The following is a 72089-nucleotide window of genomic DNA, read 5'->3' as shown; positions in this document are numbered from 1 at the left end:
AGTCAACTTCAGTTAACGGAAGCTGCTAAAGACCGAAGAAGTATGGATAAATCGAAGATCAATACAAAGAAACAATAAAGATTGGAGTTACACATTTTTTACGTTTTTCCAAAATGGTCACGTATTGTAAATTCCCGATTTATTTCAAACCATTGTAATATTTTAATGTGTTACGGGCTCAATGGGAGTTCCAACCTGTAAAGAATAGGTCAGTTATTGTGCCTAGGTTGCAGATTCAGTAAGTGGTGGAGCCCTAAAGGCCTTGGGCACTCGGACATTGCATATTTTTACCCTAGGTATATAAGGCAGTGTGTAAAAAGAAATTAGGGTTCTCAAGCTCATTTGTTGAGAGCACTCTTTGGTGAGAGCTCTTGAGGTGTGTGGCTATGGAGTCCTTGAGCTTCTCCTTGCTCATGAGACTTGATTAACACTAATCAATGATTCATTCTCTCTCACTATGCCTCTCTCATGCTTCTTATGATTTCCTACGATCCTTAGATTAGCTAGATCTACACTAATTAGTGGTTAATCCCTCTCTAATCTTATGTGATTTCCCTCTTTTGCTTGTGTGTGCATGTAGGTTTGATTGGAGTGTGGTGCTCGATAGATCTATAAGTGTGTGCTTGCGATTAGTGTGTTGCATGATAGGATTAGTGTTGTGTGCGTCTTGCAATCGTAGTGTGTGTGATTGGGTTGATTAGAGATGAAGAGAAGCGGATATGGAGATTGCCCTTCATTGTGGCTTAGCTCCTCCATAGGCCGAGAAGCTCACCTCATAGAGTTAACCATTTGTGTTGCCACGATTAGCTCACTAACCGTGTGAGTGTTTCCATGCCCTAGCCGGGTAGCTCATCCCTCCGTATTGACAATTTTGTTGTTCATTGGAGCTATTGCAACGATGGAACCCCCAACAAGACTCAGGGCTCATGGATATATTTTTAGAGATCTATATGGATGATCTGTGTATGCACTTAATGTTACGCAAAGATCACACAAAGTATCTAAAAAAAGTTTTTGAAAAGGTTGCACCTATTAGATTTGCCTTAACCCAAGAAAATGTGTTTTTATGGTTAGGCATGGCAAGATCCTAGGACATATTGTATTCACGAATGGAATATCCATAGATATGGATAAAATCAAGGTGATTGTGAACATGCCACACCCAAAGATAGTGAGAGAGGTTCAATAATTCATGGGACATTATGGATACTACAAGAAGTTTATCTACATGTATGTAGTCATAGCTAAACCTCTTTATGGCTTGATTGCAACCTTTGATTGGACGGAAGATTGTGAGGAATCATTCTAGAAACTGAAGCAAGCATTGGTATCAGCACTGATCCTCAAACACCATATTGGAATAAGATCTTTCATGTGCATGTTGATACCTCTAATTTTGCCATTGGATGTATCCTAACACAATCTGGAGAAGGAGCTATGGACTTTCCCATATGTTATGCTAGCCCGCATTTGAAAAATGCTGAAGGAAATTACACGACTACCGAATGAGAAGGATTGGGAATGGTTTATGCCGTGAAGAAATTTAGGCATTATCTACTAGCCAACCAATTCACTTTGTTTGTGGATCATCAAGCATTGTTGTATCTTGTTAAGAAGCCATGCAACATGGGATAAGGCATGATAGTAAGATGGTTCATCATCTTGCTTGAATTTGATTTCATAGTTGTGGTAAAAATAGGGAACTACCCATCAAAGGAATGCTCGTCTTTCTTGGCTAGTAAATGAAGAGAATCTCAAAGGAGTTGAAGATGGCTAGTCTTTCTTGGCTAGTAAATGAAGAGAATCTCAAAGGAGTTGAAGATGATTTTCCAGATGCATATCTCTTTAACATTGAGATAATACCTAAATGGAGTGAGAGTATAATTTTTTATTTTGACCATAGGACAATTTTGATAGACCGATAGAGGATAGTTGATAGGAATTTGATCAAGCAAAGCATTCCCTTTCAACTGCTTAGCAAAAGACTATATCATAGGGGTTCTGATGGTATACTACAGTTGTGTATTGAAGCCTTTGATATTCCTTTATACCTAAGGGAAGCACATGTCACTGTGGGCTTAATCCATCATGGGAAAATCCAAACCTACTAAAACTTGATGAGAATGGGAGTTTTCTGACCTAGTATGAAATTTGATGCTCAAATGTATGTTAAGAATTTCAAATCATGTATAGGTAGACCTCTTAAGAAACATGCACACTATTTTAGGTAACCATAGCACCTCATTGGAGTAAGAACTTAGTATATTGTTTGAACCAAGTTTCTTAACATGTTAAAAATTGGGATAAAGACTATCAAAATTGAAGCATAGTCATATGAATTGATTGGCAACCAAATGTACATGCATTGCAAAATTAATCAACTTAGACTTTCTGCATCAAAAAATGAATATTTGTCGATCTTGCAAGAAGCACATTCACGACAAGTGAGAGATCATTTTTCTGCTTAAAAAAAGGCTAAGGATATATAATGTTTGTTGGAATTTGGTGGTCAACACTCTTCATGGATGCTGATGCATACACGAGTCAGTGCGATGAATGCCAAAGAACAAATACTTCACTCAAGAAGGATGAAATCCCTATGAGACCAATGCTAGGAGCACGTGTGTTTGCCAAGTGGGGTCTATATTTCATGGGTCCCATAGCACCACCAGCTTATAGGACTCATGCGGAGTATATTATAGTAGCCACACACTACCTAACCAAATGGGTTGAGACCAAGCTACATAGGAGAATGATGCATGCACCGTAACACATTTTTTGTATGAAAATGTTTTCACATGGCATGGTTTGCCTATTAAGATTGTCAGTGATAGAAAAACACATTTTGATAGTGAAGGCATTGAATATTTACTTGATGAGTTCATAGTCATACATTGAAAATCATCTCCTTATCACCCACAGGCTTATAGTAATCAATGCTAATGGTCAAGCCAAGAGTACCAACAAAGCCGAGAGTACCAACAAAGTCTTGTGCATAGTTTTAACCAAGGTTGTAAATGATAATTTGCCGGATTGGGATCAAAAGTTTCAGTTTGCTATCTGGGCTTATAGAGTTGTATATAAGAATGTTCTAGGGATTACACCCAACCTTGCGTGTAGCAATAAAACTTGAATGGACTAGACATGAATGTGTTGGGGTAAATGCGCTTCGTCTTTTGCCTGCCCGAACATTTAGTGTCCGGCCACCCACTATGTACACACACTTCCTTATTCTTTATACATAAGAATAAGGAGCACCTCACTCACTTGAGTTACTTCTTGAGGTTGCTCCACTCACATCCTGTGTTATCTCTCTCTCCCCCCTTCTCACTCTCTGCACATGCACTGCATTTGTGCGTTTACAATTGGTATCAAAGCTTTGGCGACGACAGCTTCTCGATGGGACGAGAGCGACGGAGCTTGGCTATGGTGGTTTGAGCTTGGCGACGGTGGAGATATCAAGAAAGATTGAAAGCTTTGTGAGAATGCAATGGGAGCTTGTGAGCTTAGTTGAGAGTGATATATGCTCTTGTAGAAGCTCAGAAGATAGTATGAAAGATTATGTGTAAGTGAAGGTGCTGCCCTAAAAACTGTGTGCGCAACAACACTATTTTTAGATTCATTTTTCACCTTGTAGAAGACAGATCTGAATATTCTGCCTCAGTTGCCCATCCGTTTGACGTGGTCTATAACTTTGCAGAAGGAAATTTTTGCAAATTCCTCATCGTCTTGCTGATATTCAGCTCAGACTGACTATATATAGAAATTGCAGGTTTTCTGTTTTCGCATAGTGTGTGAGTTTGATGCACTTTTGTAGGCACGGTAGGTGTTCAAAGTTACGTGCATAAATTCTGAGCTGAAGATGCAATTTTAGCTTGTGAAAATCTTGTGGTTGGAGAGTTTTCTGGTAGAAGCAAAGAGTCACGGAGGCGTTTACACACCATCGAAACGGTCTCTTGAGAGACACGGTTTTTGGAGCACACATGTGGAGCTTCTTTCACAGGTTTTCACAAGATACTTTGGCAGTGATATTGTGCTTGGATTCATGGTCTTTGCAAATGGGTTTTCGTATGGTTATGGTGCATGGTTGATGCCCATTATACATGCATTTTGACGAGCACTTTCAAGTGCTGTGAGCTCTCTTGAGAGCATTGTTTTATTGTTGATCAAGTTTTCGGATTGCAACTCTTTTGGCGCTTGCTTATGCGTGGTCACTCCGTTGATGTACGTTGAGTACGGATTGCCATTGTGTGTAAACATGTGGATCCATTTTGGTATTTCTACTCATTGGCATTGAGTAGAGTCATGGTTTATGCGTATTCGCAGTTTACTCTCTAGTGGTTTAGTGATCGAGTTTACTCCCACTCTGGCAATTATCTACAGTTTTTTGGCTTGCGGTTTGCGTTGAGTTTTGGCTCATTTTGAAAAGGAAACTCTATCCGTTTTTCTCCATCTTCTCACCATAGAAGTTTGTAGTGTTATGCCATCTTGTGCAATGGTCGATATATTCCCACTTTGACAGTGATCAAGTGTTTACTCTCACTTTGACAGGTTTTGTCAGTTTGGACACGATTTGGTGTTCTTGTACCCACTCTCGCAAGAGTGAGGATTATGTATGCTTGTGTGGCTACATACTTTGCTAGTCATAGGTTTCACAAGTTTTTGTTGACATTTCCAAGCAGTTTGTGAGATGCGTTTTGAGCTAGTTTGCTCTCTACTTGCGTATATGGTTATGCGCTTTACCCTTGGTTGGGCAGTTTGTCCCAGTTTATGATTGCAAAGTTTGTCGATTGTGGAGTTGGTTTAGGCATATGTGAGCATCAGTTTTGATGCATTTGATCATGCTTCTGATGATTGTGTGGTGGTTGAGTTACCTCCCACTTTGTTGCCAGCCTTTGGCATGGTTTATGGTTGAGATTGTACTCGAGGTTTTGCTCAGTTTACAAGGGAGATTCTGTTAGATTTCTCCCAGATTTCTCGTCATACTTTGGTTCTTAGCCATTCACTTATGGTTGCAAATATGTGTGACAGTGTAGAGTCCACTACGGTGACGTTTGACAGACGGTAGTCTCGTTCTTGCCGATACTTGCGCTATTGGCATTGCGGTCACACATTGCACATGAGTTGCCATTGTTTCAGATGTATGAGAGAGCAGCAGAGATGTATGCAAGATGCAAATGCGGCTTTGGCAAATGTTAGAGAGACAGTTCCAGTGGCAGTCTATGCCAGTGACGGTGATGTCATGCTTGCCTCGAGTGTACCTCATGCAGATTTGTTTATGGATAGCACACTTTCTCCACAGTGGTTACTAGATAGCAATGTTGATTTTCACGTCACACCATGTCGTGAGTGGTTTAGCACATTTTCTAGTGGGAGACTTAGTTGTGTGTACTTGGCCGATGGTTTGACGTTTGACATAGATGGTACAAGAGACCTTTGTTTGTCTTTGCCCAGTGGTGCGTCACACACGCTATGACATGTGCACAACGTTCCTCAGCTGAGACAGAGCTTGATCTCAGTGAGACAATTGGTAGCTTTTGGTTGTCAGCAGATATTGCTTAGAGAGCAATCTTTCCAGATGCATTGCGGTTCACTAGTGATTGCCAAAGGAGCCCGAAACGGCTTGGTATATCCTATGCACGTGTCTGAGGTTTGAGACAACATAGTCTCAATTTTGTTGCTGGCATGCTTTGAGCGAGAGACAAGACGTGTCTCTTTCACCAATGATCTCCATCATGCTCAGGAGACAGAGCATTTAGCCCTAACACAAGTGGACTCATAACCCTAACACTATTGTGTTTAGAGTCCACCCAAACATGTGTCTCCTCTCTTCTTCTCTCTTCTCCATTGTTGTTGCACACACAAAGTGCTCTTGCATGCACTCTTCAACTGGTATCAGAGCTCACGGATTGGGAGCACCATTGGAGCTCGGTGGCAAAGCAGACGGAGAAGCAACAAAAATTGCAGCACATTTTTGTAGACCTATTTTGGCCTATCAAAACGTCTTCATTCAAGTCAATTCTTGCAATTCTGGACCAGTTTTTTGTTCTATTTAACTTTGCAGAAGAAAGTTTTCTCAAAATCTTCACGATTTTGAGACACGTCATTCAAATTGCCTATAGGTCGTGAAGTACAAGCTGCAAATTTTTATAGATTGATTTGACCTGTAAAAACATCTTATTTCATGTCCATTCCCGACTGTCCCAACCGTTTTCGTGTGGTCTACAACTTTGCAGAAGAAAGTTTCTGCAAATTTTGTACGATTTGAGAGATATTTAGTTTAGACACGGTAGGGTGGTCTACCTTCATTGGTTCTTCTGCGTACAGATTTTCGTTCCAGACTCTTTCTGCAATCTCTGTCACGTGCATATTTGATGTAAGATCTTGAGGGTCTGTTAAATCAGACAAACCACTGCAACGGTTACAGAAAAGAGTTTCTGTGGTTGATGTAAGATCTTATGCAATTTTGTATTGTGATGGAAATATGCAAAGAACACTCGGTCATCAAAAATTACAACAGGGCATGAGGTGTAGTTTCAATTGCCACAAAAAAACCCAAAAATAGCCCAAAAAACTCAAAAAATGAGCATTTAAGCTCGCAAGTTTTTTCCAAAAAAATTTATGGCTAAAAAATCTTAAAATTTCTACATCATGCTTCATATAACAAAATGAAGGATCTTGAAAACAATCGAGAATTGACGAATTTACAATCACATATTTAACTCAAAAATTACATTCCCATAATCACATGAATTTTTGACCAATTAATAAAACATAAACTTTGTGATTTCACTATTAAGATGAAAAATGCAAATAAAACACACGCTTATAATTTACAAACCCCAAATTTCGCATCTAATTTTTTTAGAAGTTAAGTAACAAGATTATCTCTACTTTTGCAACAACAAAGCTTCATAAACAAAACTAAAAACTAAAATTATGAAGCAAGTTTGAAAGCATATTTCTTCTCTTTGTCATTCAGAGTTTGTTTTTCTTTCCCTTCTAGAAGACAATATAAGATATCGTGCGATGCATTTTCTCTGACATCAACAAGATAACCTACCACTTTGAAAACGCTTTCCTCATTGCTGGGACCTTTATCATCAACAACATAAAGAAATAAGAGGTTTGATAATTGTTTGATTGTGCCCGAAAACACCTACTCGAATTGACCAAGCATGACCTTTAGGCTTCTTATGTTGTGAATGCTCCCAAAGGATTTGAACATCATGAGTTGATGCTTTTTTTCGTTTATGAGAGGTAGCAAGCATACCTCTAGGGGGAAGAATGACTCTCTGTAAAGGCACCATCGGTAAAGTCTCGTCAATACCTTGAGCTTTGTTCTAGAAAGCTAAAAATGTGATCGAGGAGCATCACTTCAAAAGCAAAAGGAGGTGGAAGCAGCTGTCTTCTAGAATCTTCTTAAGCTATTGACACACGTATCCTAAGTGCTTGAAAGTGAGGACTGATGGGAGCAAGTTTACTACGTAAGGGAGTGAGTGAGCTTGTATGACCTAAACCAATTAGAGCAGATGAAGATTGATTAGCAAGATTAGATTGTTCACCTATTCTTTGCTTCTTAAAAACATGATCATCACCAGAAGGAGAAGGCTTTACAAAGAAGAAGCTGCAAACATCGACAAAAGAACCATAAAGTCTTGCTATCAAGCTTGCCAAATCAAAAATATATACCTAAAAACAACAACAAGGATATAAAATTTGCAAAAAAATCAAACAAAGAAGATTAAAAAATACCTCATATTTCAAGGCTTTCTTAAGTAGAAAATTAAGAATTTATGTATATTTAAACCCAAAAAATCAAAGTATATCTTTAATTACGGCACAATAGATCTTTATATGTTAACAAAATGATACCAAAAGCAAGTGTATTATGCTAGTTCCATCTCCCTTTCTCTAGTTTCTCAACAACAATAGGTGCTACAATAGTACTCACACTATCTCTTTGCGGAGTGGCTAGAGCAACACTCAACGGTTCAATCTCCGTCAACCACATAATCTCACAAATTCTTACAACAAGTTCTTGTTTGACCAAGGAAGACCAAAGAGAGTAGTTTATACCATCCAACCTATAATAATTGAAAAATACATCAAGAATAGAAGAATCACACTTGCTTTCTTGTTGTGTCCCTATGCATATAACAATAAATCCGCACCATGTGTACAAAGACATACACAACCAATCTATCAAACAACCAATGAAAATTTTCTCTACACAAGATTGCCAAAACATAGGTCTCTTTGTATCTACAATCCATCATGCATTTGTAATTCTAACCTCCACAACAATACATGTTTTCTGTAAGAGACACACAGGAAGATTTTTTATATGACTGAAAACTATCTTCTGTTGTGATGCTCAAAACAAAATTCTAAGGGCATAAACAACTCCAAAAGGGGGGTAAAAGCCTAGGGCGCCTAATGGAAAATTTCTCGGAATGTTGAATATGTTTGTCCAAGTTCTGGACCCAAAAATTGCCTTTGAACTCGGCGCGCGCGAAAACGCAAAAACAATTTGTACACAACCATGCAAAGTACACACATGAAGATACGACCTCTGAAGAGAGAAAAACCAACAAAGTTGTATTCAAGAATACACCTATGCTACAAACTTGTATTCCAGAATACACTTGTGCTACAAACTTGTATTCCAGAATACACAAGGGTTACAAACTTGTATTTTAGAATACACTTGTGTTGTAATTTAGTATTCTAAAATACAAAATTGTTACAATCTTGTGTTCTAAAACAGAGAAGTGCTAAAACTTGTATTCCAAAATACAAGATTGAAGTGCTCTTGTCTTCTAGAATTAAAAAAACTTGAATCCTAAAATATTTATATACAACAAATGAACTAGTTTGAGAAGATGCAAATACAAATAAGTACTACTTGAGGTGATCAAGGTGACTAAGAAGAAGAAAACATAAAATAGTGAACGAATTATCAACAAATTGTTTATGGTCTCACTTTGAAGAAGTTTAGTCATCTTTGAAGGGGATAAAGCCTGAGGATATGGATGAGTATGAGTGGTAGGAGTTGGGTGAGCTTGCTAGGTCCACCATCATGCTGACTTTGTCAAAGAATGTGTACTTCAAAGTGAACATGGAAAAGGCTAGCTATGAGGTGTGGAAGAAGTTATGTGACTTGTATGAGAAGCAAAGTGCAACATCACAAGTTTATTGGCTGAAAAAATTAGTTGATTTGAAGACGGATGAGGGCACAGCCTGTGCAACCATCTCAATGAGTTCAACACAATATTCAGTCAGCTTTTTACACAAGAATTCAATTTCAATGATTCGATCAAAGCAATGTTCTTTCTAGTTATGTTGCCAAAAAGTTGGGATACTTTTTGCACATCCATAAGTAACTCAACACCTCTTGATGGTTTAACATGTGCTGATGTTGAGGGCAGTTTACTTACTGAAGAGGTTAGTAGGAAGAATCTTGATGCTTCTCATGGTACTAGCAATGCTCTCGTTGTTCGTGGTCGATCAAAGGAAAAGGGCAAGCGAAATCAGAGAGGAAAATCTTGTATCAAATCACATGTTCGAAAAGACATTGAGTGCTATCATTGTCACAAAAAGGGTCACATGAAGAAAGACTGTTGAAAGTGGAAACAAGAGAAAGGTAAAGACAAGCAGGAAGAAGACAAGACTAAGGAAAGTAGTATAAAGATTGAAGAGATCAACATTGTTTTTGTTGAAGCTTTTGATGGAGACATTTATCTCACATCTACCATGGATTCAACATTTTTGGTTGCCACTGATGACTATGCTTTACATGATTGGATTCTTGACTCAGGTGCATCATTTCATGTGACTCCTCATAGAGAGTGGTTTAGTACATATGATGCAGCCCGTAAAGGTTGTGTTCGTCTTGGAAATCATTTTGCTTGCAATATAGTTGGTGTTGTGGATGTGTAGCTGAAATTTTAGAATGGTTCTTCATTCATGCTCAAGAATGTGAGACATGTACCAAAGATTACCAAAAGCTTGATTAGTACAGGACAATTGGATGATGCAGGATATTTGCACATTTGGTGATAGTTCAGAAAAGATCACCAAAGGTTCTTTAATGATAGAAAATGGTTCAAAGTCTAGGGATTTGTATATGCTACATGTATCCAATGTTAAAAACCATGTAATTTGTTTAACCGAGCAGCCAAGTGTTTCTTTGTGGCATCACCGGTTAGGACATATGTCTCAAAATGGAATGAAAATATTGTCACGTTTTGGTTATGTTTCTGCTAGCTTCAATTTCTTAGACTTTTCAGTTTGTGAGCATTGTCTTTATGGTAAACAAACATAGTCACCACAGAAAAGGGGAAGCATGTTGGGGTATAAAGCCCAATGTGGTCGCCCAGGTGAGTGGGCGGGCCGCCAGGTATGTACACATATTCTTTTGTAAAAACCTAATAAGAACTCACTATGCTCTACACATTACAGTAGAGCGAGTTCACCGTATCTTCATGCTCTTCTTCTCGCACTCTCTCTCGCGTCGCACTTCCGCTCGTACTCCTTCAACTGGTATCAGAGCTCAGATCGAGGCTCGGAGCAGCACTGCAGGAGGCTAGAGTCACCAGCTCAGATTGGAGTGAAATTCGACAGGCAAAGACACGGCCCCAGTTCCTGTGGGACAACCCGAAGGCCTTGGTGTTCTCAGAATTTCATTCTGAGGTCATCTCGACCACCGTTCGGCTTCGACAGAGTTCTGCACAGGCCTTTTTTGACTACGTGGTCTCAGCGGGTGCAGATCGGACTCTGCAAATTTGGGGTTTTTCGGCCTACGACTGCAGGTGCTGAGGATATCGACACTCCCAGAGTGTTGATTTGTGGCTGTCTACACATCGAAGGACGGCTCATAGTTCTTGGAGGCGTGTCACATATGACACGGGCGCATCTACACACAGACTGTAGGCGACATCCACTAGTTCATCAAGTAGCTTGTGTTTGCTGCTTGATATTCCAGATTTCATCCTGACATTGCAGGTACTTCCACATGGGATGTATTGTCAGAGATGATGTATGTCTGTTGAGGGTTTGCTGGCTGTGAGTCACGCAGCAAACAACCGCCGCAGCAGTTACATCATACAGTGGGAAATTTGTGGATGTATGACTTTGTGGGAAGTTTATGTACTGTCAGATTTACTGTAGCCTTTATTGAGGGTCGAGTGAGGTTTTATTGAGCTGGGGGATTCTCGAATGTTGAGATCCTTTCGGTGATACAGGTCTTGGAGCCATCCCTCGAGCAGCCTTAGATAGGCAGCTAGGATGTATTGACTGTGAGTTAGACAGTTGGGATTGCATCTTTGCTTTATTGCCGTTGAGGCATTGTCGCAGTCTATGCTTACAGGACAGTGAGAGACAGTACAGGTGCAGGAAAGGTTTACCCACAACTTACAATGTTAGAGAGACAGTGGTTTTTTGAGCTGTTTCTGGTCTTTTTTTTAGTACACCAGAGCCATTTTACAAAGGAGACTCTGTCGAAATTTATGAAGAATCTGAAGCTTTCTTGGTTCATTTGACAGGTTGATATTGGTTCAGAGGTCAATTTACAAGGGAAACTCTGCCAAATTTTTTCCCAGGAAAGTAAACTAATGTGAAGCGTAGCTATGGCTGGATCACAGGACACTGCTCTTTACAATATCAAGAAGCTGGATGGAACCAGTTTCCCATTGTGGAAGCAGCAGATTTGGCACATGTTGGTACAAAAGAAGCAGATAAAACCTATAAAGCTCAAGGGGATAAAACTAGAAGATATGGACGAAGATGAATGGAGCGAAATGGATGAATTGGCACTTTCTACCATTATGCTGACTTTGGCAGAAAGCGTTTACTTCAATGTAGCAGACGAGATGTCGGCTTATCAAGCATGGTTAAAGCTGAGTGATCTTTATGAGAAGCAGAGTGCAGCTTCACAGGTATACTGGCTTAAAAATCTTGTTGACTTGAAGATGAAAGAAGGGACACCTATTTCCAATCATCTGAATGAATTCAACACAATCTATAGTCAATTGTCAGCTCAAGGTGTCAAGTTTGATGAACCTGTTAGAGCTATGTTCCTGTTGATCACATTGCCGAAAAGTTGGGACACTTTTCGCACAGCTTTGAGTAATTCTGCACCTCCAGATGGTTTGAACATAGCAGGTGTAGAAGGAAGTCTGCTTACTGAAGAAACCAATAGAAAGACAATGGACAAAGGCAAAGGAACAGCCTTAGTTGTCAGGGGAAGGACCAAAGACAAGTACAAAGGTGGAAAGAGGAATCAGTCTCGTAGCAAGTCCCGCAGTGCTAAAGGCAAGAGTGACATAGAATGCTACCATTGTGGCAAGAAGGGTCACATGAAAAGAGACTGCAGAGAATGGAAAGCAAAAAAAGGCAAAGAGAAAGCTGAAGACCATGGTGAGAAGAACAAGTCCTCAGTGAAGATTCAAGAAATAAATGTGACAAACACTGTTGCAGAGGATGACAGTCTAGTGTCAGGAGACATCTAATTTTTGAAGAATACAATGGACTCAGCTCTTCTTACAGCATCTGATGGAAATGCACTGAGTGACTGGATTATAGACTCAGGTGCATCACTTCATGTGTCTCCAAACAAGGAGTGGTTTACCTCTTATGTGACCACTAAAGATCATGTTCGGCTAGGCAATGGGCAGACATGTGAGATATTAGGTGTTGGAGATGTTCAATTGAAGTTTCAGAATGGCTCTTCTTTCACGCTGAAGAATGTGAGACATGTTCCCGCAATTACAAAGAGCTTGATCAACACAGGTTTACTTGATGATGCTGCCTACGTCACCACTTTTGGATAGAACATGTGGAAGATATCCAAGGTTTCTATGACAGTAGCACATGGAGTAAAGTCTGGAGGACTTTACATGATTTATGTATCAAATGTCTCTAAAAATGTAATCAATGTAACCGAGCAGCCGAACGTTTCTTTGTGGCATAGCCGGTTAGGACATATGTCCAAGAAGGGAATGTAAATCTTGTCTCATTCTGGTTATTTGCCTGGCTTTTCATTTAATGATTTTGAATTCTGTGAACATTGTCTGTATGGTAAGCAAACACAGCAGCCACATAAGCATAGAAGCAGTAGAAGAGATACACAGTTGGCACTTGTTCATAGTGATTTGTGTGGACCTATGCCTAACCTATCTCTAGGAGGAGCTTCTTACTTTATGACATTTATAGATGATTACTCGAGGAAAGTATGGGTTTACTTTCTCAAGCACAAGGATGAAGCGTTTAGTGTTTTCAAAACGTTTGTGACACTTGTGGAGAATCAGAGCGGCAAGAAGCTTAAATGCTTACGCACTGATAATGGTGGAGAGTATGTTTCAAAGGCCTTTCAGGACTTTTGTGAGTCAAAAGGTATAAAACGTGAACTTACTGCTCCTTACAATCCTCCTCAAAATGGTGTTGCTGAGAGGATGAATAGGACCATACAAGAGAAGGTCAGAAGTATGTTGTCTAATGCACAGCTACCAGGGCTGAAGCTGTATCAACAACTGTTCGTCTTATAAATAGATCTCCTACTAAGGTTTTGCAGAAGGATTTAGTGGCAGAGATGGTATGGTCAGGCAAGGTGCCCTCATACAAGCATCTCAGAGACTTTTGCTGTGAGGCATATACTCATGTTGCAAAGGAATTTAGGAACAAACTTGAGCCAAAGTGTAGAAAGTGCATCTTTCTAGGCTATGGTAATTCTGGTGAGATGGGGTACAGACTTTGGGATCCCGAATCTAGAAAGGTTCTCCGCAGCAATGATGTTCACTTGAATGAAGCCAAATATCATTCTAAACCAGAGAGGGTTGAGGAGGTTAGAAGAGTTGTCTTCCAAGAAGATGGACCTGCACGTGCAAGACAAAATGTCAGGGCTCAAGAGGAGCAAGGGCAGGATAGAGTGGAACCACAGGTTGTGGCTGAGCCTGAGCCACCTATTGTGCCTGAGCCACCTATTGTGCGTAGATCTGGATGTATCACGCGACAACCTGATAGGTTTGTTCCATCTATGAACTATGTCATGTTGACTGATTGCAATGAGCCTTCATGTTACAAGGAAGCAGTGCAAATGAAGGACTCCGGGAATTGGCAATTGGCCATGCAGTCAGAGATGACAGCTCTGCATAAAAACCAGACATGGAAGCTAGTTAAATTACCACAGGGCAAAAAGGCTCTACCTTGTAAATGGGTTTACAGGTATAAGATGACCGCTCATGATAGTCTGCCAAAGTACAAAGCAAGGCTTGTTGCCAAGGGCTTTAAGCAAGAACAAGGCATTGACTTTGATGAAGTCTTCTCTCCGGTGGTCAAGATGACTACATTGAGATGCTTTCTTGCATTGGTTGCCATATTAGATTTGGTGTTGCACCAAATGGATGTCAAGACCGCATTCTTGCATGGTGATTTAGATGTGGAAATTTACATGCAGTAGCCAGAAGGGTTTGTTGAGAAAGGCAAGGAAGATTGGGTATGCCAGTTGTTAAAGAGTCTTTATGGCTTAAAACAATCACCGAGGGCATGGTACCATAAGTTCCACAAGTTTATGCTTTCTCAAGGCTACAAACGTAGTGAGTTCGATCACTGTCTATATACAAAGAAGGCTAAGGATGGCAGTTGCCTGATCCTTATTTTGTATGTGGATGACATGATTATTGCTGGCAAGCACTTGGAAGAAATTTCAGCTTTGAAGTCAAAGATGGCAAAATCGTTTGACATGAAAGACATGGGTGAGGCAAGTCATATACTTGGTATGCACATTGAAAGAGACAGATCAAAGAAGTTGATTTGGTTGTCTCAAACAGAGTATATTGACAAGGTTTTGCAACGTTTCAATATGGAGAAGGGAAAGGCATTGAGTGTTCCATTGCCACCATATGTGAAACTTAGCAAACAAGATTGTCCTGTGTCTGAGGAAGAACATGCTGAAATGGATAAGATTCCATATGCGTCTGCAGTGGGTAGTTTGATGTATGCAATGATTGCTACTCACCCAGACATTGCATTTGCAGTGGGAGTAGTAAGTCGATACATGTCAAACCCAGGCAAGAAACATTGGGAGGCAGTGAAAGGAATATTGAGATACCTGAAAGCTACAAAGAGTATGCGTATATGCTATGGGAGTCAGGAGCTAAGTGTAAAGGGTTTTACAGACTCAGATTATGCAGGTGACTTAGACAACCGAAGGTCTGCGTCAGGGTATGTCTTTACATTGGCTGGTGGAGCAGTATCATGGCGTTCTAGATTACAAGATTGTGTTACTCGGTCTACTACAGAGGCTGAATATGTTGCAGCATCAGAGGCATGCAAAGAATAAATTTGGCTTAATCGACTAGTAACAGATTTGGGAATCAAAGAAGAGATGCCTGTGTTATATTGTGATAGTCAAAGTGCTATACAATTGGCTTGCAATCCAGTTTATCACTCAAAGACAAAGTATGTGGATGTGAAGTATCATTTGATCAGGGAAATGCTCGAGGATAAGCAACTTCAGCTTGTCAAAGTTCACACCACAGAAAATCCTACTGGTCTACTTACAAAAGGACTTCCCTCAGAGAGCTTTGCGCATTTTCGCAAGCAGTTAGGTGTAGGGTAGTACATCACTTCTCTACATCTCTTGTATATTAGCTTGTATAGTAGCTTCTCTCACACTTAAAGTACCACATTGGACTTTAAGTGGGAGGTTGTTGGGGTATAAAGCCCAATGTGGTCGCCCAGGTGAGTGGGCGGGCCGCCAAGTATGTACATATATTCTTTTGTAAAAACCTAATAAGAACTCACTATGCTCTACACATTACAGTAGAGCGAGTTCACCATATCGTCGTGCTCTTCTTCTCGCACTCTCTCTCGCGTCGCACTTCCGCTCGTACTCCTTCAAAGCATTCAAAAAAGTGAGCCATTAGAGTTAGTGCATAGTGATGTGTGTGGACCTATGCCTAACGTATCCATGGGAGGTTCAGTGTACTTTGTTACATTCATTGATGACTTCTCAAGGAAAGTGTGGGTATATCCTCTCAGGAAGAAGGATGAAGTTCTTTCAAAATTTTAGAATTTTGTGGCATTAGTGAAGAATCAGTCTGGCAAGAAAGTCAAGTGCTTAAGATCAGACAATATTGGTGAGTATGTCACTAAATCCTTTTAGAATTTTTGTGATTCTAAAGGCATCAAAAGAGAGTTAACTGGTCCATATAACCCTCCACAAAATGGTGTTGCTGAGAAGATGAACAGTACCATATAAGAGGAGTTACGTAGAATGTTGTCTAATGTAAAGTTTCCTAATGGATTTTGGGTGGAAGAGTTAGCAACTATTGTCCATCTTATTAATAGATCTCCTAACAAGGCTTTAGATAAGAAGGTACCTAAAGAGCTTTGGTCTGGGAAGCCAACTTCTTACAATCATCTTAGAGTCTTTGGCTCTGAAGCGTGTTGCCCCATGTTCCAAAGGAGTTTTGAAGCAAGTTGGCTCCTGAGTCAAAGAAATCATCATATTTCTTGGCTATGGAAATCCTGGTGAGATGGGATTTAGGTTATGGAATCCTGAAGCCAAAAAGATAGCTCGCAACAATGACGTATATTTCAATGAACAAAAGATGCATAAGAAGCTTGTGCATATAGTGGAGGACAGGAGAGTTATCTTCCAAGAATATGGAGTTGTCCACAATAGGGCTGAAGTGCTTAATGTTAGACAACAAGGACAGAATCCTCCTGCAGCAGTACAAGATGTTGCTGAGGGACAACCGGCTCAAGCAGTTATTAGAAGGTCTACAAGAGTTTCAAGGCCTCCTGACAGATTTACTCCCTCATTGGACTACATTATGTTGACAAATTGTGGAGAGCCTTCCTGCTATAAGGAAGCCATGTCAGTGGATGACAAGGCAAAGTGGGAGAAAGCTATGCACTCAAAAAATGGACTCGTTGCATAAGAATCAAACTTGGAAGTTGGTTCGGTTGCCTAAAGGTAAAAAGACAGTACCATGTAAATGGGTGTACAAGTAGAAAATCCACCTCATGATAATAAACCAAGTACAAGGCAGCAAAACGTTGACATGCACGTTTTGAGCATCTGAATTTTGCCAGTTTGCTGCATTTGCAAAAATCTAATATGGTTGCTTCTATGCCAGCTCTTGAAGAACCTGTCAAACATGTCTATGAAGGCTATATTTTGGTCAAGATACAACATTCAAATTTTCCAAAGGATGGTTCAGTTAGGTTACATGCAGGTTGCAGCTTGTCCATAGTGATATTTGTGTGCCCATGCAAACTCCGTCCTTGGGCAATTACCTTTACTTCATGACTTCCATTGATGATTACTCTAGGCATGCATGGGTGTGTCTGCTTAAGGCAAAGTCCAAAGTGTTTTTGTGCTTCAAGAAATTTCTAGCTATGGCTGAAAATGTCTCAAAATGTACTACGGACACCCTCCGTTCTGATCAAGGGTGAAGATAATGTCTCATGAATTTAATGCATTTTTGGCTAGTTGTGGGATAAAACACCAATGTACAGTGACGTATACACCTCAACAAAATGATGTTTCTGAGAGGAAAAACATGTCTCTTACAAAAATGGCACGATGTATGGTCAAAAGTCAAGCTTTACCACATTTATTTTGGTTTGAGGCTATCATGTGTGCCACTTATTTACATAACAGTTGTCCTACAAAATATTTACAACCTATGACTCCTTATGAAGCATGGCATGATAGAAAGCCTTCTATTGAGCATATGTGCATTTTTGGACGTTTGGCTTATGCTTTGGTGCCACAAATGCAGCGTAGAAAACTAGATGATAAGGCTATCAAGTGCATATTTGTTGGTTATAGTGCTGAAATCAAAGGTTATAGGTTGTATCATCCACAAACAAAGTGCATATTTGTTGGTTATAGTGCTGAAATCAAAGGTTATAGGTTGTATCATCCACAAACAAAGTGTATCTTGGTCTCACGGGATGTTGTGTTTGTGGAAGATTCTAATCAGCCCTTGCTTGGTCAATGTGTACTAGAGACATTAATGTAAGCTCATATGACATTTATGACACTCTGTTGCCTCTTTTCAATAGTGAAAGTTCAAATGTAAATTTCAATGAGGCAAATGTACAACCTATGGGGTTTTGAAAATTTTACAAATTAGTCTATTACTAATGTAGATGTACATGATGTACTTGATGAGAGGAAAGGGTTGAGAATGAGTAGGCTAGAAATATGCCTAAATGGTTGGTGCATACAAATTGGATGCACCTTTTTCTAGTCGTACTCGTTCAGGTTCTTGCCATGTATGAATCAAATTGTTATGCTTTGTTTGTGTCTAGCTTATGTGATGTAAAGGGACCTTTGTCTTTTGATGAAGCACAAAATTCAAAAAATTGGATGGCTGCCATGCAATTAGAATATGATGCACTTATAGAAAATGACACACGGCCTTTATGTGATTTGCCTCCTGGCAAAAAGGCCATTGGTATGAAGTGGGTTTACAAGTTGAAATGAAAGCCGAACGGTGAGATTGATCGCTATAAGGCTCGAATTGTTGCAAAGGGTTATGCCAAGCAAAAAGGCATAGATTATGAAGAGACTTCTACTCCCACTTATCATATGACTACTATGTGTTTTCTATGTGCATTGGCATCTCATTTTGGTTGGGATGCACATCAATCAGACATTGTTACTGCTTTCTTGAATGGTGACATATTTGAGGAAGTTTATGTAACACAGCCTCTCGGTTTTGTCAAGAAAGGACAAGAGGATAAAGTGTGAAAATGTAAGAAAGATTCATATGGGTTGAAGCAATCTACTCATGCTTGGTATGAGAAGGTTGACACTTATTTGGTCAAACGAGGCTTTCATAAGAGTCCAACAGAAAGCATGAGGGTGATGTACTTCTCATTGTCATTCTCTATGTGGATGATTTGATGATCACTGGATCAAACGAGAGTCATATTATTGAATTTAAGGCTGATTTGAATGCTACATTCAAGATGAAAGATTTGGGGCTGTTGCATCATTACTTGGGCATACATCTTAAGTTGTGTGATAGTGGTATTGTCTAGTGTCAGGCAAGTTACATGGAGACATTGCTATGCAAGTTTGTACTTGATGATTGCAAAACTATTGCCACTCCCATGGAAACAAGTTTGAAATTGAGTCTTCATGATGCTGCTGATCCTACCGATGTCACTCTTTACCAAACTATTGTTGGCTGCCTTATTTATGTATGCAACATGAGGCCATATATTCACTTTGCAGTCTCACAAGTCAACAAATTCATGCATAGTCTAGGGTCTAAGAATTCGCAGGCTATTAAGAGGATTTCTTGCTACTTGAGTGGCACTTTACATCTTGTCTTGTTTTATCCCAAGGGGAATCATTGCCACCAAATTTACATGCTTACAGGCTGGTTGTTTTGACAATGTCCACAAGTGGTTTTTGTTTCATGCTCAACAATTCATGTATCTCATGGTTGAGCAATGAGGAACCGAATGTGGCCACTTCTAGTTGTGAGGATGGGTACAGAATTCTTCACAGCTAAGGTTGAGTGCAGACACCTTATGGCTGATTTGGGTGTTGGATATGACACTACCAACAACATCTACACTGATAGTCAGAGCGCATTGGCAGCTGCTGTGAGGAGCCCAATTTTTCACGCTTGCACAAAGCACATTGAGGTGAATTACCACTATATTAGGGAGAGGCTCTCAATAAGAGAGATTAGATTGGCTTATGTGCCAACACACGACAACCTTGTAGATGTTTCCACAAAGGAATTTTCTTGTGAGAAGTTCAAAGCTTTCCACAAAGCTATGGACTTACTCCCCTTTGTGGATTGATCATGTTCTCAGGGCATGACAGTTCCCTACACTCTTTGTGCCAGCTCTCGTTCATCGTATCACCCCCAGGGGGAATCTGTTACCATATACATGTGGTAGTGATGTGTGCGAACACACTTAGGACCATCGGGGCATTTGTTTTCTCACTAGGAGATTTTTCCCTCCCGTGCATTATATATACACCCATCACTCTTAGGGCTATCCATCTTTCCATTGCACACTAAGTAATATCTCTCTATTGTGTGCCTTGAGCTTCCTTCGTCTTCTCCAAGTTGTGTGTGTTTTTCTGCATCCCTAATACCAATACTAATGGCCCAAACTTAGATGCAAAGGTCTGGAGCCCTTCCCTCTCCCTAGAAACTTATTAGGATCTACAATATCAATTTGTGCAAAAAAAGAGCCTCAAATCAGTTAAAAGAAATGAAGTTTCACTATCCTAAATAATGTGCTTCTATTTTACCATTTTACCATATTATTTTCATCATCTTTAAAAAGGCCCTCTTTCCAAAGGTCAATGGAAAGGCTTGGTTTATTCTCTTTTCTCTCTCTTGGAACTTCTTTTCCTATGTGTTCAATCTTCAACCATTTCTGAATTTTCTAGAAGTCCTCATCAATGGGTTGCCCTTGCTCTTCATAGCTTTGAACAACTTTTAGTACATGCTCTCTAGCATGGGACTGATCAATAAACTTTTCAAATTTTGTATCAAGCAATGACAATGGGCATGGTGTGGTGTAGTCCACAAAGCCTTTATCATGCTATGTCCACTCTACCAAAATAGCAAGGCAGTAGTGCTCTCTTAGATCAAAGAGGTTTTGTATATCCTGTAGCAGCAGATACTCCTTAATGTTTATCTTGTAGGTGTAAATGGTTGCTATGCACAACAAGGGATTAATCTCTTCCTCTGGAATATGGATGGGCTCCTCCACCTTGGTGATGTTCCTTGCCTTGAACTCTGCAATATCCAAGACCTCTTTGCTATGAAGTCTCTTCATTTTCTCTCAAAAATTTGCAAGTGTTTCCTCCACATCTTGGACATTTACAGCTATTGTGATTTGCAAAGATTTGAACTTTACTTCCTTTATTGGAATAAGAGTCAAAAAGAAAAAAATGCAATGTATTCAATAATAAGCATACAACCATGCTTTCCATGCCACTCACAAGGGTTGATGGACCTTTGTCCAATCATCTTGAAGTAATGCCAACTTCTTGGAGCCTGTGTTTGGTCTCGGGGGGGCGGGGGTTGTCACTTAATAATTATGTGACTATCACCTGAGTGCAGTAGAAGGGATCAACACATTTTTATATACAAAAGGGTATCATAAAATGAAATTGGGAAAAAAAAAAACAGATTGAATAGGAAGGGTGTTTTTTTTTTTTGGTCAAAAATTCACAAATAAGGAGTTTTAAAAATAGTCCTTGAATGCACACGATATACATGATTTATACATAGTGATCCCCCTAAGTGCTTGGTGTTCAATTCTTGCTTTAAAAATATCATTAAAGTGTACAAAGTTTTCAACCTTGTGCTCCCTAAGGTCAACAAAAAACCTTTTGATAGTCAAGAATTTTATTGCTAAAGCCTTCCAGAAAACTCTCTAGAAAAGGGAACATTAAAAAAATTCTTTCACAACGGAAAACTTAGACCATTGCTTAACTTGGTATAGTAGGTCCATCAACTTGTCCTCACTTGTCTCCTCAACCTCTTCATTGTTCAACACCCTCCAAACTCTTCCTAGTCACCTTTTCTGCACAAGGAAGAGCAAAAAACCTTAAAATATCTTTTACCTAGTTAAAAGTTTGGCCCTATAATTGGTAAAAAGATTGGTCATGGTGATTCTTCAAAACAATTGGTCTTATGTCATCCCTATGCGAAAATAGAGCATCCAGACGCACGTCTGATGATCTAATTTTTCATAGGGACAATATATGAGAAGAATTGGGTTGGTGAATTGGGTTGGTGGTAGCAAGTTGCATGGTGTTGGTAGATGTTGTTTTTGCCTTAATTAGAGGAAACCATAGCCAAATCTTGTGTTGTTTCTTCCCCCTTTTCCCCCTTCTCATCTTTTCTCTGCTCAAAGAGTTTGGTGCATGTGTGTGTGAGCGTGTGTGCCCCATGGGCCGTCTGCATGTGTGAGAGAGAAAGAGAGAGAGCTGTGCATTGTGTAATTGTTGGAGTTGGTATGTATTCTATTGATGGTGTAAAGCGTGTACATTGATATTCGTGCAGACAGAGATATGCTTGTAGAAATGTGCAATTTTGATGGTGATTTCTAGTGGACGAGGGTGTCGTGAGTACCTCAAGCTATAGAGAGGCATTTGTTAGTTGTGTTCCACCTTCATGTGCTCCCAATGAGGAGTGTATGATTGCTCCCCATTGAAGTTGGAAGTGGAGTTTGAAGCCAATGGACGGTTGATGGATGGTCGAGTAAAATAAGCAGTGATCAGATTTAAAGATAGCAAAGATGGTGGAGCCAAACTTTGGCCCCATATTATAGGTGTTGAAGACCCTGAAGACTGGGTAGCGGATTTTGATTTATGGATACTATCTATGCGCATGATGACAAATGCGAAAAAGTTGCATACGATGCCACAGCTGATGCACGGGCGGGCAAAGGTATGATTTGATGGTCTAAAAAGTGGTGATCAAGGCTCATGGCAAGAGCTCAATTTCTTGGGCAGTTTTGAAAGGTGATTTCTTGAGCAAAAGTAGGTGCAAAGTTGACGGCGCTACGCCAAGATGTAAGTAAAGAGTTTTCATTTTTTTCTTGAGCAATTTGAAGTTTGTTGGAAGCAGTTGGAGATTGCTACGGCGTGTAAAGGCAACTAGTACTTTAAGCTGTCAAAGTTTCTTGAGTGCTTGCATCCCAAATAAGAGAAAAGGTGGAGTCCGATGCGGATAGCTATGAGGATATGGTGTATCTGGTGAAAGTGAAGAGCAAAAAGGTGAAGCAAAATCTTGAGTTGGGCTTGCCAAAGCCTACAGATTATGGGACTGTGGCAGCAATAGTGTATCCTGCAATTCAACCAAAGGTGATGCCAATTGTTCAAAGTACAGAACCTAGTGAGGTAAGGCTAGTAGTCAATTATGTTCCTTGGAGGTTTCCACTTTGTAGTGTGCCTATGTCAGTGATGGAGAATCTTGTCACAACAAGGATAAGCCTCTTGTCAAAGAGAACCTGTGTGCATAGGAAATAGCCGATGTCAAGTCTCAAGGCCGCTTTGCAGTACGGACCAGTGTACAAATTCATTGTAGAGGCCATTAGAATGAAGAAAAATCCTACCTATGTTGCTGAGAAGTTATTGGGATGTTACTCATCTGACTCAAAGATTCCAAGGAGAAATTAATTTGGCCACGTTTTTGCATAATAGCATGATCTAGAAGACAACTAAGGTGAAGACTTAGCACCAGCATATCTTCAAAGCTTGGTATGCATGGCAGTTTTTGTACTGGGAAACATATATTTCAACACATTCCAATGCACATAAAGTTTGGAATAAGGCTACGAGGAAAGCGGTTGGAGCCAGTAAAGATATTGAGCAACAACACACTGAAGGTCAACAAACAGAACATGACACTAGGTATGAAGCCATTGACTTGGCTATAGTCACAACAAGAGCAAAGAGGACAACAACACAAGCAGGCATTGGCACAACTGAAGCTAGCACCAGTGACAGCACCAAGATAGCTGAAAAAAAACAAAAGATAGTGGCTTTTTTGAACCAGTGGAAGCTGAAATAGACAACACCAACCAAGCATGTTGAAGGGGCACATGGAAAGGGTGCTTTAGTAGATCAGCCCATTGAAGTAGCTCAAACCTCGCCAACATCAATTGAGAAAAAGAAGACTCCTGAAAGTGAACAAGCTCCACCAGCCAACATTGGGAAGAAGAATACAGTAAAAGTAGACAATCACTACAACTCCAGTACAACCACCTTGGGTGGACAAACTACAACAGCTCCAGAAAAACCCCTTAATGGGAGAATGGTCATACAATAAGCAAATAAGGCAGTAGTGCCTTATCTCACTCCTCATTCTTTATGAAACCTCTCAAAGTGACGTAGATACCATCACAGACAGATGTGTAGTCACAATGATGTCTGAATGGAACACCATCGTGAATGCCATGGGATAGATGATAGAAGCTCAGTAAACGGCTCCCAGTTTTGCAATGACTGCTCTGTAGATAGAACTTCAAGAAACCCAAACAAAACTAGAAAATGCAAAGAAGTAAATGGAGCAACTCCGGACCAAGATGCTGGAACTTTTCATCGAGCATAACAGAGATGCAAGGATAATGTCCTCACAACCAGAAGATATTGAAGCACTCATGAATGACAATATACATCTGAAGGATGAGAACCTAGTAGCAATAGAGGCAAAAGAAGAGCTCCAAAAGAGGCTGGATAAAACAAAAACACCCCTAAAGAAGTAAATGGAGCAACTCAGGACCAAGATGCTGGAACTTTCCATCAAGCATAACAAAGATGCAAGGATAATGTCTTCACAACCAGAAGATAATGAAGCACTCATGCATGACAATAGACATCTGAAGGATGAGAACCTAGTAGCAATAGAGGCAAAAGAAGAGCTCCAGAAGAGGCTGGATAAAACAAAAACACCCCTAAAGTCACCACTTGCCAACCATAACACTTTGAAGCAAGGTATCACTGAAAAGTATATCCATCAATCCTTGGTAGATATAGCTGATGCTTATGGCAATCTCACCCTTAACATGGAGGAGTTGCAAAATTTAGTAGAATCAATGAAATTTGTTTTGGAAGTTAAATCTAAAAAATACACCGCAGCTCTAGTGAATCAAGTACTGGTTGAATGCATCAAGAACCAATGTTGATGAGGATGAGGAAGAGGACGATGATGACTAGGAGCAAGGGGATAGAACTAGGGCATATCCTAATAGTGATCATGATGATGATCAACCCCCTCCAAGTTCAGCAGTTGGTAGAGACCAGACAACAATTTGCATTGGGCACGATAGTTGAGACAATCAACCTGGTAGTCAAACCCAGCATCAGGTTCAAACCCAATCGGGTCAAGATCTATAGCAACAACATCAGCAGACTCAATCTAAAGAACATGTGCCGTCTAGTTCCACTCAGCACCATTGGAAGCACGCTATTGTTTTATCCAAGGTAATGAATCAGCTTCAAGACAGGGGCAAAGGTATTCGGGTTGATTCTAGCTTGGATTCAAATTCTGATTCAGACCCACATCACTCTAGCATCCTACTAGTGTTAAACAAGAAGCTGAAGAGGCAAAAGTCTCTTCAAATTTAGAAATTTCTCCATTATAAAAGGTATATACAAATTTGGAGAGATTCTAGATGTTGTTTTTAGGAGCTCGCCAAATGGTTCAACTAGAAGTCAATCAAATACTATAATCAACAGGTCTGCCAATTACCATCTCACCCCAGTTGTGTCCAAGTTTTGAGCAGGGTGCATGAATGGTTCCTTACAACTAAAGATGTCATGGTAAATCCCCACATAAAGGACCCATCCACAGTTGATCTGAAGAGTCTTAGACTACAATTGGAATGTTATTAGGTGATAAGTCAACTTATAAACCCACGACATATATCAAAACTCATATTAAGGAAATGTTTGTCAAGCTGTAGATTGCAAGGGAAGTTCTTCATTACAAAGTCAAGTTCCTCCTGGAATGCAATGCCACTAGTAGCACAGGGCCACAAACTAGAATGACCCTCAAGAGCAGGAGAAGAGTCTAGAAAACCTCTATCATCTAGTTTGCATCTCCAAAAATATGATGCAACAGGAGAATTGTATTTGATGGACTTCAGTAAATTTGTTCCAGATTCTCTAGTGCTCATGTATGCCTTACCTATTAAAGAAGTTGAACTCCCTAGATTCTTTCCAAGTTTATACCCAACATATCCCAAATTGGCTAATCAGCAGACTTATATCAAGATAGTGGATGAGCTAAGGGAATGGTATGAAGGAGATACAAGTAAATGGACAGCATGGAATCAGGTTTTGGATGAAGCTGTGAAGAAAGGCCAAGTGGATGATCTGTTGCACACTTTGCAAAATTTCAAGCTGAGAAAGGGGCAATGGCGCATTCAGATTCATCAGCTCATAAAGATCACTACTCAGCTTCTTCAACTCACTGATGGAGCCTCCGAAAGCCCAGTAAAGGAGCTGGCCAATAGAGCAACCTCTGAACCTCAATTCAGGGAGATGGAAAAAATCCTCTTTGAAGCTAGAGGAAAATGCAATGAGCCATTTCCTGAAGGCTGTATCCATACAACCTCGTATTGACACAAGCTAGCCAGAGCCAGACTCACTAGAGGAAATAGAACCTTGTATGACCCTGATACAAAAACCTCGATTGCCCTAACACCTTATGAGTTTGAAATGAAAACGGTGTGCAAGACCCAACTCAAGCATAAGGCTCTGTATCGTCTGATCCAGAAAGAAAATCAAGGGGTCCCAGTGTGCCATCAAGAGTACTTTATATGCCTCCAAAGAAGAAGGCTCATGACAAAAGGAAGAAAGTTCGATGGAGTGATGCTCCTCAACTGATCGTAGGGCTTTACTGAAATTTTGAAAACACTCCAAAATTCAAAGAAAGGGGAGAAGGAAATGTAAATGGTGGGAACAGCTTCCAAATGGAGAATCGGATGGGCAGGTGAGTCCGGTTGGTTAGTGATCACTAAGGCCAGTTACTATGGTAACAGGTACAATACACATTCACTCAGAGGCCCAATCTGAGGGCTATAAATAGAGCTCACTACTCTGTTTTATGAATCTATCTTTCACCCACTAGACTCATCATTGCTTTGTATCTTAAAGCTCTTTATGCTCTTGTATCTTTGTAAGTTTGATCATTAAGCACAGAGCAGACTTAGCTCATGTGGTTGTAATTTGCTCATATTAATCTGAATATATTCAGTTTCAATCTCCAATTTCAGTGTTGATTTTCAATTTCCAGTTCAGTCTATATTTCAATTCCAATCTTTGCATTTCATTCCAGTCTTGTCTGATGAAGTCATAACCTGATCTGAACTAACTCTAATTGACCAACCTGGAATAGCTATCATAAGTGTTCAACTCGTTTGAGTGACTCATTTGGCCCTCTTCTAGTCCTTGTGTCATCCGTTCTTCCTCGATTTGAGGAGTTTTCTACACCTCTCACCCAATTTTCATCATTGAAGTGGGTTTTGTGGATTGCACTACCCTGTCAGTTGGCCATGCTACCAAAAGATCTCTCAGTCGGTCCATATTTTGTTCCATCTTAGGCCCCATACCCATGATCATATCTTTAATCAAGTAGCCCTAATATTTGGTATGTTCGACCTCTTTTCGAGTCATCATAACAAAGTTATTGTTATAGAAATCCCTAAAGAGTTGTACGGAAAGGTTTGTTGGACCCCTCTCTTTAACCTTGAAGATGTACATGATTTTCAAGGGTGTTAATTGTCCTGGTTTAGCATGAGTTGTCCACAAAAAATTTGTTGCGTTATCCCAACAATAAACTTGGGCTATCTGTCGGTATGTGTTTTAGAGGTTTGACATCTACTTGATCATACCCTTCTAGCTCTAGCACTAGTGGTTCTTCTTTAGTGGTCATGTTTCAAATCAATATATCAACTTCCAAAGCCCATTTGTCCACAATATCAGGATCTCCAATTTTTAGATAATGTAAGATACTACACTCCTTTTTTATTCATGTAGAAGGTTTGTTTATTGGCTCTAACCTCCTATTTGACTTCAACAGTGTGGTCATCGACTCTAACCAAATACTCCTCATTAGATTCCAAATAAATCTGAGCCCCATGCTTATTGGTCTTATAGAAGGTCAATATATGCTTGAACCTGAGAGAGGTTCCAATCCCTAAGTGAGTAGAAAAGGATGACATCTTTGAACTAGAGTCGGAGTAAGCGTCCGTCGTCACTTCTTCAACTATGGTCTCTAACGGTCCCCCTTGGTTTACGCTCCCCTCGATAGATACTCTGCTCTTGGTTTCCCTATTAGTTGCATGATTTGCTAATACATGACCTGATCTAAGGTACATACAAATCCAAAATGCTTAATGAAATAGAATACCTCGCCTTTATGATCAATATCAACCCATTTCAGTTGCCATAACTCCAAATTGGCTATCAACTCAAGCTTGATCTTGGTCACTCTTGTACAATCAATAGTATACAAGTTAGTGTCTTGAATTCCAATATGTACAAGGGCTCTTGGTCAAAATTTTCAATCTCAAATTCGCAAAAGTATCCAAATGTAAAACCCAATTTCTAATAGCAAATAGTGTCCAAATGACTTCAAATTTTTTAGGCTATCTATATGATAGGTTGCTATCCATGGAAACCAAATAATATAAAAGATGAGCTCTCTAAATAGTAGGACATTAATATTTACTGGGTCAAAAAAGTACTATTTGTTGCTTTTGTTGGTTTCCACTGGTTAAGTGTATGTTTAATAAGCTCTCAATGGGATTTTACAATCTTTGGGCAAGTTTAGTTCAATCTCCTAGCAGTCTCTCAGCCTAGCAGTTTCAAATGCAATTCAAGTGGCTATGCAAATCAAAACTTTTCCAGATTACTTGAAAATTTACCCAAGCACTCTATTAGTTCCCTAGATCCAATCCCCTTTGAAAAAAATTCAAAAAGCTGAATTTTCAGGGCAGGAAATAATAAGCGCGCTTATTATCTCTTGGGTCAAAATGAAGGGTTTTTTTACTTTTTGCTTCTACTGGATGTTCACACTATAAGCAAGTCATTCATCAAGTTTCATGGAGTTTGGTTTAGTTTCCAAGTTTTCAAGCCAATCTTTGTGTCTGCATTTGGATCTCAGTGAACTCTAGGCCTATCTGACATATTACAACTCCAAATGACACCAAATGTGAACCAAGGTCTTTTTATACTATGTTCTAGCATGTGGTGTATTCAAATGGTGAAAATTTTGCATTTCCAAGTCCTAAGATAATTAGAGTGCTTATTATTTAGGCACCAAGTTTGCAACTTTTTTCAACTCACGCAATTAAAACAAGGTACTTTAAGACCTATCAAGAGATATCAACATCTTTTGTTTTGTTTTGTTTTAAGTATGCTTAATCAAAACAAAACAAGTAATTGAAGATAAGCATACTCAAAACAAAAAACAAAAAAAAATATTGAGATAGGTTGCAAATCCACCTCACGAAGCTCCAAAAGAGGATGCTCATTGCAAAGAATCATCACTTTCCTATGCTTGGGGAAAGGTAAGAGAGCATGATGCCTTCATCTTGTTTGACCCTGGCTCTACTCTCAACTTCATATCAACGGAGTTGGCCACCAAGTTGGGCATTCAAGCTTTTGAGATGGGAGATATACTAATGGCTGACGCGGCTTTCAAGGGACAGTAAGCCTCCGTTACTCCCTTGATTGGGAAGTTGAGACCTCATGTCCAAAGCTATGCCGACAAAGAAGACTTCTTCATCTCTCCTCTCCAACATGAGGATGTTATCCAAGGGGCACCATGGTTTGATCGAATGGCTGCCAACATGAGGTTCCCTAAAAGGAGAATCTACTTCACCTACAGGGGAAAGAACATGTATATAGATGCTAGTGAGCGTGGTCGCACTATTCCACTTGTAAATCCTCTTGCTTTTGATAAGTCAATGAAGAGCTCAGTTTTTGCGTACATGATCTTTTTCAAAGAGTCTCTAAAAGATACTAATGTTTCATCAAATGTAAATGGTAGGAATCAAGAAGAGTTAGACTTGTCTAATTTTCTAAAAGGATTCCAAGATGTGTTCATTGATGATATCCCTATGGACTTACCTCCAACACGATGGGATGATGACCATCGCATTGAGCTCCTTCCAGGAAGCTCACTGCCTAACAAACCTCCTTATCGAGTCTCACAAGCTCAACAAGAGGAGATCATGAGGCAAGTACAGGAATTGGTAGACAAAGGGATGGTGAGGCCTAGTTCCTCTCCCTTTTGTTCTCCATTCCTTTTAGTGCAAAAGAAAGATGGTACATACCATATGTGTGTGGACTATCGAGAACTAAACCATATCACTATCAAAAACAGATTTCCCGTGCCTCGGGTAGAAGATCTGTTTGATAAGCTACAAGGCTCTACGTACTTCAATAGGATTGACCCGCTATCATCAAATAAGGATAGTGGATAAAGATATCCTAAAGACCGCGTTTCGCACAATATTTGGTCTTTATGAATATCTAGTCATGCCTTTTGGCTTGACTAATGCACTAGCTACGTTCAATCGTCTAATGGAGAAATTTTTTAGACCTTATCGCAAATTCAATGGAGTGTTCTTTGATGATATCATCATCTACTCCAAGTCTTTGGAGGAAGTTAAGCAACATCTCCAAGTGATTTTTCAAGCTTTGAGGGAGAACAAGCTTTTTCTCAACCAAAAGAAAAGCGAATTCTTCCTTCAAGAGATTCAATACCTAGGTCATATTATCTCTCAGGATGGTATCGGTATGGATCCATCAAAGTTAGAGGTAATAAAAGCATGGCCTAACCCAAGAAATCTACATGAGTTAAGAAGATTTATTGGTATGTGCACATACTATAGACGCTTCATAGCAAAATTCTCTCAAGTAGCAGGACCACTACACAACTTAACTAAGAAGAACGTTAAGTATGTATGGACTGCTAAGGAGCAAAATGCTTTTGATAAGCTCAAAGAGAAGCTTACTTCCCAACCAGTCCTCGTGCTTCCGGATCTCTCAAAGCTATTTGAGGTCCAATGTGATGCTTGTGGTGATTGCCTTGGAGCAGTTGTGCTTCAAGAAGGGCATGCCATAGCATATGAGAGCCGAAGGCTCAATACTGATGAACGAGTCTTGCGCATTTATGAGAAAGAGCTTTTAGCTGTTCTACATGCCCTAGACACATGGAAGCACTACCTATTGGGGACTCCATTTATCCTACGAACTGACCACCAAAGTCTCAAGTATTTCATAACACAAACCAAGCTTTCCGACAAACAAATGAGGTGGGCAAATTTTCTTTCGCAATTTAATTTCCATATTTCTCACATAGTTGGTAAGCACAATCAAGTGGCCGATGCACTTTCACGACGACCCAAAGTTAATGCGGTGTCTATAGCTACTCACAATGATCTATCCTCTATGATAGATGAGTATGCTACTGACCCTGACTTTAGAGACATAATGTCAGCCCTTGCTTTGGGGAAGAAAGAGGAACCATTCACCTTGCAGGATGGTTATCTTCTCCACGGAAATAGGCTATGTGTTACCCATTTGCTTCGTGAGAAAGTTATGTATGAATCCCATGCTCCTCCATATGCGGGGCATAGAGGTATTCAACCTACTCTCCGAGGAGTAGAGACGTACTTCTATTGGCCTACCATGAAAGTGGACATACAAGAGTATGTTTCAAAATGTGTAGTATGCCAAAAGGCCAAGTATGATAGAGGGAAGAAACCTGGATTACTCCAGCCCTTGCCTATCCCAAATTCACCATGGGAGAGTATATCCATGGATTTCATCTTTGGATTATCCAAGTCTATCCATGGGAATACAAGAATATGGCCAATAGTCGACAGGTTTAGCAAGCAAACATATTTTATTCCTGTCAAAAAGACTATTAAGGCACATCAAATGGCAACTCTCTTCATATCTCATATTTTCAAGCACCATGGATTACCCATATCCATCGTGTCAGATAGAGATCCTAGAATGACCAGTAATCTGGAAAGGTCTCTTTGAAAATCTAGGAACAAGATTGAATTTTTCTTCGGCCTATCACCCACAAACAGATGGCCAAAGTGAGATAGCCAATCTTACGATATTTGATCTACTCAAGACTTATGTTACCGAAGTAGATCAACGCTCACAATGGGAAAAGTACTTACCTCTTGTAGAGTATGCCTACAATAATAGTGTACATACTTCTACGGGAAAAGCACCTTTTGAGGTCATTGAGAGAAGACCTAAAAGTCCCTTGCTAATCAAAGTACATGGGAAGATCTTTGCCGCCGATGAGCATAGCCGTGACCTACAAGAATCTTTTGAACAAAAGATTAAGGAGGCTATATCCATCTCTCAACAAAGGCAAAAAGCTGCTGCTGATAAGCACAGAAGAGCCTTAATGTTCAAAGAAAATGATTGGATCTTACTCAAGTTTCCCAAGGCTCGATTAAGGCAAACGATGGGCAAAAATCCTACGGGCCATCAAAAGTATTATGCTAAACTAGCAAAAAGATACTATGGTCCTTTCCAAATCTTGAAGCCCATCAATGAGACGGCTTATCAACTCAAGTTGCCCAACCATTGGCTCATACACAATGCCTTTCATGTAAGCCTACTTAAGCCCTACAAAGGAGAGCCACCAACTGAACCAATTATTGAAGACCCTCCCGAAGTTGAAGACCAAGAAGAAGTGCTACAACCCGAAGCTATCCTTCGGCATGAAGACAAGGTACTACGACATGGTAAGATTATCCGACGGTATCTTATTAAGTTCAAAAATTATCCTTTTGAAGATGCTAGATGGATGCAAGGAATTCAACTTAAGGATAGTATGAACCTTGTCAATGCTTACAATGCTATATTAGAGTAAGCAAATGTACAAATTTCTTTTAAATGACTCATGTTTTTGTCTTATAAGACTAGTTCTCTTTTTAATTGTGCACAAATTTAACTAGTATGCATGCTTAGAATCATGTTTGTGATGACAACGTCTCTCAAACACCAAGTAGAATTTGTCACTCTACTTTGGGAGACCGAAATGGATTAAAGAGCAGACATGCTTGCGATAGCTATGTCTCCCAAGCACCAAATGGATTAGTCATCCATCTTGGAAAGATGTCGTAGGGTAAAAAGGGATCCTCTACCTGCTAAGTAAAATCGACTAATTACTTGGGCTTTATCTCTTCTACCTCATAGTCGAGGAGGACTATGATTTCAAGAGAGAAGTAATGTCATAAAATCTAATATCTAATATCTAACCAACCCAAATGATTTTCTCATATTGAAATGATCACTTAATGTGGGAGAATAAACGGGAACAAGTGTGAAGATATAGACATGTGCTTATAGATCTATCTCAACACGGGGCCAATGGTAAAGGGGCCCAAATGAGAGATGGTCTATCAAAGAGCAAGGCTAAAAAATGGAGCATAAGACCTTAGGGTTAGCTTCAATGAAGACCTCCAATAATGTGTGTAAAATTCCTTTGACCTTAGGTAAGCTAGGACTGAGCTTGAGATGCGGGAACCGCACCCAGCTCAAGGTGCTTGTCATGCTTGATGACTAAGGTGCTTGAGGTGTTTGATGATTGAGGTGCTTGAGATGCTTGAGGTGCTTGATGATTGAGATGCTTGATGATTGAGATGCTTGAGGTGCTTGACATGCTTGAGATGCTAGGGTTGCACTTGAGGTGAGAACCCAACCCAAGCTTAAAGTGCTAAGGGAAAATCTTGTGGTGGGAACTGGGCCTATACATGAGGGGCTTGAGGTGTCAAAAATTCAAATATTCAATCCCTACAAGGTGAGGGCAAGCCCTACATGAGGGGGGATGAGAGAGAACACCCACACACTCACACAAGGCATGCATGGTACAAAGAAAGCAAAAGGGACACTTGTCAAGTTCCTCTTCATGTTGCCCTCATGGTGTGCCTGAACCTTATTGGTTGGCCACCCAAGGGGTCCAATGATAATTTAGGAGATTTATTTAATTGATTTTGCATTTATCAAGCCCTCTCTCTCAAAGGGGAAAGGGGGACACTTGTCCCAAGGCTACCCTTGTTGCTTGTAATGCCTCCTGCTTGTGATTAGCTAGGCGTGGAGGGGTCCAATGAGCTTCAAGCATGAGCTACAAGGGGGGGTCCACCCAAGCAAGCTAGGGGGTATACTCACCCACACACACTCGCAAACACTCTCATTATTTGCTATGCAAAGTGGAAGAGCTCCCTCTCCTTCTCCAAGCAAGTAGAGGTTGAGAGCCTACACCAACACTCTTGGCTATGGAGTGCAAATCCAACCAAGAGCCATGCTTCAATGCTTAAGCTTGCCATCTCCTTCTTCTTCATTACTATGCTATTATATATGCTAGCAAGAAGTGTTACGATAAGTGAGGAACTAATTCTTTCTCCTATGGAATGTCTCTTCTTTCTCTTCCCTACCCTCATTCCCTGCTAGCTCTCTCCACCTTCAAAGGTGTTTGAGGTCTTGAGACTAAGGCTTGGGATAGTTAAGCTTTCTTCAAGTTTATGTTATGTTTGTGATTCATGAAGCTTTCTATCTTCATTGCATCACCTAGGTCACAAGGAACACAAAGATTGTATTGTAACAAGTCTCTTAATGGGAGAAATCATAATACAAATGCCTATTGGAGGGGGGACCGGCTCCACATAAATCCAGTCCTCAATTGTTGTCATGTTCTCTAAATTCTCTCTTGCGAAAGTATTGTTTATGCCAAGTTAACTAATTGCTATGATTATGTTGCTATCTTCAATTATGTTCACCCGCTATGCTCACAAAGTCATTCCTCAAAAGTACACTCATTAATTTTCGCTACTCTCAAGTTAAATAGGCCAATTCCATTACACACTAGTATGCATAATTTACCAATTTCTCACAATGTCTTGTCCAATGCATGCTCAATGCTGCATGGAAGTGATCATAGTTATTTCATGAAAGTAATCAGAGTTATTTCAAGTAATGGCCATTGCACTTCTTGGAGTTAGCAATACAATGTTGTCGTACTCATACATCTGCTTTTAGGCTAGTGAAAAAAATAGTGAACTTTTGACTTGCCGAAAATTGAATTTTATTGCAAATAAATGGTGTCCATAGTCTAGTAGTGTTACCTTGCATTTGAAATATCACTTGCCATCCAATTTAAAATCATGGAGCAATGAGCATAACTTTTTCTTTTTGTGTGTAAATTGGGTTTTGATTGGGCTTAATAGAAAATTACCACTATTAAATTTATCAATTTTGGGCAAAAAAAAACAATAATTTAAGAAAATAATTTTATAAAGATTATGCCACATCGTATCGTGTCGCACCCGCATAGTTGGTTGCATCCGTTTTCACCCTCGCACACTCATGCACGAACCCATCCTTAATCCACCCTAGTTACCTTCACTCTCCGACTTACACAGACATTATGCACACACAACCTACCTTCATTTTAATTGGGTCCAAGAGCATAATTTCCAAAAATGGGTGTTTTTGGCTCGTTGGGTGGTCTCCATAAAGTTGTTGTGGCTTGCTCAATTTCTACTTCTTCTTTGGCTGATTACATTGAGCCCTAGCTTGTGGGCTACCATTTGCTTTGTAGACATGGAAATGGAAATTTTCTCCAAGATAGGATTATCTTCATGAGTGTATGGCATAACCAAGAAGAATTTCACTTTTCAACTAGGCTCGAAGCAGATTGCTGGCCAAATGTGCACCAAAGCACAAGATGTATCTAAATTTGCTCACATTGAGCATGCTTAGGCCTTTAGGTATGTCCCAGCTTAGCATTGAGAACAAGACACCTACGTCCTAAATAGGGTCAAGCCCTATGCCAAATTTGGACTATAAGACCAATGAACGGAGTGTTAGTACTGAAGACCATGACTAGAGGTAATAAGATCTTAGCTAGAATTTAAATATAAGGGCTCTCTACAACAGAACCTTTCATGATTATCAAGGTAGAGCAAACCTTGATCTTCATGCCACAACTACGCTACTTTGGAGTGGTCTATCAACTCAAGATAGGCATTAATATAGATTTTTGCAATCTCCACATTTGTACTATCCTTGACTCAAAAAGTATTTAGTGTCTGATATCTTTGTAAAAATCAAGAGCATCATTTGCAAGCGACTACACTTGTTTATGTCTAGATTGCATTCACCCTTAATGTAAAACAGAGCGCTTGAGTTTGTGCAACAGACCCTTTTATCAGAAAAGCCATAGAGCTGCAACGACAAATGCTCGCTATGTGACGTGGTCATGCAGGGCACAAAAATCTTACCATCATGCATACACAAGCCAGATTTGCATTTGTTGTTGGTCAAAGATAACCAAGAAATGCTCATTCTACTCATGGTTGAGCTCTCACTTGAGGTGGAGCCCACTATTTGAGAAACTCTCCTCCCAACAGTTTAACTACCATTAGGGAGTTTAAATTGAAGTACTTGAGATATTAGTACATACCAAGAAGGCAAAGACAACACGACTTAGTGCACTCTTAGTCTCTTAGGTTATGGCTTTGCTTAGGGTCGACCACTTTCCTTTCAAATCATGTGATGAGACTCTCTTTAAGGTGTTAAAGCGGAGCAAAAGTGTTTGATATTGTAGTCAAGCACTTTCAAATACTTGAAGCCCATGGTAGGTCTCGAGTTGAGCTTTGATTCCAAGATTTGCAATGTTGTAGGAAGTCAATTGTCTCAAAGTACTTGTTTGTTGACACTTGAGAAATCCTTTGTCCTTAGAGATACTTATGCATTTATTCCAAGTAGTGGTTTTATTGGTAGCTTGATTCTTTGTGGTCACCAGAGAACCGGGAGCATCAAAATTTTAATTCAGAGTTTCTTTCAATAACCATCATCAAACACATGATGACACTCCTATTTGCTGGTATATATCATCGAACACATACTCTATCGTAAAGCTTATCAATTCAATAGCAATTTTAAATCTCTGACTTCCTGGAAAACAAGCCTGTCAAGCAAGACGGAGATTGGACATTGCATGAATTTTGGTGCAATGGCAAACCATCCAAAAAATACCCAAGTTGTCAATACCATTGATGACACACCTGAGAGATCAAGGTAAAAGAGTTGGCAAAACTATTTTTTGTGATTATATTGCACATCAAAAAAAGCTTTGAAAAAAACACATCTTTATAAATAGTTCAGATTATGAAATTCTTCAATAAGAAGGATTTAGATGAATGTTATATAAAGCGCTAAAGGCGGCAAAAAAAGACTAGCAGCCACAACCAGCTAATTATCAGCAGAAGCCATACAGACACCTAGGACTGACTTTTGAAATCCCTCTACATGCAATTCTCATGCAAGTATTATGTGAATTTTGGGCATACCACTTGAAAACCGAAATAGATAATTCAAAATAAAAAGGGCATTCAGATTATTGAACATTTGCAAAGAGGATTTGCTTGTATGTCTCTGGATTTGGACTTTCATGCATGTATATGAGAAGAGAAGTTCACAAAAAAACTCATAAACATGCATACCATGTGCATCAAGACGGGCCAAATATAACCAATAGGTCCAAAACATGCCCTGATCATAAAATTTCAAGAGCATGCAAGCACGACCTTCACAAGAGGATAATTCAAGTTTTCATCGCATGCAAAGAGAGCGACGTAAAAGTTTTTCATGAAATTCTTCTACAATATTTTCCAAGAAGTAAGAGAAATGCTCTTGTGGTGAAGCTTTGGGAAGGTAGTGCTTTGATCAACTTGTATGCCATGTGTGGTTTTTGGCACAAATATGGATGTGTGGACAACACGTCTGGAACAATTTTCGAAGATGCAGGAGACTACAGGGCTACAATATTGTCATGTAGTTACTCTTGCAGAAAGTTAGATGGGTAGGTTGGCTGGTTATGTATGTTCATGGGGGCTTTTGTATTCTCTGGGCACTTTTCATCTTATGCAAATTGGTGGATGTTTATTGTCAAAGCAGGACCCTTAGTGGTGCTTGCAGGATGATGTGCCTAGCAAGGGCTGGACGAGGAAGCTCTAGATGAGGTAGCTTCTATGAGCTCTGACCACAAGCCTACTGCCAACAGCTTGGAAAAAACCCTTTGAAGTCCTCGAAAGTGGAATCCTTGTTTCCCAAAGTCTGCTTCCGCCAATGAAGACTAGATGGTAGAAATTGCAGGGGATCTATCATCACTTATTGTGTTGCCACATACGTTCTAAAAGGGTTTGAATGCGCACTATTATGGATAATTTTGAGTCCCGATAGAATCAACAATATGCATCACACGAGTTATAATGCAACACTTGTGAAGCAGTTCTTCCATGGGCCAGTTTCCATGGAACTAAAGGACATCTCAACTCCAAGCGGGGTCTATGGCTAGCAAGCCTACCACTTCAGAGAAATGGGCGCCATACGATCTTAATTTGAACCAACGCTGACTCAAATTATAGATACCTACACAAATACAGGATAAGCCTACATACATCCGAGTGAAAACAAGACTAAACTTATTTTCCAGCTTCACAGATCTCCTCACATATACAATCTGATCAGAAACTCTCCTTGAACTGTGTCATCAGTAACAGCAAGAGGGGGTCTAATCTCTATCAGAACTATCTAGGGGGGTCCAAACAAGAGGAAAGGCATCACACCCTCTGGGAGATAGAGGAGAAACGACTTCTCAAGAAGAGTGACCATATGAAGGTGGACTTCCAGCTGTGGAACCCCTGTGCCAAAATACTAGGCTGGGTACCTCGAACTGCATCAATGGTCTGTGTCTTCTTTTCTTTGGCACTCTTCTTCTAGTTCTTTCTGCAACTATTCTAATCCTTCATGCGGTATTTGTAGTGAAACGAGCGTCGTGTCTCTTGCTCTCCTCTACATGTTGCCTCTGCTCATGCACTACCCTGCGTGTGCATCCAGATGTCAAATGACCTTGTCTCCCATAGGCAATGGCGTGTCCAGGGTCCCCATTAAAGAACAGAGATAAAGTCTCTCCTTCATGGATAGTAGGGACAGAGATAAAGCGAGGAGGATCCTTCATGAGAGGGTGAAGGATGACTGGGGTCTGGTCCCCATTAGGAGGGGCGGTCAAAACTCTCGAAGGAAGCCAGTAGCCTCACGGTAACTTCAAGACCTTTGCCTACACCAGAGAGAGGTCTCCATCTTGAAATATAAATCTTTGCATAGGGTTCTATGTTAGGAACCCATCTGCCTGCTCCGATTTCTCAAACTGAGTTCTGAAACAGTCTCTGCCCATTGGGAAGATATCCACAATCCTGATATGAGACTTGCTGATCAACTAAACCTTAAGATAGTCTCTAAGATGCCCGTCAATAGCCCATAACCAACCAGCATACAGACCAAACAGCAAGCCTACAATAAAGTCACTGAATCGTGGATCGTACAAAAAGTGTTTGAAGGAAATCTGATGCCCTCAGCTTAACTACTAGACTCGACATTTTGTCACCAAATGGATAATGTGACATGACCGTACGCGAAAAGAAAGCAAGAGCCAGCTAGAGCCATAGATTCGCACCAGAGAACACGGACCCATATGGCTTGCTGATATGGCAGCCATCCAATGATGACATGCCAGCAGCATACGAACAGGGCTGATGTGGCATATTTTTACCTTGGAGAGTGTTCTTGGCACCAAATTACCAATTACAGTAGCAAAGGATTTTATTGTGCTTTTGGGGCACAATTGTAAACAATCGATTGAATGCGTTGCTTTTGGGGGGACAAGTGCCTAGTATGTTGCCGCGATCTTGCGAGCAGGTCCTTTTGGAGGGTATCAATAAAATATTGCCTAGGCAGCCCTAGGGCACCTAGTTGAGGGGCCATTATTCCTGAGAGTGGAACTCGTCACTTTGTGTCTCTTGTCTACACTATTATTTCAAGTTCACTTTGCTTCTTTCAATTCAGTTCAGTGTTACCACCTTGTCAAGGGACTCACCGGTTTCAGCACTCAAACGGTGCTAAAACGGACGAGTCTCTTGACAAGGCGGTAAAGACATTGCAACAATGGTAAGGGTGTCACAAAGCGATGACATGGCATGACCTAAAGGACAAACTCCGAGCAAAGAGGGGTCAGAGCCCTACTAATAGATTCAGAAGAAATTGTAGCAACTTGCAAGAGAGGCCAAAAATCGAAGAACAGCTGTAACAGACTTGGGCACCCCGAGTCGTTAATCTTATATGACACACAAGAGAATAACTTAAAATACTTCACAACTTTATCACACTTTAAAGAAAATAGAGTCGACACGGCCCGGCGTAGTTCCGTGCCCAGAAGCATTGACCTCAAAATCTGCGACCCTTTCGGTATTTATTTTTATAGTAATGCTTGAGCAAAGTTACAACTCCCCCGCAGGCCCTCTCTGCTCAGATGCTCGTCAACACACTGAGTCAAAAGAGTGGCCTTGGGTTCTTATTTAAAGGCCCTTGGCCTCAAAATCAAAAGAAAGTACATGAAAAGCTGCAAACTCAAAAGCAATTGGCCCAAAGGAACCATTGGAAATCACAAAAATCCATGCAACCTACCACGTGGGATTTTAGCGTAAACGTGGAGATCCGTATTGCTGCCACGTCAGCATTGTCAACACAAATTGCGGACCTACCGTATAGTTCTGCCATGTCATTAGCTTGTACAGTCCTGCCACGCCATCAGTTTGTCCCCTTTTGAAAGAATTGTAATCGCGCTCGATTACGCCTACAAAATCAGAAACTAAGCCATAATCTGGCTCTTCAATCCGACGCACTAGACGACACAAATTCAACACTTGTACAAAGACGACAATCACATCACATCACATTCAAGTCATATCACATAGAATCCATTCAGATCTAGGATCATGATTTTTAGTAATCGCATCTAGATCCACATCGGACCTCACTGATGTCGGATTAACTAATTCTTATTACGATCATGGCCATAGTTTTGTTAAGACCGAAATGCTGCAGTCATTTTGTCAATCATTCCATCTATCAATCCTGCACTCAAACACAATCACATATGTGAGTAATCATTTCCGGGAATTCTAGTTCATCAATCAGACACTGAGTTCATACTGAACAGAGTGTTTCATTCATTCAGTCTAGTCATCTTATCGCTGTGTAGTCACTCATCCCTTGGGAGCTCTTGACGTGCTCACCACAATATTTAGTCATATCATTCATCATCAGTCATATCATTCATCATCAGTCATCATCATCATTCAAGATTCATGATTCCTATCTCGAATCGTGATCGGGTTCATTCTGGAGTTGTCATTACTCCCACTTTGCATTCATATGCAAATTCGTCATCATCTCATTCTCGATTTCACTTGTTATCTATTCACAAATAGCCAGATCTTCCAAACACATTGATTTCATACATAAATCAGAGTCATCTTCGTGAATTGCTATTTCAAAATTATTCATTCATAAATTCATAAAGCAAAATACTATCAGCTCATCAATATCTTTTCAATTTTCTATGCAGTATCTATTCTGGAGCGAGTATCTCCTCCCCCAGTTCTATTTCAGACTGTCAATCGTTCTCATTCTTGTGCATTTGTGGGGCATCGTGCAGATATATGTCCTTGTTTCCCACAATCAAAATACTTCCTTGTTTTGAGATATTCGTCTTTCTGTTCCTCTGTCAGTTGGGGACATGCATCTTTTGTTCCTCTTGTTCTGTCATCATTCGTCGAAAGTTGTTTGGTTGGATACGTCAAGTTACCTGAATGTATAGCAAATCCTTGCTTAGCATGTCCCATTAGTTGTTGTATGGACTCAGATTTCTGTAACAAGTAGTAATCTCGTATCTCTTTGGGCAATCCACAGCAAAATCGCTCGATTTGCTGCTTAAAACCGATCTTCTTAAAGGATGAAGCAGGTAGAAAAATCTCTCGCAATAAGTATCCAGAGTATTTGCCTTGGTCATCCAAAGGTGACTCCAGGTGGTAATCACATCTCGTTCGTACTCTTGAGTGACCCACAAAGAAAGAAAAAGTCTCTTAAACTTAAGCCACTTGGTCGATGCTTCTTTTCGTAACAGAAGTGTGGACCACCATGTCCGTGCATTGCCTTTCAAATAGGATGTTGTCCTTCTAATCTTGGAGTGCTCTGAATAGCGCCCTCCAAAAAAAGCTATGTTAAACTGTTGAATAAAAGCGAGAGCCTTGTGCGCATCTTGGAAAACTAAAAACATCTCAAATTTTATTGCCTGTCTGCCCTCCTTGAATTCTTTGGTCTTCTTGCTCTTATCTTCGAGAAAATCGTATTGATAGGCTCTATAAAAGTTTTTCCTCTTAGAATAAAACATCTGGTCATCAGAGTCTGAATTCTCAGAAGAGGATGAATCCTCCTTACAACAGTCAAACAATTTCCGAGATCTACGATTGGATCTGCTTTTCTTGGCCTTCTTCTTGTTCTTTCCATTTCTTTACTTTTCTGTTGTTTCTTGCTCTTTCTGTCCTCATCACTGAAATTAGAAGAGAATGAGGACAAACTGGACACAACCTTGCAACGTACACGCTTCTTGGCTTTTCGTGCATTTGCAAAAGAAGATTGTCGACCCAAATAACCAGGGTAATCTGTTCCTTTGCTGCATCTCTTTGAAGGCTTCGTGGTCTTCAATATTTAGTTGACTCGTCGTTCGGTCTCATCATCAAGTTCATCTTCAATGTACACTCGCGGGGCAGCTGGTTTCTTCAATGCGGACTTTAATGGTGAATCGATGGTCATACGCCATCAGGAATGCACCTCATCACTCGGGTGCCGGGTCAAAAATTTCGCACGTTGTATCTCCATCCATTAATACTCCGTAGGCCGTGGAGGCCCGTACTCTTATTCCGATTGTCCATTTGAATTTTCCATACTTTAACCCGATCCGGAATTGTTGGGTGGGTTCGTGTCACAGACTTGGAGACTCCAAATCGCAAATCTGGCACGACACACGAGAGAATCACTGAAAGCTTCAAAACTTTATCACACTTTGAAATTGAGTCGACACAACCCGACGTAGTTTTGTGCTCAGGGGTATTGGCCCCAAAATTTGGCGCCCCTTTCCGTATTTATTTTATATTAATGCTTAAGCAAAGTACAACACCCGAGGGGTCCTATGCTCTTAGACTCTACGTCCAGATGCTCTGCAGAGTGAGGTCCCAAGGGTCTATTTATTCTTACGAGGGATGCCCCAAAAGCAACTTGTTCCAAAAGCATCTGGTCCCAAAAACTGCCAAAAAAACAGTCAGTACCAATTATGGAATTCCGTACAGCAGCCATGTCAACATGTCAACGCATAATGCGCAAATCCGTGCACCTACCACGTCTGTCCGTACTGTCTATCCATGTCAACAGTTTGGTCTCACGTGGTCATGCCACGTCAACACTTTGTGACATATCCCCTCTTGAAAGAATTGTAATCGCCCTCGCTTACGCTTGCAAAATCAGACATAAGCCATAAACCAGTTCAACAAATACGGACTCTAAGTACCGACGCACTAGACGACACAAATCAAGCACTTGTACAAAGACGACAATCACATCACATTCACATCACATTTAGATCATATCACATAGAATCCATTCTAATCTAGGACCATGATCCAGTATCCAATCATCTCATTCATATGGGAATCTTGATGTACTAGAATCTTATTTCATCATTCATCATTCAAATTTCCAAACAAAATTCATCAGGTTTTATCTTGAATCGACAGATTCATTCCTGAGATGCCATTGCTCCTGATTGCTTTCAGATGCGAATTCCTTGCCATGTCATCCTCAATTTCACCTGCAAGATAGGCAAAATTTCAAGCAAATGGTCCACCTCGTTGCAAAAGAGTCAATGCCTGGCTCCATGCTTCCAAATGCTTGCATATGCATGTTCCTTGCTCCTAGTAGTTATCTGCACGAGATAACAAGAGCTTCAAAAACATTAATTCCAAACATACTGAAATTTTTGCAAAGACCCTAATTTTCCAAAGTTATTGTATATAAGATATGTTCGTATCAATGCATAGAGCTTTGTGTTGAGAGGATCACTTTGCCTTCTCTCACATATCCAAATTCTCAACCGTTGAAGAAGTTTTTAAAGGTCTTCTCGCAAACTTCCTTGCCGAAAATTTGTCCTATTCTTCATTCTGTTCTTCAATTCCCGCGCCGGATTCCAACTTTTCTTTGCCTTTCCGCTGGAAGGTGTTATTTCTATCAAATTCTCTACGAGAACCCATGTGTAATATGGGATTCTTTATGACTTATGCCCTGTAAGACAAAGCAATGAAGACGGGAGCGCGCTCGATGCGCGATGAAGGGTGGGAGTGGCTAATCAGTCTGGGGTCGGGACACGAAGATTCTTTAATAACAATTTCCAAAGTGCTGAAGTGCTCTGTTTGCTCTTTGATAGGACCGGTATGCTTTGAGAAAAGCACACGCTTGATGCTCTGATACCACTATCAAAGACTTGGGCATCCCAAGTTGGGAATCTGGCACGACACATGAGAAAATCACTGAAAAAGCTTCACAATTTTATCATTGAGTCGACACGGACCGACATAATTCGGTGCCTAGAGGTATTGCCTCCAAAATTTGGCGTCCCCTTCGGTATTTATTTTTATCTTAATGCTTGAGCAGAGTACAACACTCGAGGGATTCTCTGTCCTCGTACTCTACGTCCAAATGCTCTGTAGAGTGAGGCCCCAAGGGTCTATTTATTCTTACAAGGGATGCCCCAAAAGCAGTTAAACTCAAAAGCAACTTGTTCCAAAAGCATCTGGTCCCAAAAACTGCCAAAGAAGTAGTCAGCATAAATTACGGAATTCCGTACAGCAGTCACGTCAGCATGTCAGCATGTAATGCGGAAATCCATACTGGTGCCACGTGGCACTTGCCAAAAGCGAATCACTGGTCGGTTGTCACAAACTGATGACGTGGTGGCAAGTGTACGGACAGGTTAACGCAACAACAATACGAAAATCCGCAGTTCGCGCTGACATGCTGACGTGGCAGCATTACGGAATTCTCTTTTTGCGCTGACATGATGACGTGGCAAAACTATACGGAAATCCGTAAATTGCACTGGTTGATTTTTGCTGGCAGCTTTTAGATCAAGTTGCTTTTGATTTTAAAAGCTTTTGAGGCTCTGCTTTTAGCATCCCTTGTAACCTTTATAATGAACCCAAGGGGGCTCACTCTGCAAAGAATCTGGACACCGAGTCTGAGAGCAAGCACCCGCGGGAGTTGTACTTTGCTCAAAGATTAATATAAAAAGAAATACCAAAAGGGGCGCCACTCTTTGGGGCCAATACTTCTTGGCACGGAACTCCGCCGGGCCGTGTCGTCTCTCTTTTAATAGTGAAGTGTATTGAAAGAATCTTTGTTGTGTCGCGGTAGAATCTTAACTTGGGGTGTCCAAGTTTACAGTAGTATCAGAGAACAGAAAGATTCTTCTTCTACAGAGGATCCGATCCTTTTTACAGACATGCAGACTTTTGTGAAAGAATTTGAGTGTCCCGACCCTGGACATATTAGCATAAAGCCATAAAAAATCCCATATTACACATGGGTTCTCGTGGAGAATCTAACAGAGCTGACACCTCTCAGTGGGAAGGCAAAGAAAAGTTCAAAATCCGGCGCGAGAACTGAAGAAAAAGAATGAAGATTTGGGGCAAAAAAAAATCGACAGACAAGTTTACCAAAACGGAGTACAAACGTCAATTGTAGATTGACATATGTGTGAACAGATTGATTAAGTACTCCAGGGACCCGAGTTTGGCGAAACACCTAAAGAATTACCATATTGATAAGATTTACTCGAGATGGCGTGTGGCCATTGCTTCTCCTCTCGGGTAGAGAGGAAAGCCAAAAGGACAAACGAATACAGAAAAGCGGAGTTACAGAGCAGCAGCCGAGTGCGGAAGAAAAGGAAAGATGAAAGCAGAACTGGTACCACATTGCGTGGGGCCTCTGACCCGAATCAGATGAACGAAAGTACAAAACTTTGCCGCACTTGGGGCAAAGTGAAAGATCAAGAAGCCCTCATTTTCTTTGATGAAAGAGCCAAGGCCAACTTCTTTTCACTTGAATTGGCGGCTCGATTTGGAATTATGCCCGACAGGCTGGGGCCATAGGCGGAGGCAGTTCTAGCGGCACCCGAACGGGATGTTGCCATTACACCGATAATTGGCAAACTTCGTTTGCAATGTTAGGGGTGTTTAGGACACAAGGACTGTTATATCATGCCTTTGGAAGGGTGTGATGTCCTCCGAGGAATCCCTTGGTACCACAAGAACAACGTCGTGGTTGACTATTGGGCTAAGAAAGCGACTTTGACAAATGAAGGGCAAAGAGATTGTACTTAATGAAATTCAATTTCTTTACTCGATTTTCTTGAGAGAAGTGAATGATGATTGAAGGTTGAATATGTTTGATCTCGAAAAAGAATGACAAGATTTTTTGCAATAGAGGCTGACTGTTTCTCTGAAGGCGTACAAAGCGAATTGCCTCCTTTACATCGTGAAGATCACATGATTGATTCCTGGTAATACACAACCGAACCAACCACCTTACAGAGTTAGCCGAGGCCAAGATAAAGAAACAATGAACCAGAACAGATTTCCACATTATGAGGATCGATGATATACTCGACAGACTTCAAAATTCTACTTGCCGAATTGATATGAAGAGTGATTATCATCAAATTTGTATTGCTTTTGGAGATGTCTACAAGACAACTTTCAGGACGACTTTTTGGATTTTTAGAGAATACCGATCATTTGTGGGTTTTCCAGACACTGAGGAAGCATACATTGCTTATAAATGTGAAAAAGAGCGAGTTTTTCTTGCCTAAGATACATTTCTTGGGACACATCATCGCAGCAGAAAGGGTACAGATGAATCCGGGCAAAGGTGACACTATCCACGATTGGCCTGACTTGAAGAATGTTCATGAAGTTAGAAGCTTCTTGGGCTTCTGTTCTTACTACCGGTGGTTCATTCGAAAGTTTGCAGAGGTAGCTTCCCCTTTGCACATTTTGAAACAGAAAGGAGTCCCTTTCTCGTGGGGATCCACAGAGGTGACTGCCTTTCAGACACTTAAAGAAAAAAACTGACTACTGGACCAGTATTGGCTTTGCCGGATTCGCAAAAGCCATTCAAAGTATATTGTGATGCTTGTGGTCGTAATCTGGGAGCGGTCTTAATGCAAGAAGGCCATGTGATTCCCTATGAAAGCCGATTGTTTTAAAGGCCAGAATTGACAGCACAGATTTATGAGAAAGAGCTACTGGCAGTGATCCATGCTCTTACTCAATGGCGACATTACCTACTCGGAGCCGATTTCACGGTCTTTATTGATCAACAGAGTTCACGCTACTTCTTGTCACAGAAGCAGTTTTTGGAAAAGCAGATGCAATGGGCTAACATCTTGTCACAGTTTCACTTCCAGATTGTCCATGTTCAAGGACAGAAAAACTTGGTGACACATACAATGTTTCGGAAGCCCCTAGTTTTGGCTATTTCCGTGATTCATCATAGAAGCTTCGAGGATATGGTTGATCAATACACCACCAATCCGGATTTTTTTTTCGATGTATTCACTCAAATACAGAATGGGAGGTAGTAGCGGAATATTCCATACGGGATAGCTACTTGATGAAGAAAACGATGTTGTGCGTCACACAGCCGTTGAGGGAAAAGGTTTTGACTGAGTGTCATTATCCACCTTTTACGGGTCACCGCAGCATCGACGCCACCTTGAAAGGTGTGGAGTGTTACTTCTTTTAGCCAAGACTCAAGAAGGATGTGGACGACTTTGTTCGCAGTTGTTTAGTATGCTAGAAGGTCAAGTTTGACAGGCATAAGGCACATGGATTATTATAACCTTTTACCCATTCCCACATGCCCCTGGGAAAGTATTTCAATGGATTTCATTTTTGATCTCCCGTAGACATAGAGTGGGCACGATGGCATCTGGACTGTTATTGATGTATTTAGCAAGCAAGCTCATTTCATTCCAGTGAAGAAAACAATCAAGCCGGACCATTAGCATTGCCCAGATATTTCGATTACATGGCATGCCTAAGACAATAGTCTCCGACACAGATCCCTGGTCTACTAGTTGTTTTGGACGGCAATCTGGGAGAACATTGACACGTGGTTGCAGTTCTCGTCCTCATTCCACCCGCAGACAGATGGGCAATTTGAAATAGCCAATTTAATGGTTTTGAATTTGTTGAAGTCTTCTTCTTTGGATCACAAGACTAAATGGGAAAGTATTTGCTCTTGGTGGAGTTTGCCTACAACGAACACGAGGAAGACGCCATTTGAAGTGTTCGAGAAGCTTCTTCAATTACTAAGCACCTAAGACAAGATTTGTTTGAGGCAGATTTTTGAAGAAGTCTAGAAGGCATGGAAGGCCACCTAGTAGTTCAGAGGAGAAGAACTCTATCCTCTTTTGACAATGACTAGATCAACACGAAAACCAAGGAGTTCAAGGAAGAGAGTCACGCCATCAGGTTTCAGACAAATTTTTTTCAAGCTACTAGGGCACCCATCGAGCCCTTGAGTTTGTACGACAGTTTGACGTCGCCTTCTCTACAGAGCAGTTCTCAGAACATTCCAGGGAGCAACAGGGGACATCTTACTTGCAAAGAACGGTGCAAGCATGGTGATCTACTCCGTTGTTACGCAGAGAAAGACATGCGACGTGGTTAAAATTCTTTTTTTTCACGTCAACTTGGATATTAGATGAATATGCAAGAGATGTCATCACGCCTTGGCATCACTTAAAAATGACCTGAGAAAGATACATTGGATGACTACTGCCAGAGATTTTGGGATACTTGTTTGCCAGTGTTTTCATTTCGGAAGATTACTTTGAAAGACCAGATTGAGCGGTTTTGTTGTGGTTTGCTAAAGAGATTGAAGACTATGCTTTAAACCAAAAGTCCGACTCCATTCAGAGACTTATGGGACATGACTAAGCAAAGATTTGAAATGCATGCCGGCTCATTGACTAATGCGACGGGCAGGATAGTATCCACCTCAAAAAAGCACGAGTCTGCCAATGAAGAGAATGTATGAAGGGAACCAGATGACAGCTCATCACAGGATTCTGGAGAATCAGAGGGTTCCGACGAACTAAGGAAACCAAATGCAAGTTTATCAAAGAATTCCAAAGAAAGAGGAATCGGATGATAGTGCGTCTTAGGGTTCCGATGATTGACTCTGACGTGCCAATGGACGGGGCAAGCGAAAGACGCTACCCGCAAGTCCTAGGGCACAAGGAAAGGAAGGAAAAAGGGAATCAGCTTGTAGATCATAACATTCCCTAGACCAAGGATAAGAATTTTGAAGCCGACCACCAGTACACGAAAGACTTGGACACTGCTTTTTGCCAAGGTCCGGGAGGCTTTAGAGAAATCTCAAGAACGAGATAAGAAGGCAGCACATTGACATCGTTGCCATGAAACTAAAGGAAGACGATTGGGTGCTCTTACGTTTTGAGAAGGCACGCCTAAGAAAACGAAAAGGAAAGGAGCGGCTTTTTCCAAAGCTCAACATGAGGTATTATGGCCCTTTCCAGATTAAAGAAAAGATAAATGATGTCTCCTTTCGACTCAAGCTACCTAATACTTGGAAGATTCACAATGCATTTCATGTGAGTCTATTGAAGCCTTTTAAAGGCGATGTACTCGATGATGGGAAGCCAGATGAGCAACCCGAAGAGGAAAAAAGCGAGGAGATACTCGTTCTAGAACAGATTTTGGCACACAAGGACAGCAAGATTAAAGGTAAAATGATTAGGCGGTTCTTGGTTAAATTCAAGAACTATCCTGCATTGGATGCGAAGTGGATGAAGGAGGAGGACCTAGCACATACTGCTCAGATTTTGGAACTTTACCTTGAAGCATTCGGTTTAGCATAGTCTACTCCGATAGAACCGATAGAACCCCGAATTCAACGAGGGTGAATCTAGTGCATCGGGTTTGCACAAGAGGGGAGTCACTCCGGTCCTTTGTCAATGGATTACCCCGATTTTGAATAAAGTCATTGAGGTCCCCTTTGGGTTTCAGGGATACAATGGCTGACCAGTATCTTGCCGAATGACTTTATGACACGAATTCCCAAAAATGAATATGATTGATTTATACTTGACTTATTTGAGTGCAGAAATTGAAAGACGAAATGACTGCAGCATTTCGGTCTCATAAATCTCTATAGACATGATTGCAATAAGGATTAGTTAATCGGGCATCCGTGAGGTCCGGAATGGATCTAGATGAGATTACTAAATACGTTGCCGATTGGTCATGGTTTGAGATTTGGAATGAATTTGTCTGTGATTTGTCCTGTGATGTCAAGTGATGTGACTGTCGTCTTGTACAAGTGCTAGATGTGTCGTGTCTAGTGCGTCGTTACTAACAGTTAGTGTCTACTAAAACAGTTTACGGCCTCTGTCTGTTTTGCAGGCGTAATCGAGGGTGATTACAATTCTTTCAAGAGGCGGCTTATGTCACAAATTGATGACGTGGCAACCTGATGATGTGGCGGCGACTGTACGGACAGACTGACACAAAACCAATATGAAAATCCACAGTTTGCCCTGAGAGACTGACGTGGCAGCAATACGGAATTCCACTTTTTGCGTTGACATGATGACGTGGCAAAAATGTACGGAAATCCGTAAATTGCGTTGGCTGATTTTTGCTGGCAGCTTTTAGATCAAGTTGCTTTTGATTTTGAAAGGTTTTGGTGTAACAAACTGCTGACGTGTCAAAGCCTAAAGAATGGAACCAACTTACAAATGTGGCCGAGGGACCTAAACCCTAATTTATGCCAGAAACCCTAACTGCTGAAACCCTAATTCTGGAAACCCTAACCCTAAAACCTGCAAACCCTAATTCTAGAAACCCTAACCCTAAAACTGCAGAAACCCTAACCCTAACCCTAAGGGCAGCAGACAGATTTCCGCGTTTTGCGCTGGCTGATGATGTGGTAGACTGTACGAATTTCCGTGATTTACGCTGGCAGCTTTTGGCTTTGCTTTTGGACCAGATGCTTTTAAGTTTGAAGGCTTTTCACTGTAATTGCTTTTTAGGCCAAGGGCCTTTAAATATGAGGTTAGGGCTCATTCTCTGGCATGCTTCCTGGCGAAGGTGCAGAGTTTGGAGTACCGGCTTGTACTGTGTTCATGCAATATAAAGAAATACCGAAAGGGGCGCCAAGGTTTGGGGCCAATACTCTCTAGGGTAGAATTCTGCCACTCTGTCGCGTGTTCTCTCTCTCTCTCTCTCTCTCTCTCTCTCTCTTTCAGTTCAGTTGTAATTGAAGTGCTAAAAGTCTATTCAATCTGTTCTTTTCTATTGGCACGTGGTGCCAGATGCTTTTAAGTTTGAAGGCTTTTCACTATAATTGCTTTTTAGGCAAGGGCCTTTAAATATGAGGTTAGGGCTCATTCTCCAGCATGCTTCCTGGCGAAGGTGCAGAGTCTGGAGTACCGGCTTGTACTGTGTTGATGCAATATAAGAAATACCGAAAGGGGCGCCAAGGTTTGGAGGCAATACTCTCTAAGGTGGAATTCCGCCACTCCGTGTCGCGTGTCGTCTCTCTCTTTTTTTCAATTCAGTTGTTATTGAAGTGCTAAAAGTCTGTTCAGCAATTCTTTTCTATTGGCACGTGGTGCCTGCCTTGTGACATTTGGGGCTCTGCTTTTAGCATTCCTTGTAACCTTTATAATGAACCCAAGGGGGCTCACTCTGCAAAGCATCTAGACGCGGAGTCTGAGAGCGAGCACCCGCAAGAGTTGTACTTTGCTCAAAGATTAATATAAAAAGAAATACCGAAAGGGGCACCAGTCTTTGGGGCCAATACCTCTGGGCACGGAACTCCGTTGGGACGTGTCGTCTCTCTCTTTTAATTGTGAAGTGTATTGAAGAAATCTCTGCTGAGTCGCGGTAGAATCTTAACTTGGGGTGTCCAAGTTTGTTAAATCAGCCGTACAGCCTACCACATCATTTGTCCATACTGTCTGTCCACGTCAACGGTTTGGTCTCAGGTGGTCATTCCACGTCGGGACTTTGTGAAAGTTCGTCCGATTCTTGCGGGATTCGTCACTTCAATCCATGTGTAATCTGGGGTTCTTTATGGCTTATGCCCTGTAAGACAGAGCGATGAAGACAAGAGCGCGCCTGATACGTGATGAAGTAAGGGTGGGACACGAAGATTCTTTAATCTCAAAAGCAATTAAACTCAAAAGCAACTTGTTCCAAAAGCATCTGGTCCCAAAAACTGCCAAAGAAGCAGTCAACATAAATTATGGAATTTCGTTCAGCAGCCACGTCAACATGTCAACGCATAATGCGGAAATCCGTACTGCTGCCACGTGGCACCTGTCAACGCGAATCACGGGTCTATCGTACAGCCTGCCACGTCAACTGTCCGTACTGTATGTCCATGTCAACGGTTTGGTCTCGGGTGGTCATGCCACATCAGCACTTTGTGACAGTTCGTCTGATTCTTGCAAGATTCGTCACTTGAATCCATGTGTAATCTCCAGTTCTTTATGGCTTATGCCTTGTAAGACAGAGTGATGAAGACGGGAGCAGGCACGATACGCAATGAAGTAAGGGTGGGAGGGGCTAATAAGTCTGAGGTCGGGACACGAAGATTCTTTAATAGAATTTTCAGTAAACTTTGGAGGACCGATATTCTTTGAGAAAAGCACACGCTTGAAGTTCTGATACCACTAAAACAAACTTGGGCACCCCAAGTCGTTAATCCGATATGACACACGAGAGAATTTGTCACAAAGTGATGACGTGGCTACCGACAGCAAAAACCCTAATTTCTGCCAAAAACCCTAATTTCTTGCAAACCCTAATGGTTGAAACCCTAAATTGGCTGGAAACCCTAGTCTGGCAACTGATATGCCACGTGGCAACAGTGTACGGATTTCCGGGATTTGCGGAGGTGAAAAGCATCAGCATGGGCGACGCAATTTCTTGCTTTTTCTCTACACCTTGGCGAGAGAGAGAGAGAGAGAGAGAGAGAGAGAGAGAGAGAGAGAGAGAGAGAAATGAAATGAAATGAAATGTTATATTAACGTCTTCAAAAGGCCAGAGTGACCTATGAGACCAAACTGATACAAAAGTGGTGAGTCTGTTACAATGTCTGAAAAGTGTGAAAATGTGAAAATAAATGCGAAAAACTAAATACAAAGTATTAGATAAACTTCTTAGGAGCATTCTGGGTGTCTGGCTAGAATGCTTCTAATCCTTTGTTGTAGTCTGCTCCGGTGAAGTGTGCTTCTGCATCTTGGTCGTGGTTGTCTCGATTTCCTAAGCTCAATCGCCATATCAATGAGGGTGCCTTTGGTAGGAATGTGGGTACTCCTTTGTGCTCGCTGCTGGCCTCTCGCTTCTCCTTCCATTCCTGCTTCTCTCGATCCAAAGAAATCTGTGATCTGCCTCTGAGGCTGTAGTGCTCTTTGTCTTCTCAGTAGATTATCCCTGTGCCGATGTAGTTCCAGTAGGTACAGGCCTAAGCACCTTTGATCTTGGTATTGCATGACTCTATCTAGAGGTCCAAAGCCTTCTTTAAATAGGCAATGGAAACGCCCACGTATCTCATAGTATACGGTGCAATGGCATATGTAGTGTAATTCTGTCTCCGGCTCCATTCCGCATAACTTGCAAATTCTGCTCTCAGGTGGGATTCCCCTAAATCTGCCAAATTCAATTTCCAACTGGTGTGAGGATGTACGAATCTGACCAATAGCACATCTCAAACCATGAGACAGGTGGGTATCCATGTAGCTCGGGCGAATCACAAAGCCATCTTCAGATAGCTGTAGGAAGTTTTCTTTGTAGTCAGCCATCTTCGTGCCCAATTCTTGTGTAGGGTCTACCCATGTCCTCTTAGTATCCAACTGTATAAGATCCTGTAGGATGATTTTATTAATCTCCGTTCGTGTAATTGCCAATGATGGGGCCTCAAGAGAGTATTGGAAGGGGGGTAATCTTTCCATACTGAACCCGTGTCTCCGAAACCACGAGGACAGTTGCGCATACCAGCATGATGGATCCCCTTTCATTGCTAATTGTTGAGAGGATTCGAGGGCCAGTCTAGTATATCGGCAATTATTTGTATCCCACAAACCATGTATAAAGGACACTGATCGGGTAAGAGCTTCAATTTCTATCGGAGGGGCCGCTAGTTCCGCTCGGGTAATCGCGTGTGGTACGGAGGCCTTGGCTCTAATCATTCGGGAAATCATAGATACCAAAGGTCTCTCCATTGACTTCCAATTATCCTAATCCACAGATGGTCCCCAAATCTGGACCCCATAAAGCATAGACGAAGCCACCACAGTATCAAAGAGCCAAAGTTTTGTTCGTGGTTCCTGAAACTGCACTTGTGAACACATCCTCTCCAACCCTCCCAAGGCCGCAGAGGCTCTGGACAATCTAGCATCCGCTGCTTTCTTAAGAGTAAACTTCGGTCCTGTAAATACCACACCAAGGTATGTGTATGCATCTATGTACTCTACTGTATCCTGGCCATATGCAAATGTAGGTGCCGATCTCCTAACCCACTGCGGTGTGGTGTTAATCACCATAACTTTGGTTTTACCCAAATTTACCGACAATCCGCTGTCATCCGCGAATTTATGTAACGCATCTAACTGCCTCTGCATTCCATCTGGTGATTCTGCTATCAATACAATATCATCTGCATACAACAACAAAGGGATCCATGACCCTGCAAGTTGAGCACCTCTATCACCCTCTCTATCAATGTAATCTGATACCTCATCTATATACATACCAAATAAAGTAGGGGACAATGGGCATCCCTGCTTTACTCCAACAGTGGAATGAACAATGTCGGAATCCCCTTCTGGAGTACGTACATAACCAGTTCTGACCCGTATAAGGCCATAATCTCTTTGGGGACCCCTAACTCTTGCATTCTGCGCAGCAATCTGGCCCTTGGTACTGTATCAAAAGCTTTCCGAAAATCCACAAAGCAACAATACATCCTTCTCCCGCTTGCTCTTCCTTCCTCAATAATGGCTCTGAGCGTAAGAATGTGATCTAAAGTGGAATAACCCCTCCTGAATCCAGCTTGTCCTGTTGCCCTTATGCCCTCATTCTCTGCCCATCTACTCAATTTTTGTTCCATAATGGATGCATAAAGTCGGGTCAATGTGTGACCCACCATAATGGTACGGTAGTTCCCGGGTATCATAGGATCCCCTGACTTGAAAATAGGTACGATAGTAGATAATTTCCAAGATTCGGGTAATCCTTCACACATGACCCAATTAAACAGACGAGCAAGGACTTCTGAAAGTAGATCCCTTGCATGGATCAGATGTTCTGCTACTAAACCCTCATGATCATATGCCCTTCTTGTCTTCATCTTATCAATGGCTTTTTCCACCATTTCGGCAGTAAAGAAAGTACTAGTAGCAGGGCGTGGCTCTAGCGGATCTGGTAATGGAGGCTGTCCAGATACCGTATATAATGATGTTACATATTGACCCCAAATCTCAGGAGAAGTAATTGTCGGAGGTGATGAGTGCTCGTGAAATAAACGCCAGGCCTCATGTGAGTCCTGACTCAGGAAGAGCTGATATAAATCCTTCTCCAGTTTGGCTAAAAATGCCCTTTTCTTGCGACGTACTATACGTCGAAGAGCAATCCGAGACTGCTTATATGTGATGATCCCAAGTGTAAGCTCTTTCTGGACTTGGGTTCTCGTCTCTCTGCATTCCTTGTCGTACCAACTGTTTTGAGGCATGTTCCCAGATCCTCTCTTCTGATTAGGCTGAGTATGTGGGTATGCCTCTTGTGCTGCTCCATGTAGTATCTCTGTTAGTTGAGAAGTAATCTCCTCTAGAGTATATACTGGCTCGGCTGCCCACATCCTATTATAGATCTGTTCCACATAGACTGAATCAGTCTCTGGCGTGAAAGTATATCTTGTGTGTGTCTTCTTCCTTTGGACTTGAGAGGCATTGTATTGGAAGGAGATTGATAAGGTCAAGAGAGCATGATCCACTGTAATCCCAACCGGTCTGGGTCCCACCTTAAAGTCCTCGATACTAGAAATAAAGCTTGGTGAAGTCATGACATAATCCACTGTACTGGCCCCATGCCTGTGCGGGAAGCATGTGAATCCCCCAGATAAAGGGAAATTCTCTAGACCATTAAGTATGGCCAAACCATGTGTAGTTGCCATCTCCATGAGATGTCTCCCATATTCAGTGTGTTCTTTATCCTGTGAATTTCTAGTAAGCCCCTCCTGTGATAAATCCACTTCTCTAAGCATTTCCTCAGAAGTATCATAGAATACTGCTTGAGAGTTGGCCTTTCTGGCATTAAAGTCTCCTAAGAGAACGATGTCTCCATCTCTAGAGAACTCCCATATGTCATTATTCAATATGGAGAAAGGGGACTGTCCTTTAGGTGAGGAGTAGACTGATGTACTTGGAGGGAAGTAGCATATAGCGATATACAGAAATCTACCTGTCTCGGCTCTCATTCTCACCCACATATACCTTGCTTGTTCATCTTTCCTGATAATCTGTAGTAGTGGTCTCAGCTCCTCTTTAAATAAGACTGCTACTCCTCTTGAACCCCGGCTACCTCGTAGAGATCTCTTGTCTGGTCGACCAGCTGTTTCCCATAAATACCCCTTCACATGTGGCATAAGCTGTCTCGGTATCTGGTGTGTCTCTGAGTAGAAAACTATGTCTCTGTCCCTAAAGCTGTCTTCAAAGGCACCTACATCTAGCCTATATGATCCATTACAATTCCACGCCGCTATCCGGAGCGTCGCCCCATAGGTCTCGCACGGTCATGATGAGCGCTTTTCCAGAACCACTACTTTCCCTCCTCTATAAAAGGCGATTTTCCCCTTTTCTCTTGCTGCCCTGATCTCTGGCATCAACTCTTGCATGTGTGCCACTTGTGCCAATGTAAGGTCATCTCCCAGAAAAATACCGGTTTTCTTAAAAGTTGGCCTCTTCTTTAGAAATTCTGTCCTTATTTCGATATTAGGGAAGTGGAGAATAAGTGCCCTATCCTTTACGTTTCCCTTCTCGTCGATTCCTTTCTTGCCCACTCTCCATGCACTTGTGTGAGTAGGCTCTGTGATGCCCATGCGTTGTAGCAGTTCCCTCACTTCTTCATCTACATTCTCTTTGTCTTTGACTCCTGTGACCCGCACATGCAGAGCCCGATTCTTCCTTTTCTGCTCTTCCTCAATGGTCATATTAATAATGGTGGAGGTAGGTGTGGTCTCAGGCATCTGGGCCTTCCCTTTCTTCGCATCCTCAATCCATTTCTCTGCTTCATCAACCTTTTCTTGTGTCTTAACAAGACGTTCCGCCCATGAAGATGCCGTTTTTTATTTCTGTTCATCTCCTTCCCGTAGAGCTTTCATCTGATCTTCATGCTCTCGAGCTCCTTCAACACCGAAGGTTGGTCGTCTCCCTTCTCCTTAGTTGCAGATTTGCAAGCCGCAAGTTCTCCTTTTAGCTCCTCGATTATTGCATCTTTTTCCCCCATGTGCTTTTCCATATTTGTTTTCCATGCTTCAAAACTTGCTACTGCCTCATCGAGTTTCTTTTGCATAACGCATTCTGTTACATTTACTTCGGCCTTGATTAGGTTTCGTAATTCCGTTTTCACGGTCTGAATTTCCTCATTCTGTATCCCCCGGATCTCTCTCCTTAGTTCTCTCATCATGTCTCCATACATGGAGTTCCTGTAGCTCTCAGCGCTCGCGTGCATTTCCTTCCTGATGTCATCCCTCATATAGTTTAGCTCTGATTTGAGCATCACTTGGACCTTCTCCATCAGTAGCTCATCATGTATCCTGGAGGTTTTCCTGACTCGTAAGGATCCTCGTGATAGTACAGTATCTCTGTTTCTCCGTTTGAAAGTAGCCGTCGTTTTTTTTGGGGTGGTGTAGCTATCTACACCCGGGCCTTCCCCTTCGGTAGGCGGATCCATCGAACCCGAGCCTCAAATGTGGGGTAGGGCACTAGGGAAAGCTTAAAAACCTTTAAACTTTAAAAGTTTATTTCAAAGCTTAAAGGCCTTTAAACTTTAAGGCTTAAAATCTCTTTTAACTTAAAATTTCCTTAAGGCTTAAAATGAAATAGCGTAGGAGATATTGACTTCCTACGCGTAGAACAACTGGGGCGTGCGTAATTCTGCCGGACGTGCTACGCATAGAACAGTGCGGGACTCTCTCGCGTAGGCCTCAACAGGAGTACGCAGGGCAGTGCGTGCAGGTCTCAGGGCAGCGCTGAGAAAGGCCCTGTCGTGCTCTGCTCAGCAGCCTCCGCCTCATCACGAATGCCCTCAGCCGTGCAATCGTTCCTCTATGCGCTACTGGTTTTCAGTAGTGAGCAGCCCTGCGCATAAGCCTCTGCAGCAACATAACGAATGGCCAACCTGCAAAGCCAGTCGGCAGGAGAGGAGATGACAATCCTCAAGATGAGACGGTGGGAGAGTAGATTAGAAAGACCCCCGTCTGCCGCCCTCACAGAGAGAGAGAGAGAGAGAGAGAGAGAGAGAGAGAGAGAGAGAGAGAGATTAATTGCTTTATTTTTGAAAGCCCTATAGGGGTTTGAGAGAGAGCGAAATTTTTTGCTTTTGTTCTGAAGCTTTTGGGGCTTTGCTTTTGCGCATCCCTTGTAACCTTTAAATTAGTGGTTTAGGGCTCACTTCTCAAAGCATTTGGACGCAGAGTCTGAGAGTGAAACCCTAACCGCTCTTTGTACTTTGACATTGATTTAATACATAAAGAAATACCGAAAGGGGCGCCAGTCTTTGGGGCCAATATCTCTAGGCACGGAACTCCGCCGGGCCAGTGCAAATCTATTGTGATCTATGAATTGTTTTGAAGTGGTTATTTGGTGTTGTCGCGATTGATTCTTAACTTGGAGCGTCCAAGTCTGTTACAGTGGTATCAGAGCACGGCCGATTTCTCTTCTACAGGAAATCCGATCCCCAATTTTTTTTCCACGGCACCTATGGCTTCACGCAAGGATCAGTCGACTCCCTCTGCATCTGGAGATGCGGGGCAAGGATCACAACGAAGATTCCGGTAGAGAGTATGGCCCGCCTCGGCCTACTCAGGCGGAGCAAAGAGAGATGAAGCGTCGTCAATTGATCGGCGATGCAACAAAGATGATGCTCAGTTTTGCGAAGGATCCAAAATTGGCAAAATATATGAGCGAGACTTCTTTTCAGGAAGTGCATGCGCTGCGGCAGAAAACCACTACACCACCCCTGAAACCCGCTCCCAAGAAACCTTTTGATCACAAACAGTATTCAGAGAAGGAATTACAAGAGGTGGTTGATGCACGGATTGCTCAGCTTTTTGACGCACAAAAGAAAGCCAAAAAGCACGGCAAAAAGCAGAAGAAAAGCACTGGCTTCCCGGGTTATTTGGGTCATCAATCGACATTTGACAAGGCAAAGAAACAGAAGAAGCGTGTTCGATTTGGAGGAGTACCTACTTCTTCTTCTTCTTCTTCTTCTTCTTCTTCTGACAGTTCTTCTAGCTCTTCATATTTGAGCGAAGAAGACAGAAAAGGTAAAAAGCAAAGCAAGAAACAAAGCTTCGGAAAGGGCAAGAAAAAGGCAAAGAAGGTTAAATCTCGCCCAAAGACTGACAGTTCTACTGAGGACTCGTCTACAGACAGCTCAGATTCCAATGACAGAAACTTTTATGCGAACAAGAAGAATTTTTACAAAGCCAACCAGTATGACTTTCTCAAAGATAAAAGCAAGAAAGTCCGAGAGTTTAAGAAAGGTGGCCACTCGATCAAGTTTGATACTTTTTCAAGATACTCAGATGCTTCGAAGGCTTTGTCTTTTATACAGCAGTTTGACATGTCTTTCACGGGAGGACGTGCTGCAGAGAACGAAAGAAGAGTGAGAGAGAGTAGTCGACACCAATTGAAAACACACGCTTGCTATTGTTAATCATTTCTTTTGTAAAAGCTTACAATATATAGAAAAAATTTCCATGCAAACTAAAACAAGAGCTTGAGTTCACCTGCATGCTCTAGGAGGTGTTCCCACAACTAATACTGGGCTTAAAAAACCTAACAATGTCCACTACGTTTTCACTTGCCATGCAGCTATTGAGTGGATATCGGACTAAAACATTGGAAAACTCCCTTGTGCATATTGAGGCTACCAAGATAGTATTATAACACAAGATAATTGTCCAAAAAAAAAGCACAATATATTCTGGTGGATATCAAAGTAGGCATGTTAACATGAGAGGAATAATCAAAGACAAAGACATCTAACCAAGGCCATGAGTTATCGCACAGAGTTATTGAACAAATTGTTCCATCATAATTTTAACATCACAACCTTCCAAAGGCATCATGTAAAAGTCCTCATGCCCTAAATACCCCTGACAATGCAACCGAAGTTTGCCAAAAATAGGTGTAATGGCTACCTCCTTGCCGGGTGCCACTAGAACTGCCTCTGCAAGTGGTCCCATCTGATCGGGAGTGATCTCGAGCCGCGCCGCCCGGTGAAATGAAGTTAGCCTTGGCTCTTCCATCAAAGAAGATCAGGGCTTCTTGGTCTTTCACTTTGCTCCAAGCTCGGCAAAGTTTTGTACTCTCATCCTGGGATTGGTACCCACACAATGTAGAACCAATCATGTTTTCATCTTGCCTTTTCTTCCACGTTCCTCAACTGCTCTCGAACTCTCAAGCCTTTCATCGTCCTTGTCGTTCTGTTCTTTCTGTGCCTTTTTAGGGCACTTCGCAGAGATATGTCTAGTTTCCCCGCATCCAAAGCACTTCCCCTCCTTAATGTAGCGAGTTCGCTCTTGAGGAGTGAGTTTGGGTCGTGCATCTTTCTCTTTCTTATCTGGATTGCTCTTTCTCTTTCTACTTTCATTTGTCAAAGTCTCTTCGGCTCTTTGCGTCATGATCTCATCTATGGGGTGGGTCAAACTGCCAAAGTGAATGGCAAAACCCCGTTTTGCATGACTCATCAACTCCTAAATGGAAGCTGACTTTTGTTCCAAGCAGTGATCTCGGATCTCTGTAGGAAGACCCAAGGTAAACCGCTCAATTTGTTCCTTGAACGAGATCTTCTTAAATGAAGAGGCAGGTAGAAAATAGCTCCAGAATCTCTCGCAATAAGCGTCCACTAAATCCTTCTTGGTCATTTGAAGATGATTCCAAGCAGTTCGTATGTCGCGTTCATACTCTCGAGTCAGCCAAGGAGAAATAAAAAGCCTCTCGAATTTCAACCATTTAACTGGCGCTGTCTTGTTTAATAGAAGCGTGGACCACCAGGTTTGAGCATTCCCCTTAAAGTAAGAGGCAGCTCTCCGAATCTTAGAGTGCTCTGAGTAACGCCCTCCCGCGAAAGCGATGTCAAACTGCTGTACAAAAGACAAAGCCTTCGAAGCATCTCTATAACCAGAAAACGTGTCAAATTTAATTGAATGTTCACCTTCCTTAAACTCTTGGACTTTCTTGCTTTTGTCTTCCAGAAAGTCATACTGGTTGGCTTTGTAAAAATTCTTCTTCTTTGCATAAAAGTTGTGGTCATCAGAGTCCGAACTATCTGTAGACGAGTCCTCGGCAGAACTGTCAACCACGGGGCGAGATTTAGACTTCTTTGCCTTTTTCTTGCCCTTTCCAAAGCGTTGCTTTTTGCTTCGCTTTTTGCCTTTTCTGTCTTCTTTGCTCGAGTCAGATGAGCTAGAAGAACTGTCAAAAGAAGAAGAAAAAGAAGAAGAAGAACTGGGTACTCCTTCAAATCAAACACGCTTCTTCTGTTTCTTTGCCTTTTCAAATGTAGACTGACGACCCAAATAACCCGGGAAGTCACTGCCTTTCTTCTGCTTTTTGTTGTGCTTTTTAACTTTGTTCTGCGCGTCAAAAAGCTGAGCAATTCGTGCATCAACCACCTCTTCTAATTCTTTCTTTGTATACTTCTTGGGAGTCGGAGGTTTCTTGAGAGTGGGTTTTCGGGGTGGTTTTGTGGTCTTCTGCCACTGCGTGTGCACCCCATCAAAAGAAGTCTCGCTCATATATTTTGCCAATTTCAGGTCCTTGGCAAAATTAAGCATCATCTTTGTTGCATCGCCGATCAATTGTCGACGCTCCATCTCTTGACGATCCACCTGAGTAGGCCGAGGTGGGCCGTACTCCTTGCCCGAATCTTCGTTGTGATCCCTTCCCGCATCTCCGGATGCAGAGGAGTCGACTGATCTTTGCCTGAAGCCATAGGTGTCGCGTAAAAGGATCGGATTTCCCGTAGGAGAGAAATCGGCCGCGCTCTGATACCACTATAACAGACTTGAACACTCCAACTCGAGAATCTACCACGACACCACAAAAGATCACTTCAAAACAATTCACAGTTCACAATTGATTCGACACTGGCTTGGCGGAGTTCTGTGCCTAGAGATATTGGCCCCAAAGACTGGCGCCCCTTTCGGTATTTCTTTTTGTATTAATCTGTGTTCAAAGTACAAGAGTGCAGGCAAGCACTCACACTCAGACTCTGCATCCAGATGCTCTGAGTAGTGAGGGGCCTACCCGCTTATTTAAATTGTTTACAAAGGGATGCTAAAAGCAGAGCCCAAAAGCTTCAAAAGCTGTCCCAAAAGCTGAAAATCAAAAGCTTGAAAAATAAAGCAAAAGCTTTCTCTGCCTCTCACAATCTCTCTCTCTTGAGAGGGAATAAAACAAACAAAGCAACTCTCTCTCTCTTCAATTGCGTAAAAAAGCAACGCCCAAAAGCTGTCGTAAATTTTCTCACGCAAAAGCTGCCCCCAGCTTTTCGTAAAACGTGGAAGTCCGTACATGCACGTGTCACTTGCGGGCTTGTCCGTACTACAGCCAACCACGCCAGCAATTCCAACGTGATTTCCGGGAGGGACTCTGCCACTGCAAGAGAGAGTGTGTGTTAGGGTTAGACAGCATCTCAGGCCCAAAAGCTAGCGCTCTAGGCAGCCAGCATAATTCACAAAAATCCGTACGCTACCACGTTTGCAGTCAGCACAATTCGCGGGCTGTCCATGCAACACTTGCCACGTCAGCATCTTCGTGATCTTTCTTTTTTTTTAATTATCTCTGTGTGTTCCCAAGGCCCCATCGGATGGGTACCCTATAAGTTGTTCCAACTTATAATCTTGTAAGCCTGTCTGTCAGTTTCCGGGTGGACATGCCATGTCATCATTTTGTGACACCCATGCTCACACAAAGGCATCCATATCTCTCCTCAAAAGTAGGCCAATAAAAGAATGTCTCAACCACTTCCACTCTCACATCTATACCACGATACCCTGCATACGGTGGGACATGGCTTTCTACTATAACCTTATGTCACAATGAGCTAGTGACACATAGTTTGCCATGCATCATCATAAAACCATCCCTAAAGAGATAGTGTTCATGGCGTTGCCCATCTTGCAAGTGTTCAAAGATCCTTGCAAAATCTTCATCAGTAGCATATTAATCCTTTATGTCATCAAGCTCATGACATCCCTAAAGAGATAGTGTTCATGGTGTTGCCCATCTTGCAAGTGTTCAAAGATCCTTGCAAAATCTTCATCAGTAGCATATTAATCCTTTATGTCATCAAGCTCATGATGATAAGGAATTGAAACAACTGAAATTTGTGGCTTTCTTGATAACGCATTTTAAGTCATTTATTAATAAGTGACTTTGACATGACATTTATTAAAAGTAGGTAGGGCAAATGGCTAAAGGACCTATAAAAGAAACCCTCTGGGCACCAGTAGAAGGCAGAGAAGCAGTAGAAGAGCCTCTCAGCAGTACCAGCGCTTGCGCAGCCATCTAGTGTTTTCTCTAGCAGCCATCAGCATTTTCAGCCCTATGATCGTCATCCTCAGCAGAAGCACAGTACAAGTACCCCTCGTTGTCGTCGACACAGTACCCCAGCATCTAGCACCCCTTGTGTTTTGGCTTGGCTCCTGCGCCTAGCTCAGTGTAGGGATCATCAAGATCTCTATGTCTTTAGTACCCAGCAGTATCCGCATCACCAAGTGCCAAAGTACCCCACAGTACCAAGCACCTACCACAGTACCCCTCAACATCCCTAGCCAATACCCATCAGTACTTCAGCAATACCCAACATCATTAGCATCAAGTACCCATTAGCATCTCAGCATTTAGCATCAATGTATCATCATTTTGTGCAAGTAATAAAGCAAGTACTTGCTTTGGCAACAGAGCAAGGGGGCCCTTGAGGGTCTTGACATGTTCTCTGATCCCTGACTTTACCCCACGCTCTGCATAACTCACTGGCATCTGAGTTTGACCTATCACCCACCATATCTAGTACTAACCCAGCCATGGGTTTGGGCTTCTTTTTTTTCTTGTCCTCTTTGTTCTCTGAGTCAACTGGCCTCCACCTCTGGACACAATCTGCAGCAAAATGGCCAGGCTGCTCACATATGAAGCATTTGTTCTCAGCCATTAAATCCTCAAACGACTTGCGCACAAAAGGCTTCCTTTTCTTTTTCCTAGCCTGTCCTTCAGACATCTCAACTGAGTCCTTGCCTTTGTCTGCCTTACCTGACCCCTGGAGCCGCTTTTACAAAGGGCTTCTTTGCTGAATTTTTCTTTGCCTGGTCCCCCTTTCATGTTGCCGTGGAACCCACTGTCCTCTCCCTTCAACAAGGAATGACCAGTGTCGGCAACTTCCATAAGCTGAGTAAGGGTGACCACTCTATTCTTTGTGTAGTAGTTTCTAAGTCCTTTAGGCAGCCCACAACAATACTTCTCAATCTGCTTTGTCAGTGGCACAAACATATAGGAAGTTACTTAGAGCAACGCTTTACAGAATCTACGATTGTACTCCTCTAGGCTCTTGCAAGTAGCCGCAGTGAGTTGGTGCCAATTTGTCATGACATCGGCTTCAAATTGGTTTGACAGCCGCGCAGATGCAAACATTTACTTGAAGTAAACCCATGTGGCGGGTGCCTACCCTTACATCAACAGTGTCATCCACCATATACGCGCATCACCTTTCAAGAAAGTGGCAGCTTTCCTGTCCTTGGAGGCTTCTGTAAAATTCCCCCTTGCATAGGCACTATCAAACTGTTGGAGGAAAGTGAGAGCCTTCAATTTATCCTCAAATCCGCTTGAAGTATCAAACTTCAGCGCTGCACCACCTTCTTTGTATGGTTTTGGCTTTACCCCACTGCTCCCAAATCATCATAGTGAACTGTCTACAAGATGGGCACTATAATAGGGATCATCAGCACCCCTTGGCCATTGACATTCTGAGTCACCAGCCATGCCAAAATTGCCCTATGGCACCCCTAATTGGCTGGACTATCAGACATGATCTCATTCAGCTTGATACTAGGACTTGGCTATCTCCATCACATGAGTTGAGGACAAAGATGGCCTTTCATCAAGACCATTTTCTTCACACAACAAATGATGGGTTTATCTCACAACCCAAGCATATGGGACACCCACCTATCTCGTGGCATTAGATGTGTTATTGGTCAGCTACGCACCTCATCTCACCAGTTGGAGATTGAGACCAGCCGATACAGAGGTATACCCCCTAAGGAGAGATTATGCCAAGTTTGTCAGAGAGCGCTAGAGACAAAGGAGTATTATAATTTCCAGTGCATAGTATACTATGAGATCTGTGGGCATTTTTATTGCTGATTCAGAGAAGGCTTTGGCCCCTTATCCCACATCATGAACTACTATGATCAGAGGTGCCTAGGTCTCTTCTTGGGGGAGATCCAGACTCAGGGAGACTACCCTCAAGAGCAGAGTACCTGTACATAGAGGATCCATACAAGGGCAATTCACCACTTTTTACAAAGGAACTATTCGGGATGGCTCACCACAGGTTATCCAGTCACACCCTCATTGGGGCATCGTTCTTGATCAAGCCAACCAGCTTGGCCACTCACTACGCCCGAGGATGAAAGGATCTTTACATCGTAGACAAGATCTACATTGGAGGCTACAAGCAACATTGAGCGACATAGAGCACGCCCCCCCAAATTATGGAGGACATTGAGGCCATACTACAAAGACCCATGAGAGAGTTCATGGGATGATCACGATTGTATACTTTCTCCATTGTACACCTCATTAGCCCTCATGAGATGGTACCCCTCCCCATATGTTTTGAGATGGTATTATATGATGATGATGAGGATGTATGGTAGGCTTACATACCTACCCACTCTAGGTACCCTCATTTATTTTTATTTTATGTTTCCCAGACATTGTACTAGAGTTACACATGGATGTAATCTTTTGGTCTCATAGGTCAATTTGGCCTTTTGAAGATGTTTATATAACATTTCATTTCTCTCTCTTTTGCAGATACAAATAAACATTTCATATACTTCTCACATGCCTACGCTCACACAAGCATTGTGCACACAGCGCAAGAAATTGCTCACTAATGTGTGAGTAGTAGGGGCTCTGCAGCAGCAGATGGAGAAGTGTTCACACGAGCTGCAGCCTTCTTGGCCTGCAACCAAATTGTAGTAAACATTTAACAACCTCTTTGCACAAATAATTCAAGCCCAGGCTTAGACTCACAAATTGAATCGCTTCTCATAATTACCTCTGTGTCCCAGTCAGTAAGATGAGTAATCACAACAAAAGAAACAAATTGCACACCAACGCCTGCCACCATGCCAATAAGAAGACCCTGTGCAATAAAATGGGTAAGCATGAAACCAAATGAAGATTTCATAAACTGCATCAGGTATGCCAACCTTCCCATTAAAATGAGCAACAAATGCGAGGAGACATCCAACTGGAAGACCCACGATGTAGAATGACCCTAAGTTGATGTAGGCCCCAGCTTGTTGCCACCCTGCACCTCTTGCAACACCTGTACAATAGTGCAAGAAGATGAGTGGCTTGCTTGTCTAACTATCTAGAGACTACATGATGCTATATACCTGACAACACTTGCTGTAGGCTGTCAAACGTCGTCGACAATGCAAGGTAGGGTGCTAAGGCTGCTACCATGTCAACCAACTCCTCCTCATTGCTGTAAACTAGGCCCCAGACATTGCGAACCAAAAGAAGTACAGCAGCAACAAATAAAGCCTCTGATAATGCAAGTACCAAAACTACATTGATAGATGCACGAGTAGCCTGTGAATTGCCAGCCCCTAGCTCATTCGAGACTCTTGTGCTAGAAACAGACAAACTGCTATTAAGAAAAGACATTTCAACTGATTAAGAGTTACAGAGAACAGCCTCTTAAACTCACCTAGCAGCAGCACTCAGCCCCATAGGCAGCATGAAAATCAAAGATACTGTATTTACACTGAAAATGCACCAGAAAAAAAAAGGACGTCATCAGAAAATCTACAAATGTCAAGTCTAAAGTAGTAACATTGTGACTTACCAGATTGAGATATAGTAACATTGTGACTTACCAGATTGAGATCGTTGCAGTTTGGAGCTCTGGGTTGGGTAACAAGCCAGAGAGAATCACAAGCACTTCATAAGACCACCATTCAAGACTATAAATAAAGGAAGATAATAAGATACTCACATTGACCAGCTAATTGCATGCTAAAATCAATTCAACAAATCCTCTCCTCACAATATTTGTGAATCAAGTATAAACTGAAAATACAGACCAAATCATTGCTGCAGAGGGAATCGCCAGCTTCAAAAAGGCCTTCAAATCTTGGAATGCTTCTAAGGACAAAGGCACCCAGCTCTGGCTACAGCTTTGTGAGAAATGCACGTAAAGAAAAAGAAACAAAGCATCGATCCAAAAAGATATGCTATTCGCCACTGCAGCTCCTCGATAGCCAAGGCCAGACTTGAAGACCATGAATGCACAGATAGGCACATGACACAAAAGGGTTGCCAGCGAAATTAGTAGCAGAGGAGCTACAAGACTTTGAGCTTGCAAAAATTTAACAAAGGGCTGAGAGGTTGCTGCAGCAAATAAGGTTGGAATCAGCCATATTCCATATTCCCCTGCTTTGCTAGCAATTCGTGGATCCTGTCCCAATAATAACAAGATGCTTTCAATATTTGCCCAAGCAAAAGCCAGAGGTATAGATGTAACATTGAGCACTAGAATCGCTCTTTGAGTGTATATGCCCAGCTTCTGATACTGCTTAGCTCCGAAAGCTTGTCCACATAAAGTCTCCAAAGCATAACCTAATCCAAGCTGCTCAAATCAAAAGATGACCAGGATATAGAATTGTTAACCTACATTCATAATATGTATCTAAACATCTAACCTAGAAAGCCTCATAGTCAAAATGAAGCTGAATCCTTGTTCGGTGGTTCAGCTTTAGGCACTATGGATCCACTATACCTTGCATGCACTCAAGAACTATATTGCACCCCAAACTTGTATTTTTCATAAAAACTACCAGAAACTTTGATAAATGCACCTTCAACATGAAATGTAAACAAAAAAAAGGGCATATTTAGTTGATTGCATGCAATGGCTTGGGACGAGGTCAATTTGCACCCTGTAACATACAATAGAGCATTCTCCCAGCTACCTGGACCGCCTATGAACGTGCATTAAAAGAACCACACAACCAATGCCACCATCCGGCAATAGCTCCTAGCTGGGCAGCATCCATGCGAGCGTGCATTCCATACCCCGCAGCTTCACCCCCTTAAGGTGACCTCGCGTTGACCTAGCTCTCACGGGCTCTCCCACTAGCACTCTAATACTACTAGTGGTCGCCGTTACATGAGGCATGTGGCCTCCTATCACGAGTGACTGGCCACGCTTGCCATGTTCACACTAGTGTCCACATAAAGGGACTGGACACCCATTCTAACAATGTCTTTAGACAAGATCCCCTCTCCATTGGCATGGACTTTATACACCCTGAATGCATTAAAGGAAAGAATGGTGCAGCTGTAGACTGCTTTACATACACCGTTGCCTAAACCTTTCTTTGTGCAGACTTATGTCATTTGCAGGGGTGTTTGTAATCACCACCATTCAGGAAAAGCGAGATGCAAAAGACATTAATGAAAGACCATAGGTGAAAAACAGCAGCACCAACTCTGAGTGTCTGTGAGCGTAAGTGTGTGTAAATGTTATGTCTCAAAGGCCAAAGTTCAAACATAGTGCAGTGTAGCAACAAGCTCAAAACATTGCAACCACAGAGATATTTTTGCTTGCTTAATTAAGCTTTTCCTATAGACGTTTAAAATTCAGAGAAACATAAGCTCTCCACATAAACTGACAGAATGTATCTTATACACCCTCCAACTGTCCAACCATGTATGTTCTTTGTCGGCTCCCCAAGGTTATAAGGCATCAACAGCTACATGTCTCTATATTTAGCGCATCCAATTTGACAGCATTAGCTTGTAGTTGAAAACGTTCCACATATGGAAATAGCAAACTCTAAAAAGCCAATCGAGCCGTAGTCACGAAAACCTCAGATGCGAATGTTTTAGTACCGATCAACAACCTATGATAGTGTGATTGATTTGATTTTCATTGATCATTCTAGAACTTCACAGGGAGGCGCCAATGAGCTCAGAACATTACGTGTCTCTTTCATAGACACAAATCATATTGTGTCCAAAGAAAAGAAATTTTAGGGCTTTACAACAATTCTTACAAAGCAATGTAGAACAAACAACAACATAGACAACTATGGAAGATATTGACATACATGGATAGTAAACCTTGATTTATCATCAAAGCTGTTGCTTTCCCGGAAAAAAAAAAGATAGATTGACTCATCAAAATGTTCGAGGAGAAATTCAATAGTTCACGTTCAACATGCCCAAAGGCCATCCATCCTTCTATCACCAATTCAACAAGAAAAGACATACAGCAGAGAAGCAATATGACAATTCAGAGATCAAAAGAACCTCATGATCTGTTGAGATAAATGGCTGCTCCAAGTAACCTTGAAATGCTAATGCAGGCCTTATAACCTTGATATCTTGCCTTCATCCCTGGCATTGACCCTGTAGAAATGAGTGGACCATCCATGTTGGCCTGACTGTCCAAAAAGGCCTGATATAATAAGGTTGGACACAACTTCTGGGCAACAGGCCAAAAGTGTTTTCACCTTGCTTTAGCTTCATAAATATATTATCCATGGTCTCTAGTACTTACAAGTTTATACATTGCACTGCCTGAGCACTTAGTCCTTGACCGATTTCACATTTCATTATTGTTTTCTTGTGCAATGAACAAAGAAAAAAATGAGTGTTCAAGTTCTTCTGGTGCAGTTATTGCCTTGATAGCAACAGCAATGCGCATCACATATGTGGCACAAATCTTATGGTCCAACCAAATTAAATTGAGATGGCATAGCTTTGATTGAAAGCACAAATTTCATCCTTTGCAAGGATGCACCAGTGTACATTGATAGCAAGAAAATGCCTATATTTCCAATGCACAGGCAATCATGTGAGACTCCATCTACCTTTTTGATTTCCCTTCCAAAAGTGAGATTAGATGTGGTAACTCAATGTGGCACAATCAACATTGGGAGAGATCCATCTACATGTTTAATTTCCCTTCAACTAGTAAGGTTAGATGCTAGCAGACAAATTTTCTTTGAAAACAACTGTCTCCCTTGAACCAAGAATTGACAATGTTCAGCAGGCAGATGGGAAACATACCACAACACTGAAGCCTGTTACCACCGAAAAAGAGTTGGCTATAGAGGCTCCAGAAAGCTCAAGCTCACCAAAATGGCCAACAAAACTGATGGATACCATTTGCAAGCAGAAACTTAGTAAATTGCCTATGATTAGAGGTCCTGCGAGGAAGCACTGTGTCTTGACTTCCGTCCAGCTCAGACTTGGCTGCACCTTCTCTACTACAAGCTCATCCTTATCCTCATAGGCAAAGTGCAAGTCACCATTCTGTAAATCAGGCTGTTTGGACATGTTCAACTTTGAGTAATCCATTGTCTTGTCATCAAGAAAAGACTGACTTTTCTCCATTGTGAAAAAAGATCAATCAAGAAGCCTCCTTGTCTGTGAGAAGTCCGTAAACGTTTTACCGCCAAGATGTCTGAATTCTGTTTTGTCTGATGAACATTGACGGGCTTAGAGAAGGACTGCCTCCTTTCCTGTCAGGAGCTTGTGAGTGGCATATGTGGTAGATGGAGATATCTTTCAGAGCCTGCTCCGGAGAATGATATGCAGTAAGAATCTTGTATGTTCGTCTGCAGATATTTTAAGCTTCAATGGAAACCTCGTGGTGGAAAAAAAGCCTTAGCTGCTGATAAGCTGATGAAGAGAGACGCTACGAATGGGAAAGCTTTGCAAGCCTGCCGAAATGGAGATGCAAAGGAGGCTTAACGAGTAACAGGTGGGAGATTCGACGTGCTGAAAAAGAAGTATAATTCGTGCGTGAGGTGTCACTGTGTGTGTGTGTGTGATTGAGAGAGAGAGAGAGAGAGAGAGAGAGAGAGAGAGAGGATGGTGGCGGGGCGACGAGCGGAGGTTGAAATAAATTGTGCGGGAAGAGAATTTTTTTTCCAGGTCTCTACAATTTTGGGAAATTAACCGCCTCGAGGTAATAGACATGAAGTTGAAGGCTTTAACCAACAAATATTTTTTTACAAACAAATATTTTTTTACAGCAAATCGCACATATCCCGTATGAGACAACATAAATGTATGTGAACGCTATTGGGGTCACTTGACCGCACTTGAACCCATGACCTGCGTCACGACGGTCGAGTACTCAACCAACCAAGCTAGCTACTAACAATCAAGGAACAATTTAGAAGTAGATGACAACATCAACAATTAAGGGAGGCATGTGAAAGAAAGTAGTTTTGATTTATTATTGAGTGAGACGAGTGAAACGGAGTAAATATGAACAAAGTAGAGTACATTGTCTATATGGGTATTTATGGGATTGTAAACAATTGAAGTATAATGTGAAGATGTTTTGGACAATCAGATGGGCACATGAATAATTTATGAGAGGGCCTTAGTTTTATATGAAAGAAAACGTAGTTTTGATTTGTTTTGGACTTGCAGTAAACAACATATTAATATGGGAATGAATGGAACAAAAGATCCTCTATCGATATAACTTAAATTTTAATTGGAGCATATACAACAAAGGTATAGTGATTATAGATCATTCTTAGATGCTCTATCGATATAACTTGAATTTTAATTGGAGCATATACAACAAAGGTATAGTGATTTTAGATCAATCCTCTTTGTTTCAAGAACCTGTATTTCTTGCAATGCAATGGAATGTTGTATCCAGTGGATTTTGTGCTATCGCATCTTTTATGAACACGCTATATGCAAACTTCTATGAGCATAAATTTTTTCAAAAATAAGTTTTTATCAAATGGTTGGTAGCACAGTAAGTCGCTTATGAATCTTAAAAGGTGGATTTTGAGTGTGTTCTTTCTTTCTTCTATTGTAGTTGTTGTGATGCCTATGTACTTGTGTTCATCTGTCGACATGTAGCGTAGAGTATATTGTATCCGATATTCGTTGCTTTTTGCTGATTGGATTGTCTATGTGCGAGCATCGATA

General features: G+C 41.5%; 1 protein-coding gene across 2 annotated transcripts; it reads right to left on the bottom strand.

Annotated features, from left to right (window-relative positions):
* Nucleotides 1-35809: 35809 nt before the first annotated feature.
* LOC147424946 (protein DETOXIFICATION 16-like) lies at nt 35810-71011 on the bottom strand. Of its 2 annotated transcripts, XM_086499596.1 has the most exons (9): nt 70197-71011; nt 67205-67749; nt 66998-67084; nt 66829-66885; nt 66512-66750; nt 66323-66441; nt 66169-66255; nt 66002-66072; nt 35810-36621 (listed from the first exon to the last, which is right to left on the bottom strand). In XM_086499596.1, coding segments are annotated over exons 1-9 (1533 nt in total). In that variant the 5' UTR covers nt 70524-71011; the 3' UTR covers nt 35810-36620. The 2 variants fall into 2 exon arrangements, with proteins under 2 accessions (XP_086355722.1, XP_086355723.1); XM_086499597.1 differs by lacking the exon at nt 35810-36621 and having other exon boundaries at nt 65762-66072.
* Nucleotides 71012-72089: the final 1078 nt, after the last annotated feature.

The sequence above is a fragment of the Adiantum capillus-veneris genome, chromosome 25 (assembly GCF_014529385.1).
Source record: "Adiantum capillus-veneris isolate H3 chromosome 25, ASM1452938v2, whole genome shotgun sequence".
In the NCBI taxonomy this organism is placed as follows: domain Eukaryota; kingdom Viridiplantae; phylum Streptophyta; class Polypodiopsida; order Polypodiales; family Pteridaceae; genus Adiantum; species Adiantum capillus-veneris.
Note: the sequence above shows the minus strand (reverse complement) of the source record. Positions and strands in the feature narration are given on the sequence as shown.

Excerpts from the sequence above, each read along its gene's own strand:
- LOC147424946 (XM_086499596.1), bottom strand. The coding sequence starts at position 70,523 with ATGGAGAAAAGTCAGTCTTTTCTTGATGACAAGACAATGGATTACTCA. Across the intron at positions 67,750-70,196 it reads TAACAGGCTTCAGTGTTGTG|CTTGGATTAGGTTATGCTTT; the intron begins GTATGTTTCCCA and ends TGATTTGAGCAG. Across the intron at positions 66,886-66,997 it reads ACTGCAACGATCTCAATCTG|TGTAAATACAGTATCTTTGA; the intron begins GTAAGTCACAAT and ends GTGCATTTTCAG.